At 38.6% G+C, this 59,722-nt stretch overlaps 1 protein-coding gene across 1 annotated transcript; it reads left to right on the forward strand.

Moving 5' to 3' along the window:
* Nucleotides 1-20,320: 20,320 nt before the first annotated feature.
* On the forward strand, nt 20,321-58,721 carry lgr4 (leucine-rich repeat containing G protein-coupled receptor 4). The gene is made up of 18 exons (XM_067587383.1): nt 20,321-21,496; nt 31,999-32,070; nt 38,765-38,836; nt 39,714-39,785; nt 43,909-44,124; nt 46,690-46,761; nt 47,967-48,035; nt 50,846-50,917; nt 51,167-51,238; nt 51,432-51,500; nt 51,585-51,656; nt 52,046-52,111; nt 52,279-52,350; nt 52,454-52,525; nt 52,657-52,782; nt 53,451-53,548; nt 54,658-54,711; nt 54,813-58,721. Exons 1-18 carry the CDS (start codon nt 21,312-21,314, stop codon nt 56,219-56,221), a joined length of 2,940 nt encoding a protein of 979 aa, XP_067443484.1. The 5' UTR covers nt 20,321-21,311; the 3' UTR covers nt 56,222-58,721.
* Nucleotides 58,722-59,722: the final 1,001 nt, after the last annotated feature.

The raw sequence follows: 59,722 nt of genomic DNA on the forward strand, positions 1-59,722 counted from the left end.
TGAATTATATGAAATTTGTCATTTTTCATTGATAAAGTGTCACTGACATATTAAGGTGTGAAAATAGTTTGAAATTATGTGAATTCTGATGAATCATGTATTCAAGATCTGGGTATGAAATGTCATCATGACATGGACTGCCTGTGAGCTGACGTTCAAAGAAGAGGATGACACATTTGCTGAGGTGTTGAATGATGGACAGAAGTACCAAGAAATGAGGGTGAGAGAAAAGGTTCAGTGTGTGAGAGGGAACTAAAGCATATCTAACCATTAGGAGATGGAGTCATGTTGATTATTCTGTAACTTTGATATCTAACTGTAGCTTAAACAGACTAAGCTCTCTGAAATGACATAATTGCAAAACACATCCACCCAATCAAGTTATTTGGTGACAGATTCAGCCTTCAAGACCTATTTTTTATAAAACAAAAAATATTCTGCCAAACACTCGAGATAAAGAGACAGGAGCTAAACATCTTGTTTTAGACAGAGGCTGAACTGAAGGGCTGCATAAAGAGCCAATATAAGATACATAAGGAGTTTTCTAAACTGCAAATCATGCAAAGATATTCCAGTAGAGCCCCAGAATAAAAAAAATAGGTCTGGAAAATGTGCATATGATCTCCTCTTTAATAGAAATGATTGCCATTATCTTGAAACAAAGCAGGATGAGCAGAATAGAATAGGCCTTAATTCTAGACAAACAGTTCACACCCATCTGAGATTTTGTTGCTCTTTTTTTGGAAATGAGAATGTAAGACATTCATAGAAAATTACTTGTTAGGATGGAAATTTCTTGCAGTGAATTATACTAACACAGCTGCAGGCCTTGCCAAAGGTTGGATGCGTTGAAGGACGCAGCGCACAAAGATGTGTCCTTCAGAGGACCCGAAAGCAAGGCTGAACAGGTGTGTTCAGGCAGATCTTGTCACTTCATAAAGTCAAATATTTCCAAGTACATTACCAGGATGTTGCCCTCAAACAGCCAAGACGAGTGGTAAGCTCAGATAAGTTTCATGATACAGTACGAATTAAGATAATGAATTTTAACAAGTGTTTAAAATCTCATGAACCAGGTAATGGTAAATAGATTCCCATTTATACTCTAATTTTAACTTTTTATGTGTATTCTTTTTATCTGGTGTGTTGGCTATAAGGATGTGAATACGCCAATATGCCCCCAATAAATAAATTAATCAACAGTAAGAAAATCAGTAAATATTAGTGACTTTCTTCATTGTTCTAATTCAAGTGCTACATTTACTGATGACCCTCCCATTTTCTAGCATTTATGGGTTGTGGTGGAAGGAGGTTAAACAAGGTAGGCCAGACTTCCTTCTGCCCACCAATGTCTTCCATGTCTTCCTGGGACATCATGAGGCATTCCCAGGCTAGATAGTACATGTAATCCCTCTAGGATTTCCTTCAAGCTGGATGCAAGGAGGCATCCAAGAGACATCCCGATCGGATGCCTGAATCACCTCATTTGGCTTCTTTCAATACGCAGAAGCAGCGTGTCCACTCCAGACAAAACAGTAGGCTACAGCAAGTAAACGATATCACAATTTACCATCCGAACAGATAATGAGCCATATACTTGTGCTGTGTTCCATAAAATAAAAATGTTCCTTCTTGGGAAACTTTTTGGAAGGTTGCATCAGGCGTTGGGGCATTTGGCAGTGCACTATTGTGTGTTACCAGAAAGCAATAGAAGTTATCATTATTTATCTAAAGGTTGGCCAATTGTGTCTTTTACCATATGATCAAACCAAATGCGGAGCATGAGTTTCACAAATCTTGTTTTGCGTGTTTTTTAAATCTATTTTTATGTTTCAACAGGGCATCATTGAGTATCTTGTGTATCTACAGTAGGATCAAGATCAAGGATCATGCCAAGAGTGAGAGGATCCAGAGCTAAGGAAAGTAGTTTTCAGCTGATGCAACAGCCAGTAGCTGTAGTATTATTTCCAAACATCAGACTTTGCCTGTTTTTGTTGCCCGTGTTGCACCTATGGGGACTTACTGTTGATCTTTCACTGGCAATACTTCTTTTCTTCCTGGCAACTAACTCGTTTTACAGCTAGCTTTGTGAATCCAGACACCTATAGTATAATGACATTTGTTTTCCAATACTGTTTTCACAGTTTCACAATCGCTTCCGGTAAAAACGTATTTTTGCATCTTGCTCACTAAAGCGCTCATGATAATTCTACTGTCCGTATTTAACTGCAGAACCCTTAGTTCTTGTATATTGTCTTTAGATTTCAGTTTTTGCATAAGGCCCTCTACAACAAATCTAATATATGTTCACATAAAGATAGTTTTCCTATTTAAAAGAGACTATTTTTTCTAAACGTCAAATTTGGACCCATGACATGGTCTGCGCCTAAATAAATCCTTACATTAACCTCATATCATACGATATATTTCCTCACACAGAAATGGAATTACAGGTAGACTATCAGACCCATTATTTCCGCCTGTTTTTACGTTGCTTTTGCACTTTATTCCAGGATCAGTCAAAAGACAATCTCATCTCATCTCCAGTTAATCCAAAACACTGCTGCTGAGCTTTTCCTAATTCCACAAGACAAGAGCATATTACACCTATTCCTACCTCTATGTATACGTTGCCTGTGATTTTCAGAAAATATTTTTAAATTTTGTTCTTAAAGGCACTGTGCTTGCAGTAGTGTGTTGACAAACATCTTAAAGTGGCAATGATCCATATCTCTATAGTAACAATAGATCACGACTACTTGAATATGAAAGGGGTCTCATTTAGTGATGAACCAACAGAGACTTATCGCCCCACTTTAGCATCATTCAGCTCATTGTTTTGATTTTCCGGCGTGTATCATTACTGTTTTACTTCACTCTCACTGCTGCTATTGCTTCTCCAAATGAATGTTGCTCCATATCTGCTGGATCTATAAATGGTCAAGTCAAGTCATTTTTTATTTATATAGCCCAATATCACAAATCACAAATTTGCCTCAAGGGGCTTTACAATCTGTACAGCATACAGCTCCCTTAGACCCTCGATTTCAATAAGAAAAAACTCCCCCAAAACACTTTAACAGGGAAAAAAAAGGAAGAGACCTCAGACATAGCAACAGAGGAAAGATCCAACTTCCAGGACAGACAGACATTAGGCAACAGTTTGCTAACAAATTCACTTGAACTTAAAAAACTGAACATATGTCAGTGTTGTGTTTTCACTGCCTCCAAGTGGCATGAAAAATTGTGTTGTTAGAGTTACTGTTGTTGACTAGTGTTACAGTAACAAATGTAAAGAAACGACTATATGTGAAACCCATTTAAACTGACTAAATAAACGTTTTGACTGGAAGTGTACAGCAGGTGTATTAATGTGTGCACAAAACACAGAATGGAGTGTTTGTGCATAATGTGCATTGTTTGCTGGTTCATATGTATAATTAAAGGAGATATATTATGCACATTTCCATGTCTATATTTATATTCTGGGCTTCTACTGGTATATCTTTGCATGATTTACAGTTCAAAAACTCTTATTTAACTCATATTGACCCTTCATGCAGCCTCTCAGTTCAGCCTCAGTCTGAAACAGACTGTTTTAGTTCCTGTCTCTTTAAGATCCTCTCTAGGAGCTCGCTGTTCTGATTGGCCAGATTGCAGAAGTCGCGTCTCGGCCGACTTCTAGCAGCTCAGGAGGTTATGTCAACAAACCATGTAACAAACTATAGTAGTAGGATTTCACTACATTTTCTCGTTCTTTATTTCACATGTCAACAGCCGAAATCTGATCCAAAATATGCAAGTGGACAACACAAACAACACATGGAAAAACTTTAGCAACAAAGGCTACGGAACGGATGGCCCTTTATGGGCATGCGCAGCTCATCAGCAAGGTAGAAAAAAACATTGCAAATGAAGTGTTTTTTGACTTGTAGGGAGTATTTCTACATACGTTCACCTTGAGTGATTTTGGACCTTTGACCATGTTTAACATAAACATCCAACATTGTTACAATATATAAATAACAAAAAACCAAAAAAGCATACAGTATGTCCCCTTTAAGATAAAGAACATGCCTTTGAGAGTTTTTGTCAACATGCGATTATAAGATCCTCTCTAAAACTAGTATCGAAATATAACAAACAAATATGAAAACTAGCTTCATGTAACATTGTGTAAAGTTGGACACTGTGTGAATGTCTGTGTGTGTGTGCATCTGTTGTGGGTGTATGTATTTATGTTGCATGACGCAGATCATCAGTTTTGAGAGGCAACTTTAGGTCAATCTTGTGGAGAAAGTAAAACAGAGGAGCAGTCCTTCTTGTGGTTAATAGCTGCAGTTATGAAATACGACTGGTTAAAGCATGTAAAGCACTCTCTTATTGTAAATGTGCAGTTGATTAAGCTACCATGTCGAACAAGAAGCAGAAATGTTTTCAGACTGATATATGCCACAGTGTTTGGCAAAAACAGCTAAATGTTTGCCTCATCACTCCTCGGTTTACAGGGCTCATTCACAGTTATTCCCTTTCAGTCCCTCTGTATTTCTTTGCTTCATGATTCCTTTATTAACAGCATCTCATCAAACACACAAACGCCTAGAGGTCTTTGGGAAAGCCTTGCTTAACTGCACTGGCATAAATATGTGCGCAAGAGAGATCCAGTGATGTGATTCAACCCTCTGATGTCTCTCATAGAGGACATTGGCTGAGAAATTATTAATTAGTTTTGCACAAGAGCAGTAGGCTGGAAATACTATCAGCTATACTTAGGGCTGTAAACTTTGGATCCTATAGACTTGTATGTCAGTGGACAGGATGGCTTGTTATAACTCTTAGATTTAAATTGCATATTTCTATCCATTGTATGACTGTAATGGCTGTATGATCCCTTCAGTCACTGTATAAAGTAAATCAGTCTCATATATTTAGTACACAATGGATTTCCATGTGATAAAAAATAACACTACGTGATAAGGAGTGTAACTTTGATATCAGTAAATCACAACTGTAAAAGCAACGACAGCAGGGGCGAGCTGTATTAGGTTGATTAACGCCAATATGTGTCAGCTATAAAAAGCACTTTGACATAGACATTTCAAAGTAACATGAAGCAACTAACCGAGCACCAAAGAGGCCAAATTAAAAACTGCAAAGTTATTTGATGGCTCAATGAGAACAGTCTCAAAACTCATGACAGGATGAGCCAAATTTGGACAAACTGCTCTGGCAGTGGGGAGCAGCAGTGGCACATCAAAACTCACCAACAGACATACAGACATTTTTAAATGTATTAATAGGTATACATGTGAGCGAGTGTTTCATATAATTGTACTTGGATGGCAGTGCAACTTTGAGCATCACAAGAACTGCCGTTAGGTGAGATCTGTCACGGTGGTGTCCTGTTGCTACTCAAGTGAATGCAATTTATAAAGATAAAACTTAATCACTGGTTCAGACAACAACTGCATTTCATCTACTAATCATTTTTCAATTAAAGGTTACGTAATGTGTGGCTAATTTTGAAAGAATATTGATAATTCACGATGTCAGTCAGCCCCTTCCCCTTCTGTCTCGTCATCTGTCTTGTCACTTGGCCTGCGGTTATTTATTTTTACCTGTGCTAAGTGGAGATAAACAGGAGGACCCTAAGAGAAGAGGTCAGTTGGTATGTGATTGGTACTAACAGAAAAGTTACTTAGGAACTTTAGTTTCCCAAACTTGCCCACAAACTGATGTGATGTCTGACAGCAAAAGTGCAGTACACAATGCTTCACTTTTGACCAGATCAACTAAACCTTCTACAGTATCCGATTCTCCTAAATGGCCTGCCTAGTGTTCAAAATGACGAACACCATTGACTTCTTCAAGTGAATAAGTAGCAACATTATGAAGTTTCTGGTTCAGAGCGCAGCTTAATTTCAGCTTGAAACAGGATCTCCCAAAATTTTTATTTTTGGGACACTCACCTCAAGGTTTTATCCATTTACTGCAACAATTTTAGTTCGACAGTGTGGCTCTGGTTATGTGATGATCTGGAACAAATTGGAGCAAGCTGGACACACTGAGCTCACAAACCCCCCTGGCAGAGCCTCAGTTACACAATATCTGATGAACATGAACAAAATATTCAAAATTCACAAACAACAGAATGCTAATACAGTATATATACAGTATATATTTATATGGACTGGCTATTGAGAGAGATAGGTCGTGGACGTACATGATTAAATAATGTATGGAACATGTGACAATAAAATGACTAAAATGACAACATTTTTCACTATTTCTGTGAAATAGGTGCAGAATTCTTCTATCAGTGTTCTCATTCACACTATAAAACTTCTCTGTCGCTCTGGTGTCACTGTATTCAGAGCTCAGAAGTGCACCTTTGCTTTGTGATAGTCCCCCAATGTTCGGAACTGGTGGCTCTTTCGAGCAGATTTAGTGGTGTGTAGGAGTCAGACAGACATCTTTCTCTGTCTTTCTTGATCTGGTGGTATAGAGAGGGACTTAAACTCCCACTCTCTTTTCAGTGGCATTGTAAAAATTGCCTCAGATTCCTCCTCTGTTCTCTTTTGTTTACCCAAGTGTCTGCAGAAGTTCAGCAAATAGGTCGGAAGATGTACCAAAGGCAGAGTGACCCACAGACACCTGTTGCTTCATAATATACTGTATGTATGTGTATTTGTGTGTAGGGTGTACGATTCAGGCTGGCATCAGCCAGATAATGGCCTGACCTAACATGGGGTGTTGGCAACAAAAATGAACACTGGATGCAACAATCGTTCATTTTACCCCACGTAGTGGAAGACAACCGATGCAACTTCTTTCATATGTGTGTCAGTTCAGCGTATAGACTGCCATGTCTCTCAGCCAAGTTTTTGGAATAATTTATAACTCCATGATCTCCTAATCTGACACAGTGACCATCTCAACAGACAAAAATATATCTATGTCTTATCCCAGCAGAAAACAGTATGAAAGGTTGAGATCTATGAATATTTGGACTGTTCAGAAAGGTGGACGTTCTGTAATTATTTGTAGACCTCCTGGACACATCCCACAATTCACACTGTGGAAATGGTAGTTTTAAAGGGGACATAAGATGCACATTTCCAGGTCCATATTTTTATTCTGGGCTCTACTGGAATATCTTTGCATGATTTACCATTAAAAAACTCTTTATGTATCTTATACTGGCCCTTTATGCAACCCCTCAGTTCAGCCTCTGTCTGAAACAGGCTGTTTTAGCTCCTGTCTCTTTAAGGCCCCCCTCCTGAGGAGCCCCGTCTGTTCTGATTGGCCAGCTTCCCCCAAGGGCTACGTAAACTGACAGTAGTAGGATTTCACTTCTTTTTCTCTCTACTCAAAATGTCAATTTCCCAAATACATCGTTCATGTTTGAGCTGAAATCTGACCAAAAATATGCGAGTGAACATAGCAAATAACCCATGGAACAACTTTAGCAGATTTAGAAACGGATGGCTGTTTGTGGACATGCATGAACAATCTGACGCAAGTTTGATGGGGAAGTAGAGGTAACTTTGCAATCTGAGCGTTCAGAGCAGGTTGAAACCTGAGATTTTGACTTGCAAGGAACATTTTTACATACGTTAACCTCAAGTTTTGGAACTGTGAGAACGTTTAACATAAACATCTGACATCATAACTATATAAATGACAGAAAATCACAAAAAGTATGATATGTCAACTTAAACCTACTGAAATCATTCTCCACTGTGCCCAAATGGTCACAGGGGACAGTGACAGACTAATTCTTCCTTAACTCATTTACTTCTAGTCTATACTTTGGTCACATGGGATAATCTACAGTATTTATATGGCGTCCAAAAGGGTTTACAAAGCTGGCTTATGGTCCATTTAAATCTTGTCCATTCATCCATTTTCTAAAATGAGTCACAGGGGCTGGAACCTATTCCAGCATGAATTGGATGTCAACCAATTTATGTTGGAATAGGTGGAAGGTGGAAATCACTTTGCAGATTCAATACCGTTTTGTTCAGTTTAAAGATTTGTAGTCACTCTATAGTACTGTGGCTTTTACTGCCTTTCAGTAAACTTTTAACCAGGAAGTAATTATGGCTGAGCTGACAGCAGTGCTCTCAGTCAACAGTGAGCGGCTAAAATTTACTGATTCATTTAATGCCAACGGTGATTCCGTCTAGTTAGTTCACTTTGTAGATTTCAGTGATGAAGATTTGTTTGTACATGTGCTGTTGGGTAAGAGGTGGTGTTCACCCTGGAAAAGTCACCACTCGATCACAAGGCATCAACACCCATAATTAAGAGTTTCCAATTCACATCATCGGCCTGCTGGCAGAAACTGGAGCGCCCAGATGAAACTTGCACAGCCACAGGGAGAAAGTGGAAACTCGACACAAAAAGGCCACAGTTCTCTCTGCTAGGCAACAGGGCGAACTGCTGAGCCACCGTGCTACAGTATCATTAACATAATGCATTTATCATAAAGGTTAATTTGCAACAAATTTCATTATGCAGAAAAGATGACACACTGTGCATACAGCACTTAGAAGAATTTGCAAATTAATGAGATTCCAAGAATTCAGTGGCCACAGAAATGTTATCATAAATTGACAAGCTAGTTATTAGTAGATGAATAATATCAAATTAGATTAGTCAAACAATGTTTAATTATCTTGATTATAGCAAATTAAATTTGGCTGGACTGCCTCTTGCCTCTTGCCTGTCAGACTAATTTCAAGATAGATAGAAATACCATGTATGTCACTATTTTAGAAAACATGAATCTTTTCCAGGCAAATACTGTACACGTAATGTAGACGTAATCTATATATTTATGCTGCCAGGAAGTCTCACACAATCACACACACACACACACACACACACACACACACTCACACAGATTGAGTCTCTATATTTTGTTTGCTGAAAGTGCTTTAACAGCAGCATATAAAAATAGGCTCAGAGGAGTCAGAATCTTTAAACGGTTCCTTTACAAGAAAATGCTTACAGTGCGATGCTTTGTTTTCATGTTCATGTACTTTTATTCATCCTCACATCATTATCCCAGCTATTCAACTTGAGGATGACTGACGCACAGTAGTGTGTTAGCAGTAACTGAATGGGTCGATTGCTTTATTAATAGTAACATGTTTTAGTGATTGTGTCCACGTTTTTGGAGGGTGTGGTGACTCATATCTTGTTGACATGGAGACCAAAATAGCAGCCAAATGGAAGAGGACATTCAGTCTACCCTTGAGACTTTGCATGATGGTGAAGAAAATGGAGAAAGATATAGAGGAGTGACAGAAGGAGAGAAGAGAGCTTAGAGAACTAAGGTTTGTGTTGTGTAAGCCAATGGTGAGTCACACTCACCGTTTGAATCTTGAGAACTAATAGAAAATCGTTTGTTTTCTCTCACTAGGGAGTGGGTTAACTCTGCGAGGACAAAAAAGGAAACAGCATGAATTATAAGATTCTATCTGACGTTTTTGTGAAAAATGGGTTATTCATATGAAACTATTCTTTGACATGTTATCACCATTTTGTATCAGTTTATTTTTTGTTTTCTGTATTATTGGCCCTAAATTTGAGAAAAGAAAAGGTTTTATCTCAAAAATCAATCTCAAACGTAGTGCTATAAGGTTCCATCTTCCAAGCACCAATCAGTGCTTGGAAGGTGGACTGGAGGGTAGGCTTGCCGCAATAGTCAATGTTACCGATGTTACACGGTGTTGGGAAATAACATCGATTACTTGCCCACCACCCATACTCTCGTTTTTGCTTTTTTATAGAAATAAAACCCATTTAGTTCATTTTCACGTATCCGCACCCATGTTCATCAAATAAAAAAAATTATAATTTGTAAAATACTAAGCGTGTTTTCAATACTTAGTTGGACAACGGACACTACTGCTCCATGAGTCCACTGCAGTAGGGTTGCAGCAAAAAGTAGCAGAGTGAGACGTCTGTCCTCCCTTCTGCTCTCTGCTGTAAACAAACGCAACGCTAGCTGTTAGTGAGCAGCTGCTCTCATGTCTCTCTGGGTCTTGGTGCTTGTTTTTGGCAAAAACTCCAGCTCTTAGCCTGCTTTTGGTGTGTCTCTCTCTGGAAGGCAGACGGGTTGCTCCAGTTCTGGTTCTAAGCGGTGGTCGTCTTCTGGTGCGTCCCTGTGTCTGTGTGAGCTGCGGAACGGCTATGCACAGAGGACGAGGGCTGGCACTAACTCTTAAGTAAGGAGAAGACCTAAAATGAAAATCTAATGTTAAAAAGCGAATATCTTATCTTGTAAAATGTCCAGTGTAACTGGTAACACCAGTGTTGTCACAAGTTTATTAATCAATGGGAAAATTTCCTCACCGTGGCATCTCTACTGGAGGACCAATCAGCTTCCACCTCTTTACCATGTGACCTCACTGCTCTGTGACTGTGGCTAAAGGAGCTGAAAAGATCATGAAATGTTGCTCAATCTTAAGTTTTGAAACCTCAAAATTGATTATTTTATCAAAATCATTATGAATAACTCTGATACAAACACCAACTGAGTCGGAAGTCTTTTTCTTGATTCTTGTAAATTCGGTAGCAGAGAAAGACAAGAAAGGCTCTGAAAGGACAAACAGTAGCCACAGACAGCAGGGAGGAAATATCAGCAAACAAATGGAGAAACATTTCTGTTTTTTCTAATTGTCTTGTAATTCCGTTGTTGGTAAAACTTTATGAACTATAATACTAGTTCAAATCTGTCAGTGAAAACCAAATGTAGATGTATCAAAATTTAAAACATGCAGCTAAATTGATGTCTGTGCCAAAATATCTTGAATTGTAACTCCCTTTACTAGTTCATACATTGCATTGCAGAGTGACATGAGAATGTGATTCACTAAGTGCATTAAATACTCTCACAGTAGGTCAGGTGAGGTTTGGAGATGTAGGAACTGCCCTGCTCAGAAGTCTCATAACATAACCCAGCAATGTGTCAACATTGCAACAGATTTTTTACCAGTTTGAACACTGATTGTACTATTTACAGGTCAGAGGTGAAACATTTTGACATTTCAGATTTTTCTGAGATTGTTGGAGTTTAAAGGTACCCTGTGGAGATTTTGACCACTAGTAGTGCTATGTAGCAATGGTTTATGAGTGGGTCCCCATTTTGTGTGTATTACATGCATGCACAAACATGTGGCAGTGCGATACACATATCTGCTGTTAACGTCCACACTGACTGACAGTTGGCAGGGCTAACGCACCAAGAAATGCAGTAATGTGCCAAGAAAGGCAGAAGCTAGCAAACATGGATTTAAACAATACAGGAGTTAAAATTTTATTGATTTTTAAAAATCTGAAAATGTTTAATGAGGAAGGAAATGCTTTTTACATATTTGTTAGACCTGAAGAATACATACAATGTTTTTCAGTGAGAAAAAAATGGATGTAAATTATATTGACCCCTATCTGTAGCCTTTAAAAGCTTCACACATTGAAGCCTAATATGAAAGTTGTGACATTTCGAGGTCTTCCCCTGAAGAACCAGGAGAACCTCCACAGCTTCAACCTAAGAAAATATAACCTCTGACCAGTTTGTTAGACAGCTTTTTCTTCAATTAATTTCATCTATCAACAGTAAACAACAGACTTAGATGGCATTTGCTTTGTCAATAATTCTGGGCCAAACATGTCACAAACTTGCAACCTTTTAACTGATTTTCGTTCCCCACCCCCTACGCACCGCACTGTTCAAATTACACCACTGTTTCTTTTTATTGTCTACACCCAGTAGACTTTGTGGGCATACAAAAGGAAAGCAGCATGGTTTTCCGGTGCTCCATCAATTGCAAATGTAGTTTCACAATGAACAGGCAGGATAAGCCAAACCTCGCCATCAGCGGGACTTTCAGATTGAGAGGCTGAAAATTAATCTGACAGCATGCTTTCAAAAGACAGCCTGGAGCTACAGGACACACACGGGCTAATATGTGTTTCTATGTCTCTCTAGCCTCTGTGGTTTTCAATTATTATGTTTTGGGACTGTTTGGGCAGAGTTTCACACTGGGTTGCTCTTTGTGGCTAAAAAAGCCCACATTTAATTTACCATGTGTTTTTCTTGTTAAATATATTCTCCTGATAACAGTTTGTAAATGACTTATTTCCAGGGAATGAGCCAGATTTATTTAAAAGCACAGATGCTCGACAGTAAAAATAAAAACATCGGAAACAACAGCAAGGCACCATTATAGTGTTTATGAAGACAACTTATTAATTAGTTGTCATAAGGCATTTATTATTATATTGTTAAGCATTTTTACACCATTTACTATGTATTTATTGCTTTGCATTGCATGATTTAATCCAATATTATGTATGCTTACATGTTATTAGTAAACTTTAAAGCAACTGTCATGATTTGCACTGATTCTTGAAAAAATCTTTTTGGTAAATTTGCCCCTTTTGAAGAAACTGGGAACACATTTTTCTGGGGATGCAACAGACTGTGAACTCCATGATGGATTTTACTGTCAGTTCTGAACATTGACAGAAGTCAGTCTGAATAAGGCACATCTTGTTCATCTGAGAGGATACAATATATCAGACATTTGTCACCAAGTCAAGAGAAACAACAGTGAGCACTGTACTGATGCTAACATTCTTGACACAAGAATATAGCTTGAGGGGACAGTACCACAATGAGCAGTTATACAGACAGAGAGGATGAATGACAGGACCACATAGGCTGATCATGCAAGAATGCAATTACTGGACATGCATTCTGCAAGATTTTACAGGGTAATTTGGGGGATAAAATGTCTTAACTTACCGAAAAATTGTTCCACAGTGTTCTTTGGCTGAGAGAATTTCCACAAAAATGACAACTGAAACATCTGCACTAATACGTGAGAGTGTCTTCATTAACTTCTAACAACCATTCTTTTTATTAAAAAACCTGGAACAATTTGCCCTCTTTTGCTGGTAAGGCATTATATCCATGAGTAACTTTTAATGAGAGAGGTAGCTTTAGGCCTTAAGACTGAGATGCTTCTTTAGAGCAATTTGTCCTCCATTGCTGCTGAGGAATTATATCCATGAGTAACCTTTAATATGAGAATGTTAGCTGTAGGCCTTAATAGTTAACATTTCTAGGTCACCATATCCGCAAGCCTCATCTATCTGAGTCAGTACAACACGATCCGGTTTCTATTTAGTTCCACGACCACAGGTTCATAGTAAATGTAGTAGCTCTCGGTTGGGCAATATGAAATTGGTGTAAATGACACTCATGAGCAACAATTGCACATTGAGACTTGAATGGCGACAATTATGTATGTCCTCAAAGACCCCTTTCACTGGCTCAAAAACAGCAATGTCCCAAGGTTATTTATATAATACTGTCTGAACAAAATGACAAGTGCTTCATTACCTTGAAATGCCAAAAAAAGTCTTTATTTTCATTAGTTCACTTCACAGCCCTCTCTGTTTCTATGATCTTTTTGCCTGAGATACTCCTTATTTGTGTCAGCTATGGTCATCAGACAAAGAAGCTTTATTATAGTCTGAGAATGACGATCATCGGACATCCAAGGCCGTTCTAGAAGAAGGTGATCATTGTGACCACTGACACTTGTCTGAGGACAGAGAGATAGCGTCATCTGGCGTTACGGTCACACTATCCCTTACTTGCTAATAACTGTTCTAGCCTTATTGTCCCTCAGGCTTGCCTTTCTTATTGAACATCAGAGATAAGAAGAACATCCAAGCAGCGAGAGACAAAAAATGCCATTTTCACCGTAAACACTGGTGCTATCTTGTATAATAACAGGACAAAGAATTCAAACTCTGCGGCAGAAGATGTAAAATAACCAAGGTTGTGTTCTGCATGAACAGGAAATCAGAGCTGTATGAAAGAACTGTCTGACTCAAGAATCTGTGTTAGCCATATCAAAGCAATTTCATGGAATTAGTGGTGTATGTTGCATCACGTCTGCTCAACCACTAGTGAGGCTAAAAGTGTAAAATTTGCCCTGAGGATGCTGAAAGGGCAAGACGCCATGTTATCACCTACATTAAGAGGGTTTATTGAGTGCACTTGGCAACTTTTAGACTCACGTTTTTTTTTTCACTTATCCGACTTACATAACAGATACACTTCCTTTTTAACAAATGAGAAAATCCACATCTAGTCCTAGAGACACAAGTCTCTCATTACCCAATCCCTGTTTTTTACACTTCAAGTCTATTTCTTTAGTAATTATCTTACTAACCTCAAGCTGACTCCATTGCATGTGTTGAATGTGTCTTTTATTTGGCCACTTTAGGGCAGTGCAACTAGCTGTAAACACAACATACAGCAAACATGTTAGTGAACAGTTGCCTATTTACACATCAAGCACACATTTCAGGAGATCTGATGAATGCAAGTCCAATATTCACTTTCTTTTTTGTTCTGTTTTGGTCTCCACCAACTCCTGAGGGAAATATCAGAGTCTTTAGTTGCTAAATGCTCTACTATGTTCACCGGCTAGTCGCTAACTTTGTCTGTCTGCCGTTTGGTGCTGAGCAGGTAATGCACAGTCGCTTTTTAGAGCTATTTTTTAGAACTGCATGCTAAAGATGGAAACGGTGCAGTGAGAGTAAACCAAAACAGCAAAGTTGCAGGCCATGAAACCAAAACAATGTACCCAAAGATGCTTAAAAGCTCCATAGAACTGAGGGGAACTGCAGTCGGGTGATATTTCTTTGTGGCAACATTCTCTTTCACGTAACACGTATCTCTTTCACCTAGCCATCTCACCCACTTTTAATATAATAACATTGATTAGAGCAGCTGTTGCAACTTGGTTGAGGTGGATCTAATATACCGCTGGCTAGTTTAATCTAAACAATTCATCCTATTTTACAAGGTGATCAAAAAGTTTTGTATGTAAAAACTTGATCTACAAAGTAACTAGCAACTAAAGCAGTAAAATAAATGTAGTGGAGTTATTAATCTTTAGTAGAATTACCTCAAAATTGTTAGTTACTGAGTTACCACCACTGGGATTACTTAATTTATTTATTGTGGTTATTTGATCAACTGTTTTATTCTATCTAATGTTTGCATTTATTTTATGCTGTTCAAATTATTTTCCTTTTTCTTCCCTTACTTCTGCTTCTTTATAAAGACACTCTGACACCAGAGATGACATTGTGGTACAGCATACTGACACACTTCCATACTATACTTTATTAATCTATTACTGTAAGTGAAGTGCATTTGTTTTCACAGTTTTCATTTCGCTGAACTCAGCATATGCACAGTTTATATTTCAGTATGGTGTAATACTCCTGGGGGGCAAGAATTCATGACCATTGAGAGAAAGGAAAATAGTTTGGAGCACTGAGAAATTCTAACCACTGTGGGGTAGTGTTTCTCTTCATAAGAATTTGGCTACACCAACAACTGTGTTAAGAATGTAACTATTATTAAAATTAATGTACACTTCTGGCTGAATATCTGTGCTCTTTGGATGAAACAAATATCACAGCACACCTTTCTGTAATTCTCCAGTGCTGACATACTGGCCTTAAAGACAAAAACTATAAATTAGGTTTGTTTTCCTTTACTTACTCACGGTGAATTTTCTTTCACATATGTCTCAGAATACTTTGCATCATTATTTTAACTGTTTAAATAATGTGTGGTTTAGGTGAAAGTGTAGTTGAGTTCAGCTGAAATACCAGACCCCTAATATCTGGTGTCCCATCTCAGATGATGTAATTTTGTTGAATAAACAAGGCATACCAGTGTGTTTGTCTTTTTCAATGCTGGAAAACAGGCTGAATGGAGGAACTGAAGAAAACACCCTATTTAAGTACTAAAATTCTTGACCAAATTACATTGTGGAGACAATCTCATATCGTTTTTAGGTATTTTTATGTATTTTAAGTCTGTCTTTCACATCTACATAGGCTCTTCTCTTTCACACAAAATAAAACAGAAAATAAATAAATAAAAAGGGGTTAGCGTTGGTATCCAATGAGATTATTTTAAGAAACACTGCCCCTCAGAGCATGTTTTCAACCACACCAGTAGACACAAACATGATTTTACACATAGAAAGTTGGTTAAGACAAGTGTTAAGACCCAAAATTAGCAGATAAAATGTTCTGTGTTAATTTAGTTTCAGTGCAGATTGGTGCCAGTGAATTCTGGTCAATCTGTGTTGTTTACTGTTGGGCCTTTTGGAGGTTTCAGTGAAATCATTCAAGAAAACATACTGGAAGGTGCCCACTTGATAACTTCATCAATACATATTTGCTTGGGTTTTGTTTTATTCTGCTAGGTGGTACTGTATATACACACATACCTAAAATAATACCTAAAAACAAATCATTTTTTGTAAGATTTTGCTCTTTTTGTTTGACTTGCATAAGCACATGGCTTGCTCATTTCAGCATTGCTCCAACAAATACTTTGACTGGTCGATTGAAAACCAATTTTAATGACAGGTCTTAGTGCAGAGACCTGGCATCAATTAAAAAGTGATTACTGTTGATTAAAGGTCTCCTTATACTTGCTATCCCCACTACTCTCTGCTTATGTCTTAAAATATCTCACAAGAAGACAGGGAAAGTGGAAAGTGTTACTCCCATCAAATGAGACTGATATGAACTGTGGGCCCACTACACAGCTCCAAGAGATCTTAAGCTGAACTACGCTAAGCAACTGCAAAACTAAGCTGTGCTAAAGGAGGCGGGGAGCTTTAGTTAAAAGTGAAAAAATATGCATTCCTACAACTCTAAGGATGTCTTATTGACAAATTGTATGTGATTAGCTAGCAAGGTAGTCAGCAATGTGTGCAAAGCTCGTACCTTCACTGTGAAAACTTCTGCGCCAGGGGAAGTTACACTGAAATGTTATTTATAGTATGTGTTTAACAGTATTATTTAATCATTTTTGTTGCATTGTTGTATGTGATGAAATAGCAATGTTTCATTTATATCAATGCATTAGTGTGATTATTATTAATTATTAATAATATTTTCAGAAATGTGAATCTGACTCTATACCTTTTGGGAAAGTGGGAACGAGTGGAGCTGATGTGACTGGAAATGATTGATGCCACACTGTACACCCCCCACAGATAATGTAATGCTCGTAATCCAATCCCAGTTTCCATATGTGCAGCAGGTGCGCTATGTGCCTCTGGCTACAAGAATACCAAACATAGTCACCCCACCCTGTGCACCTTGAGCCTTGTCTGGTTTACTGCCCTTTCCCACATGCACCACTGATTATCCCATAATGTGGAGGGTGGAGATGCTCTGAGCATCAGGTGCTGTAAGAGTGAATTTCTAAGCGGTGTGTTAAGGAGAGTGGTTTATTCATGGTGGGAATATTTGTGCATAAAAAAAGATGTGGAGGCTGAAGCAAGTTCACTTGCTCAGTAAGAGGTATAAGAGGAGGAATAAGTATGATGTTCATGCCATACAGTGAAAAGAAAGAATGTGAAGGTCTACTGTAGGTGGTGGACAGACATTTGTTTGCTTTCTATGCTGGTATTCTGACCTCTTGTCCTATTTTATGCTTGTTGTTAGAACTGGTATTAAAGTCTTTTCAAATATATCTACAAGTATGCATCTACTATAAATGGTAAATGGACTGTACTTGTGTAGCGCCTTTCTAATCTTCTGACCACTCAAAGCGATTTTTACACTACGAGTACTTATTCTACTCCCCACCCATCAAACTATGCGATGATGTCTCCCCTCTGATTTCAACATGTTAAAATGTCAAGTAACTCTAACTATGCAAAGGTATCTTACACAAGTAAAAATTATTGATTCTAAAATGAAAATGTATTACCTCTTAGTCTAAAATGAGACTAACAAAAACTCTTTTAGTACAATACTCTTGGCACAAAACTATTGTTGTCTTGGACGTGCATGTATGTATATCAGTATAAACTGCCCTGCATATATTCCCAGTCCCATATTATTCATGTGAGAGTGTAAGAACATAGCTTACACCTAAAAAACTGAATTCAGTGAACCACTACACAATTAATGCTGAATTAAATTATTATATTTAAAATGTCGTGGATTCCTGATTTCATATGATTTGCTGCTGTCTCATATTTGGTTTTGGCAATAAATGAGCTTAATATCGGAAAGAAAATCCCATGCACCACGAGGATGCTGCTGCAAAATGATGACTCTGATCTGAATTGAACAGCTTGAGAAAGGTCAGTACGGTTAGATGGATTTATAGCAGCAAAGACATTATTGTTTGTTGGTGATGGTGGTGGTGGTGGTGGTTTTAAAAGTTTTTTATTGTCTCATGCTTATTTAACATTCATGTTTTCCACAATATAAATTTAGATGTAGGTAGATGTAGGCGCAGGGGTGTGTGTTGGCACAGCAGCAGTGTATGTGGAGGTGATGGTGGTTCAGTGTCTTTTGATGGTCGCTGTTGATTCATTCTGCTCTTCGTTATTATGCGTGTGTCTGAGTGTTGTGGTTTAAACAGACAAGGAGGTAATATGTAACCCTAAAAACAACAATATGCAACCCCCTCGAGGCAGGAAGTGGGCTGTTTGTCTCTGCATTCTTCAGCTATCCTTTACCTTCATCACCTTTCTGAAGTTTAAAAAAACATGTGGACTTCACTAGTATAATTATGGCAAAAACGCCTGTTTAAACTTGTGTATATTAGTCTAACTAGTAATTACTAGTGATTGCTGTTCTAAAATGTGTTATTATATCTATTTGTTTAGCATCTATTTTGCATAAATTGTCAGGAAATGCAAAATATCCACCACATCCTATTAGTGAGGAAAAACTACTGGTATTTAACTGTATAATCAGAGGTGGGAAGTACTATGCTAAAGCGCAGTTACTTGTACTTTACTTGGATATTTCCATTTTGTGAAAGTTTACACTTTTGTTCAACTACATTTCAGAGGGAAATACTGTACTTTTTATTCCACCACATTTATTGTATGACTTACCTGTTACTTTTCAGATAGATATTTTACATCATAAAACATATGACAACTTGAGTATATAAAAGGAGACAGACCTAGCCGTACATTGTCCCACTATAAGCTGGTTATTACTGATATGAAATTTTGAATGAGTTGAATTGAATGAATTAACTAATATTTGAGCATGTTTCACATTGTGGTTTTACATAAAGAATCTGTATATGTCTCCTACCAATGAATGAAAAGATGAAACAGATGAAAATGGCATATTTTAGTTATTGAAATAATATGCATTGTTCCTGTCAAATAAATTAATTTCTAAAGCATTCAAAATTGCTTAAATAATCTGTAAACGTATATGTGCAAGGCTGGATTACCGACCAGGCAAGGCCATGGTGTTCAGGGGCCTGCAGGGGCCCCAAAAAGCCTCAGGTTCATTGTTTTTCAATCGTTGTACTTAATTGAATTTATTGCTAATTTGTTTTTAGAATTTTCATCATAAAGTATGATATACTGGATATCAAGTTCGGTTTTGTATAATTAACAACTCACGGCCCTGTAGAGGGGCACTGTGTCAAAATCTAGTATTCAGTCTTTATTTTAGTTAATATTGTGCTCACATGGTGCATATTCCTAAATGAAGTTGTTTTGATTAAACTGTCTCAAACAAACAGCAAACAGAAAACCTGGAGTAAGTATTCCAGTATAGGAGTACTGGTTTTGTTTCTGAGTTGCTCTGTGCACACAAAGCACAAAGGGGGAGGGGAGGTTTAGGGAAGTAAAAAGGGGCCCAAGGGACTCAATAACAAAGTTTTGCCCCATGTCCCCTTAACTGTTTAATTCAGCCATGTGAATGAGGAGTGACGTTTACTACTCAAAGACAAAAAAAAAGATTCCCCAACAAGCATTTAAAATGAGCCCCCAGAGGTTTGGGGTCACAGCATGTGCCAAAAAATACACAGCAAACATGCAATTCAAAAAAGTCAAATCTATTAATGCACTCTGACATTTGAAACATGAGAAATAGTTGATTTACAAGGAATTAACCTCAATCCTTCCAACTAGGGTCCCTGCAGACCCCACAGGTATACTTTTTTGTCACATCTCACAGGTGCTTTGTTCTATCATTCCAGTCTTTCATGACTTTGTCAATCAATGTGTTGCTAATGACTTCATGTCATTGTTATCTGTCTCTGTTTTAATTAGTGCTTTATATCAATGCATTGTGGTCCCGGGGGACCCCAGTCAAAAACAACCAATTCTGCCTATATGCAGTTTTAATAGATGGAACTATTTATTGAGTTCATGTTTGCCATGGGTCCTAATTTAAAGTATCACACACTATCAGGAGGGGGGTTGGGGCACTCTGTCAGTCATTTTGAAGGCTTTGTGGAAAGATTGTTGGGATAAAAGCTGCAATTTGTATTAAAAAAGTATTTTCGTTTTACAAAATACGCAAATTAACTGTAACTTTCCTAAAACAATCTGTTTTAGTTCAGAAGAAATAAGTTAACATTTTTGCTATTATGGTTGTATCTTACAGTATACTCTTAGGGTAGTCCTTGTATGTTAAACATGTTGGTAGGATGAGGGTTAAACAATCATTACTCAGTAACTCTGTGCAGCCTTGTGTGAGCAGCTTTACCTGACTTTTTTTTTTTTTTTGCAGAGTCCTAGCTGGTTGAGTGTGCAGCCGGTTGGTGCAGGTTTTCAGTGTGTTACAGGCCGGGCCCAGTGCTGCAGGTTGTCCGGTAGGGTGCCTGCCGAGCTACAAGCATGCTGTTGATGTCAGGAGCAAAAGGAGGGGAACGTGAGGAATGGCTGAAAGCTGACGGTGATCTGTAGCAAACAAACCAGGACGTCAAACGATTTGTCCGGTAACTGTTTAACTGACGGTTTCCCCGCCGCCCGGGATCAGCCTCTTTGTAGCGACGCATTAACAGGCACCGCTCGGGTTTTTTTGGTTATTTAATGGGACAACGAAAACGCAAAAAACGCAAGGTAGGCTACCGCTGCTGTCGCCAGCATTGCTACTTTATTTTCATGGACTAATACGACACGCAGGGGGTTTGAGAAATGTTTCACGGCAAGGTAAACCGCTCGTCTTCGAGGACAACGTTGGGGTTTTAACGCTAGCTTAACGTTTAACGTGGATGTTTGTTTTGTATGAAGTGTCCGGACGTTTTATATTGTTTTGAAAAAGCGACGGTTAGGCTTCATCTCTTCATGCCTCAACCGACCAAACCACATGAGAAGTCGACGTCCGGAATAGATTAAACCACAAACAAAGCCCACCCTCCCCTCCTATTTTTTTTAATCGCTTTCACCTGAACCGACGAGGAGAAAATGCGTGTGGATTTGTTTTGGGTATGTTTGTGGTGTTTCCTTCGCCCCGGTGCCACCGGTCAAGGGCAGTCGACTCCGGCCGTTTGTTCGCCCTCATGCAGCTGCGATGAAGATGGGGGTGCAGACTGCTCCGGGAGAGGACTGACCACCGTCCCAACTGGGCTCAGTGCTTTCACTTATTACCTGTAAGTACTAAAAAAAAACCCAAACCCGCATCCACACTTGAAATACAACCCTCAAAACACGTCTGTGCACTTCCAAATGTCTTCACCAGGAAGGCCCCCGTATGGGATGTTGTGTGTTTACAAGTGGGTGATGGACATTCAACATCACAGGGGTAAACTTTGCACAAATGTCTCGCAAGAGGAAATACTCAAGCGAAGATGTTGGGGATGAGTCTCCTGGTTTAGGTTTCTAGTCTGAGTCATAACTCTCAAGGTCTTTTAGTTCAGTTTAAACCACACACAGCTTGACAAGTTGTCTCTAACTTTCCATTGGAGCCAAAAAGTTAAATCCTTAACTGAAACAGCATTATATCAACTCACTCTTTGTGTATAAGATACGTTTTTGGACTGAAGTGAAGAATTATTTTCATTATCAATCAATCATTTTGATTGTAAAATGTCAGGAAGTGGTGAAAAATGCCCCACAGAAGTTTCTAAAGTCAAGGTGATGGCTTCAAATGAAACAGTCCAGAAACCCAACCTCATTTATATAAAACAGAGAAAAGCAGCAAATTACTCATATGTGAGATGCTTGAACCAGTGAAGTTTGATTTTATATACTCAATTAAAGACTTACAGTTGCAGATTATATTATGTTAACTAATTGTTTCAGCTCTAGATATGTTAAAAAAGGGGTTTGTTTCAATTTCCATTGCAGCATGGAGTTGATCCAAACAGTGCCTTGTTCCCAGTGTTTAATGTGTAATATAAAAATAATTAGAAGTCAAACTTGTGCCATAATCACATTCTCGCCACAAGTCTGTCACCGCTGCTACTTAAAACTGATTTTTTTATGAGAGGTACAGTAAATGGGCACCACAGATTAGCTCGTCACATAGTGGTGCAGATACAGTTGATGATTGTTCCTGAAGAAACTCCTCGTTTTATTTCACAACCTCTGGGTTAATCATGAACTAAAGTAACCACCTTGGTACCAGCATTGAAAACAGCAATTTTTTTTGTGGCTTTTTGTAATTACTGTGCTGCCTCAATAAACAAATAGAATAAATTATGAGTTGAAGTTTACGGAGGCGTCTGTCTATTTAAAATGAGGGTTTTTTTTTTTTTGGTTAAGTAAAATAACCTGTATTTCACTGTTACTTAGCCTAAATGTTTAAAGGTTTGCCCTTGTTTTGGGATATCTCTGTGCATTTTTGCCACCTTTTTTAAGGGGCTTCACTACCCCAGAGCCAATATTGTGCCACTTGAAATCACCATTGTTAAGAAAGTGTTAGATAAAGTAAACAGAGGAAGCGTATTCATATACCAGTCTGTCAAGACATGTCACACTAGGCCTGCTGCTTGCAGCTGAAACTCTCAGCATAGTTTTTCCTCTGGGGGAAAAATACTCCCAATTTATTATGGGCAGTCTGACATTTCAGTCTCTACATGAAACAATGTTTTCACAAAGTGATATCACAGTCCTGACTGCCACTCTGCTAGTCTACTTTATGTCAAAATGGAGACCAATGTGTTGTTTTCAAGATTGTGCTATCTTCTTGTCTCGCAGTGTACGTGCACATGGTTATCTAAATGCTCTGTGACAGGTTTTAAACACTGAGCCGCCTAATATATTCAGTTCAAACTCTTAAAGTATGTGAAAGGTTGTTTGTCCCTGTCGCTGTCTTACTCTCATTTGTTCTCCTGGTCTCTTGAACTTTAGTTGTCCTCTCCCACTCCCTCCGTCTTTTGTATGTGGAGCACTGGGGTTAGGGATCATGATGGATTAGTGAGACATATTGCAGCTGCAAGAGCTCCTTCTCTCAGGGCTAACGCACCAACAATAGTGTGCTGATATGTAAAGGAAAAATCTCATATACGAGTGTTTTGTCATGACAGTGTTTGAGCCGAACGTCAACAAATTACTTTGTAGTCACCGTGTCTTAAGTGTCAGCGTGATAGCGTTGAGAGAAAAATCTAGTTTGGTCTGTGCTAATGGGTAGGAAGGTGTGTACATTTAAAGATACAAACACACATAGACACACATAATGGAGGAAACAGACAGATACAAGATAGTGTTTTGTAAGCCTCAAATGTTAGGAAAATTCCTCATTACAGGGATTAGTATTTAATTATTTTACTTTTCTACCATTATTCATGTGTTTTACTTTAAAAATAACTTGTGGTAACAAAAGACCACGCATTTTACAATAAATCATATGACAACACTGGAGTGGACTCTTACCTACAGCCCACAGGGGCTTGAGTTTTGGCTTCTGTAATGGAAACAGCCTTGTCACAGAAAAGCAGATGAGAGAAAAGAGGAGGCCCCTCAGCCAGTAACAAAGCAAACACTCCTTTTGAAGGTATGTAGTTTACCTGCCACTGAATCTCTGCACAGGTTTCTTTTTTCCCCGTGTTGGTATAGTGTCTGTGTGAACTCTTGTGCATTTTAAGGCACTGAAAGGGGGTTGCTACTGCTTCTATCCTAGTTGTGCTGTGTCCTTTCATAGTGTGAACAAGGTTGAGACTTAGGGGAAAAAGGAGGGGTGGCATCAGGGGTCTTGCACTCTACTGGTGGAGCTCGCCGGCTTCACCATTGGTGCCCTCAATCCATTTTTAACTGAATGATACTTTTGTTCTTGGTCAGCAGAGGTGAAAGGAGCCAGTCAGTGGTTCCCGCTCCCAAACAGGATGACTTGTAGATGGGAGAATATTAACACTCTCTCCCCCTCTCTGACTCCCCCAACCCTGACCTCCACTTGCACACCTATTCCCACCCCCCCGTCACAGAGTTTCTAAGGGCTAATGATTGTATGTTTTCTCAGGTCTTGTGCCGAGTATTCAAAAAATAAATATCACCACCAAGTTAAGTTTGGTAGAAATTTAAGGTTTTATCTGTCTTTGAACATAGCAGTTTACTTTGTGTTGTGACTGGTTAAAACAGCGGTTCATTGCTCAGAGGGTAAGACTGTGATGTCTTTTGGGACTCTAAAGACCCTGTGAGAGGGTACAAGGACAATGAAGAGGACATTTTAAAGAGTGATAGTTGAATGTTTGGAAGTGAGTTTGAACATAACAGAAAGATTGTATTTGCAAGGTTTTGATCTTTGACCACAATTTTAAGTAGATGACATCTATTTAAGTGCACTATAAAGAACTATGAAGTATAGTAGCCCTTATTTGGAGCACAAGGAAACGATGCTAATTGCTAAATTGCTGTGCTGAACCTGCTGTTGGTGTTTGTAATTAAAGTGGAGTAATAAAAGTCAGTTAGCTGGTGTCTTATGCAGTAAATTATGGACGTATTTAGTATGAATATGAATTAACTGTCTATAAATTACATACACTGTATTGGACAGACTCAATTAGATTTTGACAAAACTGTCCAGAGCAATGCTTATCATTTGTTCCCGTGTTTTCAGCATTACATTGATAGACAACTATGTGTACTACAGTGTTTGTTTAATTGTACATTACACATACACTATGTTGAACATCTTTTATTGGTTATTTTTGAGGAAATAATGATGCATTGTTCTACTGGTAAACAGGAGAAATTATTATTTTTGACAGATGAATTTACTGTTGTCAAGTGTGTTGTAGAAATAAAGCTAGTTGTGAATCAATGACATGTACAAAAGTTAGAAAGACTTTAGGGACATATTTCCAGACAACAAACAAAAAGTTACCCAAAAGCAGTTTACCTTCAAGTTTAGCCACTTTAGTGTCTCAAATGCTAATGCACAATGATTATGCTGACATGCTGATGTTGAGCAGATACAATACTTTCCATGTTAACCATCTTAGTTTAATGTGTCATGCTAACATTTTCTAATTAGTGCTAAACACAGAGTACAGCTGAAGGGAATGTCATTAGTTTCGCAGGTATTTGATCATAAACTGAAGTATAGAGGAAATTAAATGATTGGATAACCAAAGTTATTACAGTTCATCCTGAGGGGGACAGGAGCTGTTGATGCATGTTCCAAATCTCATGGCAATCCATCCAATAGTTGTTGAGTGAACCTCATGGTGGCGCTAGAGGAAAAGTCAGTGGATCACCAAAGTCAGAAGGATTCATCCACTGGGGACCATGAATGTCTGGTAAATATTGAATGGCAATCCATTCAATAGTTGTTGAGATATTTCAGTCTGGACCAAAGTGGTTGACAGACTGACATTGCCATGCTGCTAACAAGTCTAAAAATGTGTAAATTGTTAAATCAGTAGGGAGACATGGGAAGCTCTTCCACACCTGGAAGTCTGGTTTCACTTGTTGTGGAAAGGGATAAAGCCAGAAGAAAAAGGTAAAGGAAGTGAACATATGATTTGCATTCCAACATATGTAAATCCTAATATAGAGATGCAAAATCCTTGCTAGTACTATAAAAAAGGTTGGAAATGGAATCAAATGTATACCACTATTACATGTAGACTCTGTATTTGGCACTTGAATGTAGCTGTAGTTGAAAGAATTGCCTTTATTTAAGTCTTTTCTCTATTAAAGGTTTGAATTCATTGCGGTATCACACTGTGTTTGGAAGCCTTTTTTATACAATTCAGAACAGGGTCATAATTAGAGGCAAGATTTCAGTATTAATAAAAGATAATTACATAATTGTAAATTGTTGTCTGAGGCTGTGTTTCCTTATTACTAGAATCCTGATATTAAAAATATTCAACCACACTTAGTGGAAGCTTTAGAGCTGTGTGCTGTAACGCTTTGTTGCCACTGACTGTGCAGTAAAAACAGCAGCTGCAGTCAACAGTGTCTGCGCTAGATCAACCCCGGTACTGAATGATGTGCACTCTGAAGTGTTTTGACAGAGCTCACAGCCCAATACATAGTGATGTACTTAAACTGTAAGTTAAAAATAGAAGCTAAAAAGACATTTTAGGTAGCACATAAAGCGGATAGTATAAACAGCAATATTCAGTAAAATCGAAACATCACACAAACTCGAAATCTGATGAAATGTGTCCAGTGTAGAGTCCATTAAAATACTTACGGCTTTGTAGCTGCTGGCTTCAACAGCAGGTAACAGAGGGTGATCAATGAGGAAGCAGCCTGTAAAACAAAATACATCATGGTCATCAGAAAAAAAAACACCTTTGCATGTAAATTTCTAATGCTCCAGAAACTGATATAACATTTATTTGCATTAATGCAGATAGGGCTGCAACTAACGATTGTTTTAGTATCGATTAATCTGTTGATTATTTTCTTGATTAATCGATTAGTCGTTTGGCCTATAAACTGTGAATGGTGAAAAATGTCGATCATCGTTTCCCAAAGTCCAAGATTGTTTTGTCTCGACCAACAGTCCACAATCCAAAGATATTTAGTTTACTGCCATAGAAGAGTGAATAAACAAGAAAATATTCATGTGTGAGAAGCTGGAGTCAGAGAATTTTGACATTTATTCTTCAAAAATGACTCATAATGATTAATCGATTATCAAAATAGTTGGCGATTCATTTTCTCGAGCGTGACAACCAATTGATAAATCAACTAATTGTTGCAGTTCTAAATGTAGACATGCTTTGCATAACTGTAAGACATTGAAAAAAAATAATGAGCAACTTCCATTTTTTCTTAAGAGCATGACATCATGAGTGTTTAAACAAAAGAGAAATTAAAAATAACAAAATGCTAATAAGAGTTTTAATTCCACATGGCTCTAGAAGCTGCTCCTCACTTCTTACCAGACCGACATGGTACGAACCAGTTGGCCAAGAGATCAATTCACCACTCGACCTAACTATCCTTATATCTGTCACAAACAAGCTGTGAAAACACAGACTTGAATGAAAGCATGTCTCTTGATAAATGCTGTCTAATGTCTCTGTGAGATGAGTGGCCTTTTCCATATGTTTCTCCTCTGTGTATTAGTGCTCCAGTAGCACAGTTACTATTTACAGTATCTAACTTGTAAAATTGTATTTTTTTTTCTGTGACCAGTGATGTTATCTACAGTCTGTACTACTCTTTTCTGATTGGCTGGCAAGGGATCATTAAAATCATGTAACACGACATGTTAAGCATTGATCCGGTCAACAGTTTCACCACCACCAGTGTGCAAGGTTATCAAACTGCAGGTAACCATAGCAACAGTAGCTCTACTTTGTGCTGTGTTACCAGTTAACTGACAATTATACATTAAATAATCATAAACAGCATGGACAGTATTCTAAATTTGATTGTATTGACAGTCACATATTGAAGTTGCTTATAATTGTGCTCTACATGTTGCATAAATATGGACAACATGGTTCTTGTTTGGAGTGTGTGGTCAGAGCATGCCATGTCTTTACCACGTTGTATACTTCTTGCAAATTTACTGTGTTGTTTGGTATTCCATCATATCTAACTACTGGAAAATTATTCACAGCCACCCACTGAGAAAAACCTCAGATGACAAGAATGTACAGTTTGTTTCACTTTTGCTTTCACAACGAGACATTTAGACTCAAAGAATACAAACCAACTGGTGATCTATCTCAGCAGGATATTCAGACATTAGAGCAAAAGAAAGGATTGGAAGTCATTTTAAGATTATTCAAGTGATACGGGTGCCCTCAATTGCAGTTTTCAAAATATTTTTAAACAGACACAATATCACTATATTGTAATACTCATGAACCTTTTTCATGTTTTGTTTTGCAGCACTGAATCACCCATTAATGGATATAATAGGCTTTTGTTACTCTGGTTTAATGTCAAAGTGAAAACAAATCTAAAACATTCCTTTCAAAATGCTGTTACTGTATGGTGTGGGAGGGCGTTAGATGGATGAATAGCAGTGTATGGTTACCACCAGGTATTATGTCGTGCGCTATGACTGAAATGTTGGATTTTAGTTTTATCAGGCGATGGGATCTTTGTTCAAGATATGCACCTTTTTTCCAGGAGTCTGTTTTGGCCACTCTGCCACACAGGCTTGATTCGTGAAGTGCTGCACTGATCATTGTCCTGTTGAAACCTTTCGTAGGAACCGATGAACTCTCTGGTTATGTCACAGCAGCTCCTGGCATCTTGGCTACTAGCTCAATCAAAGTCCTTTTCTGGTTGTTTGTTTTGGTCAGGTGACTAGCTCATGGAAGAGTTTGGGTAACCTATGTTTAATTTTCCCTAATTGTGAAAGCCTTTCGCTATTTAGCAACTTTTGTCGGGTGTTAAAGTCAGCTGTGCAACACTTACACTTGTATTTAGCATCGATTAAGCTCCTCTTAAGATCTAGTTTGTGTGGTAATCTAATGACTCGTAAATAGGGCTGAATGATTTTGAAAAAATGTCTAATTGTGATTATTTTGACTGATATAGCAATTGAGATATGATTTGCAATATTAGAGGGAATGATCATTTTTACATCATTATTCTCATTTTCACTGAAAAACATGATTATGGTGTGATTTTTTGGGGGGGAGGGATCTGTAGAATATGATGTGTAGGCCAGGACATCTCTGCAGCACGACAGTATTTAATTTAAAATGGTATTTTGATACACACATTTTGCCTTAAACAAATATTGCGCCTCCTGCGATTTGAAAAAAAAAATTGCAGTAGGCTATGTTGCAATTTCGATAACATTTCAATGAATTGTTCAGCTCTACTTATAAATCTGTACTTAGTAAGTTAGCGTAGATGTAGCATGTTTACTAACAGTTGGTGTCACAAGTTGCAGGTCTGTGCTTCATTTCTGTGTTTATATTCTTATTATATGTACTGTCTTTGTGGAGGATAATATGGGCAGGTTTTCTATGAAATCATGTCCAATAACCTGAACTAGTCACAAGTCAGGACCATCAAATTGTGCATTCATCTTGAGGACATTCCAGAAAAAATTGGAATTTATTGTCTGGAGATCAGTTACCAAAACAAAATCCTATTTCAGCTGATTTTTATGTCAAGTTGTACAAGGTTTCACAACAGTTCAGATGCATCAACTGGGTAGATTTACTTAGTTTCTTACTTAGAATGCTTAGTTGGTCTTTGCTTTAGGTAAAACATATGTATTATCCCATCTCATGCATTCCCTTCTCTTCTGGTCTCTTTTGGCATCGCTATCCATAACTTGGCACCATATACCTTCTGGCATACATCAGTGAGTTGATATTTGATTGATTTTAAACTTAGTAAAGGCTTCTTTAAATGAATTACACCATCACATACTAGAAGAGCTATAAAAATCAAGTGAAAATTCAGCAGATTAAGATTGATTATTTAGAGGTTGTCTTCCCAAGAAAAACTACTGTTGACTAGCAAATTTACTGCAGGGAAGGGAACAGTTTAAAATTTGATACTCTTTTAAGTTAAGAAATCTTGAGTGATTGTCTTTTGTTTATTGATTTAGGCAGCATTTCAATTCACAATAGTGCACAGCCTTTTTGTGTTTGTGTTATTTCCATGTTGGCTGACTAAAAACCTCAGATTGTATTTTTAAGGGGATTATATTTTGACTTTCAGAATATGTTCATGCTTCACCTTTTCAGCCATATTTTCCTTTCCTCAAAGCACGTCTGCTGCCTTTCTCAGATTCTCTGCTTCCTTTCTGCTAAGATGAAGCCAAATGGCACATGGGATAGAAATTTACTGATACCTGCTTGTAGAAGCGTTTAGGCTTGTCACCATTTATCACAGCTGCATTTTTAGTGTCCTCTTCAATCTATCTTAGCAGGGACAGGCCAGGACCTTGATGAGTAAAGCAGCCAGAAACAGAGGGAGGGAGGAAGTGTGATAGAGTCATGCAGGCCTCCCGTACTCCCCTGCCCTGCATGTGGTTCAGACCAGTAAACAGTCTGCGGAAGATTTAGTCAAACGTTTTAAAATGTGGTTAGGGATGTATCCATCTGACCACCAGCGGTGGCAGATCTGCAGCAGTGGTTGCAGAACGCCACCAGAGGTTTTTCAGCATAGGAAAGAATGATAAGAAGTGGGTGGATGTTGATGGAAGTGTTGTTGTAGCTGCACAGTCTATATAGTAATTGGATAACCAGGTAAGTGGAGATGGGACATAGGTCTCAGGGATGATGAGGGTTCTGTCAGGGCCCGCCTTTTAAGGCTTCTGTGTGTGTGTGTGTGTGTGTGTTTGTGTGTGTGTGTGTGTGTAGCTGGGACTGCAGAGGAAGGGCAATATGATCCTTGTAGGATTCAGGGGCCCACACACAAGGTCCTAGAGAGATCTGGCAGTGAAATTTAAGATGGCCAGTTGGAGAGTGAAAGGGGAGAGAGGGGTGAAGGGGGTGTTTCGTTTGTGAATCCCGGATGTTTTTCAGTCTTGATATGTGCCATGTCTTTACGTGTGGTATCTGGGGGGCTTTTCTTTGGAGCAGGTTAGTGGAGTCTGAATCAAGATTAATGTGCACTGCTAAGACCTGAGCCTTTTGTCCCTCTTTTACAGTGACAATCCCTTACTTTTGTAATAGTCTGTTAAAATACGGCACTGCATCTCTAAAGTTACTATATTTTTATATATTTTCTGTATGAATCACATACATATTGATGTGTTTTTTTAAAAAATCTTTATGATAAACACATATTTTCATATTAGCTTTGGTGGGGAAGCAAATCAAGTCCTGTGTGCATATTTTTCATGCTGCTACATGCCTATCTTTACTTGAAGTTGGTTTGAAAAATGAAGATCCCCGGGGCTAAAGAGAAGGGCTTTTTCAAGGCTTTTTTTTCTTTTTTTTTTCCTTTTTTTTTGAGGTTACACTCATGCAGGCACAGTCAAAGAAGAAAAACTGCCATAAGGGATAAGTGACACAACCACCCTATTGTTTGTATTTTTGGTTTACAATCAGAATCAAATCATGATCATATCTTAAATGCATGTTTTCTATAGTTTATTTCACAAAACAAGGCCTTATACACAGGTGATGTCATTTTGAGACATTTTGAGAAATTAGTAAAACTTCTATAAAATTCAATTTATAAAAATAGGACAAATTTAATTTGTACAACATGTTTTAAAACCAGGGTTACAAAGTGCTTCACAGTCACATAAAACATCTAAATAAATATTTTAGAACTGCATAGTTGATCAAAAGAAAATTTAATGAACTATTTTGTTGATCACTTAATCATTTAAGTCAAACATTTTCTGGTTCCAGCTTCTCAAATGTCAGATGTTTGCTGCTTTTCTTTGTTTTACTATATAGTAAATTGGATATTTTGGGGTTTTGGACTGTTGGTTGGAAAAAACAGTATGTTTGATCATGTCACTGTGTGCTCTAGGATAATGTGAGGGTATTTTTCACTGATTTCTGATGTTTTCTGACCAGATGATTAATTTATTAATACAAAAAAAAATCATCATCAATAGATTATCAAAATAATCATTAGTTGCAGCTCTAAAATATTTAAATCAAAAATAAGCAAAAATGGTTAAATTGATGATTTAAAGGTTTTTGCACCTTGTGAATACATATATTCTCCAGTTGAATTCAATTAGAAATATTCAAAAAGTATCAGGAAACTGGGATTTTACCGTATTTCTCACTGGTTTTTATTTCCACAGAGACCTGAGCATGAACAACATCACTGAGCTTCCAGCATATGTGTTCAAGAACTTCCCTTATCTGGAAGAACTGTGAGTACATGCCCCCTTTTTTCTCCTGTTAATGATGTATTCACTCTGTACAGTGTTGACATGAGGGCTGGGCTTTATGATATGCACCTGGATATTTGACTTTGTACTGCAGCTCACAGTGTAGGTGCATCACCATGTCCTTCTTCTGAGCTGTTGAAGATAAGCACAGTATTACGAGACATTAAGAATCACTCACCATTCATGAAATGAACAGCAGTTATAAAAGGTACAGTAAAGCTCAATTAAAAAGGTGAGGTGAGACAGCGTGTATTGAAGCTACAATCATGTGACATCCTGTGTGGATTTTTGCTTTTAAGGGATTATCAGGGTGGCAACAGCACATCTCCGCTCTGGGGCTTTGTTGAGTGGCGTACATCTAATCTTAGCGAGTGTTTGTTATTTCTTTACTCTTTAAATACTCCTCTGTCTGGCTCAGTGCTGCTGGGAGTCCGAGATAAAATCTGTCTACCTGATATCAGGTAACATGCAGCCCTGAGAATGCAAAATGACCAGCGAGTGAACACACTCCAGCGGTTCCAGCTCCACTTGGCCTTTGCAGGCATGTTTTTTCAGCGCTCATGCATCTTTCAGCCGACTGAGTCTTCACCCTCTTCTTTTCCATACACCACTCCAATCTGCTTTGTCGAAAGGCAATTTACTTTTCATCGTATTGTGTGGAGGAATGCAAGGCAGGAAGGAATAGGGCAAAACAAAGGTTTCCATGACAACAAGCCCAAAAAACCCACCCAGTCTTGCTGCTACTTATTTCTTGTCAGATCATCATAATGGTCGGACTGTCGTCCGGGTGTCTGTTTTTGAAGAAAGGTATTTTGATTGACATATACCCTTAGTTCATGTGTGTGTTTGTTTAACCTTTTTCTGGGAACAAATCTACAGGCTTGTCTCAATGAACTTTGGTGGATAACGTTTTCGCTCTAGGGCTGTAGCAGTGTCAGTGAACCAGAGCCCGGGCCCTCAGGGCAGAGAGGGAGAGAAAGAGTTGACAGAAAACGAGATCAGGGAGAGAAAAGAGGGCAGGCCATCCTCATACAGGACAGGAACTGACACAAGGAAGGAATATTCCCTCCTTCGTAGTCACGCAATTCTCCTCCGCTCTTTTTCTTTCTAGCCAAAGGCACAACAAAACTTAGCAGACGTGATGACAGGTATTCTCTGTCTCCTTTGTAGTTTGTTTATATTCTTGAAAATAGCCTGTGACTGATAGGCTCTTTACGTATCGCACATTTAATTGTGGCAGTGGCATCTGGACCAGTCTTCTGTAGTTGGTGTAGTCCATATGTTTTGCATTTTGTTGACAAAATGAAGTTAAAGTCCCAGTGAAATGAAAATTACATTTTTAATCGTGTGTCCCATTTATCTTTTGTTATATGCCAAATATATGTCAAAAAATCAGTATCAGATTATTTTTACATCAAAATCCCTGTTCCTTCTCTTCATGTAAAACTGTTTCAAACATTTGACTCATCCTGCACTCAGGGGCGTTTACAAAAGTTTATCCAATCAAGTATGACTTTGGGCAAGTAGCTAGCCACACTGGTCATATAAAACCGTACTTGACCATTTGTGGCTCGTAGTAGCTAACAGAGCAACATGGAGAGAGATAGGAAGAGGTGTGTGTTTGGATATAATTGGACAAAAACTTTTTCATTTCCAAAACAATGTGGTTTGAGTCGAATTCAGTCATCTCTCCCTCGTCCTCCTCTTGATCTAAGAATAGGTGACGGAGGTGTGCGTGGAGCCAACAGTCTTCTGTAGCTCCATTTCTCTCTGCAGCTTCGTATCGTACTTAACTCTGTAAGCCTTGCCCACTCTAATATTTCGTGTCATTGGGAAATACGTCACAGTCAGAAGCTAAAGACGCTTTAACTTCCATTTTATAAAGACTTTAATAAAGTAGATTTTTCAGATCTTGCTTATCTGAAACTGAAACAATTAATACAGCAATTCCTATTGTTTTTTAAGGGGCACTTCACAGATTTTACAACTCATCATGAGTGCTACTCAGCCCTTGAAAACAGCTGTATAATGTCTTCTGTAGCTCTGGAAGGAGATTTTCAACATTTGAAAAATAACCCTGATGATGTAATCAGTTATTATATTTTTTTAACAGAAAGCCTGCATTGCAAACTGGGGTTGTGAGGTTTTACAGATGTCTAGTGAAAAATGCTATCCAGTTGCATCATGGGAAATGTAGGATAAGGCATTCTTGGAGCTTGACTCATACCAGAGACTAAAAGTCAGGACATCTCTTCCTCTGTTGCTCTGATATTCTTTTCCTGATCTGTCTCTTACGAGTCCCCCAACTTTATGGCAATGCAATATTAAAGGTAAAGTTCCCCTTTAAATACACTAGGGTTTTAGGCTATATTCCCTCTTTTTGTGTTGATTGGTTGGTGAAGCATCTGCTTAAATGTCATGGGTTGTTGTAGTTATTTTGATTTTAAGGGAACACTTTTTTTGTGTCAGCAAGTATGCTGACAATGTGAACAAGATTAAGAATACAATCAATGTCAAATACAATCTAAAACTCCTATTTCCTTTTTGTATTTCCTTACCCTTGCATTGTCATTGCCAGTGTTGGGCAAGTTACTGAAAATTAGTTACTAGTTACAGTTACTAGTTACTTCTCTCAAAAAGTAATTGAATTACGTTGCCAATTACTGCATATAAAAAGTAATTGCTTACTAGGGAAAGTAACGTTTGCGTTACTTTTAACGCAAAAATGTAACTCGTCCCAAAATCCACTCGGTAAAGGGTCCATTTTTTCCATTCCCTACAACCCCCCATCAGTTCAATTCAATCCAGTTTCACAAACATAAAAGAAAGACAACTCAGATGTCCTCTCCGGGTTTTGCTGCAGATCCACAACTCAAACCAGGAATAGCATCGGCAGTTCAGTAACAGGTCTTATTTATTACAATATATAACGTTATAACTCCAGAGATAAGGCTTATGTTTTACCATGGGTTGGCTACAATGACGTGGACTTTACAACGCAGCTCTGAGACACGGTAAGGTCAGGTGATGTTGTATTTGTGTTGTTTGTGCGTTTGTCTGCTATCCTCTGCAGCTGTCTACTACATTCATGTTTGTATGACAAAAGTAACAAGTAACGAGTCCATTTAAATTTCAGTAAATGTAATTGTGTTATTTAATTTGAAAAAGTGATTAGTTACATTACTAGTTACCGCCAAAAGTAGTGGTATTACAGTACAGTACAGTTACTTTGTAATGCGTCATTCCCAACACCGCTAACATGCTAACATGAAAATAGGAAATTGAGTCACAGACTTATCATTACAGCTACCTGTACCAACAGTGGTTTGAAAAGGTGTGCATTTTACATGTGGATGCATGTTGGGGTGCTGGTTTGGGTTTTGTTACAGTAGTTTCCCAAACAGAACATTAACATTGAATTGTTATAGCAAAGTTTGAGACTCAAATACTTAAGTAAATACTTAATACTTTCCTGCTGTCATAGTGCACTGCAGGGCTCTTTGTGGACTTGCTATTGACTAAGGTAGACTTGTGGGAGTGGTGTTGCACAAGGAGAGGATTTAGCCTTTCCTCAGTGAGATTTAGCACATTCTTCTGGACTCATCGAAGCCTGGGGGGACGCGTACTGAATTTGCTGAAGATGCAAGAGGAGGAGAAGCTCTTCATGTTGCAAAACCTGGATGATTTGTCAAACCATGTTTGCATGAGGCGGTTCAGCCCAGTATCACACCAAAGCGTGTAATACAACCGCCGATACACTAGAGGATACCGTGTCTGTGTGACATTTTGCTTCGCCTAGGCATGAAAAGAACATGCGTGTATACTCCATGCCGACAACTCCATCTGACAGCCGTAGTTTAATTATGACCCCGAAAAGTGACGCAGTTCAGATGACGTCCATATAAGGTGACAAATTTCCATATTAGGAGGAGGCGAGTTGTGTGGATGGCTAGATAGATGGATTTTGATATTTATATTCAATATTTTGATAGATTTTGAATTTGTTGGTTTGTTGTTCATATGCATGTGACAACTTGACTTGTGGCGGTATTGTATACATAACTGTAACTGCAGATTATGGCCAAAAAGCTGTCACAAGACATCCGCTGGACGAATTGTGAGTCAGCAGAGTCACAAATGGTTGTATTGATTGGATTTGGTGGTTGTGACTTGTGGAATTCAGCTTTGGAAGTTATTCACTGGGTTTGTCTTGAGGCCAAGTCAAGCTGAATCGCCAGTGTTTTTATAAAGCTGGTTGGCATTCACATCCGAGTATGACAGCTTTGGTCGACCATAACAAATCAAACAGTAAGAAAGGTTTGTGATTGGACACATTTTTTTTTAATGTGGGTTCAGAGCAGCTGTAGGTCCCCTTATAATACCCTTAATAATGAGCCATATTGGTTTTTACAACACCTGGATAGATCCTTTTTTTGAAGATAATCACTTATTTATTTACTCATCACTATTTCAAAAGTATGTTCACATTCAAATGAAAGTAACAGCTCTGATAATGGGCATTCACTCATTAAAAATTACCAGACACATGCTCACGCACTCTCTTGTCAGGCTCCTGTCAGAAAAATTTTATTAGACTATCAGCTTTTTTTAAATTTGGGCTCAGGAGATGCTTTCTGTACATCAAGCATTTATTCAGGATTTGTTTCCTCTGTATTGCAAAACGTGCAACACAAGCCAGCACATAACTCCTGTACGTAACACTGTGTTTACTGAAAACAATTGTGGGACTGAATAAGACATAACTGTAAGACACACCATAGATTAATGGATAGAAACTCACTAGCCTAGCATAATTAAGGCTACCGACAACCCATGGCGCAATCACTATCTTAAATTAACAGAGTCCCTCTGTAACACAAGAGCCCCTCATCTAAGTTAGGAACAATAAGTTTGATGCTCGCTTAAGTAACTCCACGCAAATAGTTAAATAGTTCCACATTGTTGACATGATGATATGAATTGCCTCTAATTAATTCCCCCAGCGCCATAAATGGATAACACCCATCTACACACACATATTTTTGTAATAAGTAGCGGACATGAAGTGGAGGGTCTCAAATCAGGTAGATAGATGGATACATTTAATCTGTATCAGTCAATAAAAATACGCCTTGGTCAAGGTCCAATCTGATTTCTGATGTTGCACTTGACAAGCTGGAGAAACCTTATCAAAAAATAATTAACATCAAAGAATGAACTTTGGACTTCTCTTCAGTTCGCCAGCCCTCCCCCGCCATTTAACGGGTGCTGCAGACGGGAGACTGTCATGTCCTCACACAGACAGCTGCTCTGATGACTCTTCCCTGTCCTGTGCACAAGCATGAACGCTTCAACGCACATGAGCTTGAATACTTGATCTGAGCCACTTTCTTTTCTTTGTGCGTTGTGTGTTTGTACACCGGATGTTTTTTGAGTGCACACACAGAACGGACAACTAGCAGACCATGAGGAGAATTTGACAAAAAATGTATTGAACAATCTTTCTCCAGAATCACTGACTCTACCTTTAAAGCTAACATGGATGGAAAGTCCTTGAAATGCTCAGATTTTTTTATTTTTCATCTGAACATCTACAATTCCACAACAACTGGGCAAACTCCATATGCAAATAAAAAATTATGTGATATGATCAAAAGCTCCAGAACAGCTACTAAATGGACACTTTGGTTTTCTCAGCTTCTGTTTCCAAGGTTGAGAATAAAGTTTAAAGAGTAAATGTTTTTGAAGATGGCTCCATGACCTCAAAAAATGATGTGTAGGTCAGTGAATACAGTATACTCATAGAACAGGTAAACAAAATGCATATTTTATGTAGCTCGACGTCATTAGAGATGCAGCTATTTTCGCTTGTTGGCTCATGCTTTCGCTACAAAATAACTTAGAGTAGACTTGGTCTCTAATGCAGTGAATTTTATAACATACCTACTAACAAAATATCAGATTAAGGTTTACATGAAGGGCATGTAGTCATCTAAAACAGTCAGCCTTGATTCTCAGGCTCACACCCTGCAGCTCTTGTTGCAGGGAATTCAGCCTGGTCTGACTCACGTTGCAGAGTGATAAATCTGTTGCTAATCTCTCAGGCCAGATAGTATACTTGTGCTGCGTGTCCCAGTCAGCCTGTCCCATGCTTATTTACACCCCTATTTCCTATACACTTCCTGTTCACAACAGGAAAGGGAGGTGTCCCCTCACTCTCAAGTATTTCATGTGCAAACTGAAGTGACTCTCAGATGATAAAAGTTACAACGTAAGACTATTAAAAAAAAGGTTATATTTATATATTGCTTGTTTTAGGTTCAGATGAGTGACTTAGCTTTCACTCTCTCTAAAAGAAGCGCAGAATAGTGATGGTTTGGAGGCTCAGAGGGGGATTTAAGGAGGGAATATCCAGAACCAGTTCTAATCTCTCTTGTGGGTGATGGACGAAGTGACAACAGGCCATGACACAGACACATGTCTTTGACACCCCAGGCTCCATGTTCAGCTTGATAGCTGGAACTTAATCTGAGGTGCTGGATGTGAAAAAGTTCTTAACACTATGCAATCCCTTTTCTTTCTGAAATAAAACATAGTCTGTGGTTGTGTTTATGCTGAAAACGTGATCTTCTGTAGCCTTTTCTTAAATGTAAGTTTGACTCTTTCTGTCACACAGACGACTTGCGGGGAATGACCTGTCCTTCATCCACCCTGAAGCCCTGTCTGGACTGCATCAGCTCAAAGTCTTGTAAGCATATACCCCTCACCTCTGCCATCACCACCACCACTGTCAACACACACACACAGACACAGACGCAAACACACATACTATGACTGTGCGAAGTTTCCGCACACTTGGGGAGAGAGTAAATATTTTAGTTCGTGGTAACATTGTGGCGCTGTCAGTTACTGCCACCCTAAATATAGTTATTCGATTTACATCCACTTGAAAATCGGCTAAATGCACTTTTCCATCCCTGCCCCAACTGTCGGTGAAAAAGGTCCAACAGAGCATTGCATACAAACGGTGTGTAAAAATTAGTTCTGCATAATTTACTTCAGGCAGCACACCCTAGTACGCTTGCACAAACTCAGATGCACTGGGTGACACACAAAGCGCCGCCCTGTTGATTCTGATCTGAGCCAAAAGTTCAAAGTCCTGTTGATCTACAGGTGAGGTCTTGGATACAACATGGTTGAAAGGAGGAGGCATTATATATTCTTATCTAATCAAGTGGTTCATTCACACTGTGACTTGCAACTACACAAATCAAAACAAGTTTAAGTATTTTGACTACATGCAGATCAAACAAACCACGTTCGTAGATTTGCTTACATTAATTAGTATAATTAAAACGTTTGATACCTTCACAAGCCTATTGATGTTTATGGTTTGAAAAGAAGAATTGGGAAATCTTGCCACGAGGCCAGTGTCTCTTCCAAAAAAAAATTATAACCAACTGTGGATCCACATAAACAACACACAGAGGGGACCCTCAGAAATCTCACTAACATGTCTGCATTTAATGTATCTGTGGATATGTGTTTTTTTTTTTAGATTCACGATGCAAGAAAAAGCTGTCGTGAGTTGAGTTTAAAAACATAATTTTGCATTTTACCTTCAGGATGCTTCAGAATAATCAACTGAAGACTGTGCCCAGTGCAGCCCTGAAGATGCTTCATGCTCTCCAGTCTCTGTAAGTCATCTAACACACACGCACACACACGTTGCAGGGTATTGTCTGCACAAAGAGTCTGAATTTCAAGCGGACCTTTCCATCCTGCATTTACTGTATTAGGGAAACACTCACCACTATTGCTGCAAAAATTTGTTACAATACATCATCATACTGGTCAGATATTTGATAGTTTAAATCTGGTTTAAACTCCCAAGTATGGCTGAACAGGCGACTAAAATCTATGTCTTCTAGATTGTTGATGGTATGTGTAAATGATGAAAAGGGGGTGATGCTACTGCTGCAAAATGCGGTCATTAATGTTTATATGTAAGCAGTCACTCTACTATGACAGTTTCAAGCTCTGATGTCACACTTACCCTGTTTGTGAGTTTTATGAATAGCCTCCGTTTTCTATAGGAGGTGCTGTTAATGAGCAAGGTATTTTGTCTTGAATTCCTGGATGGGAAGAAATGCCGCAGTCATCAGAGCTGTTGTCAGAGAAAGCGCTGGAGTGTATTTGTACAGCCTACCATCCAAAGTGGAATTCATAGTATTTGTGCCAAACACCCAACCACATTCTAGACAGATTAGATTTAACTTGACTGTCACTGCACACAGTAAGTACCAGTACAATGGAATACAGTTTAGCATCTAACCAGATAGAACAAACAAGCAAAGTGTGTATAGATAAATGGAATTTACAGGATGAAAAAGAAACCAACGGGGTAGTGATAGCAAGAAGTTGTAAATAAAGATAATATAAAATGTTAGGTGCTTAAAGGGGACATATCATGCCTTTTGTGTTTTTTTATTATTTATATACTGTTATGATGTTGGATATCTATGTTAAACATGGTCAAAGGTCCAAGACTTGAATGTATGTAGAAACGCTCCCTGCAAGTCGAAAGCCAGGGCTTCAACCTACTATGAACATTTCGTTTGCAACGTTTTTTTCTACCTTGCCCATTAATGGCCATCCGTTCCATAGCCTCGGTTGCGAAGGTTGTTGCTAAGGTTTTTCCATGTTTTGTTTGTGTTTTGTATGTATGGATGTATTTGAGAAGTTGACATTTCGAATAAAGAACAAGAAAAAGTAGTGAAATATGTAGTATAAAATAAAGTATAGTTTTGTTTTATGGTTTGTTGATGTAGCCTGCGGAGCCAATAGAAGTCTGCCGAGGGGCAGCTTTCAAGAGCTGGCCAATCCGAACAGAGTGGGCTCATCATGAAGGGGCCTTAAAGAGAGCCGTAGCTAAAACAGCCCGTTTCAGACAGAGGTTGAACTGAGGGGCTGCAAGAAGAGGCAGTATAAGATAAATGATGACTTTTTTTCAATTGTAAATCGTACAAAGATATTCCAGTCGAGCCCCAGATTAAAAAATATAGACCTGGAAATGTGCATGATATGTCCCCTTTAAGTATTTGCTAAACAAATGTATGCAAAAGTGGTCCATGCGTAACAATAGAGTTTAGACCCTCAGCCACTGATTTCTTAGTGTGAATGATGCAGTGCATTCCTGTTAGACAAAGAGGCCTGCAATAGACATGATGCACTAAAAGTACTGAGGAGTAAGTGTAGACTTTAAGATCAGTACCCTTTCTGGCAGTTGTTAAGATTTGTGTATTAAGGGGTGATAAAATGACTCTGTTACACTTCAAAATCAGGTATGTTTTGCTCTAAATAACATAAATAAAGATATGCAATTTTGGCCACATGCTTGCACAGTTTGAAACTGTCAAACTATGTAACAACTCATCATCTCACACCACAGTTAATTATGGAGTCCGTGTCAAATGTTGAGCATCAGATAGCTTAAGCATGACAGACTGAATTAAGGCAGTTAGCTGATGTTCCACAAGGAACAGTTGATTCAATTTCACTCTGTTTAATACGTGACTTCATCTTTTACTGTAATTGTAGTATCTCAAATGTTACATTACTCTCACATGTTGAGGGTAAAGAGCAGTTACTCGTTCTTAAAGTAGAGAATATTTGTTGAAATCTCCATTATTTACTTGAGACATTGTTGATGTCATCGAGGGGCAGCTCCACTCATATTGCATACTTCACACATGCTGCAGTGTTTGTTGTGCTCTAAGACCAGCAAAAGCCCCGTGCAAATGTAGGTCAGTCTTATTCAGCAGATATTTAGCAAACTTTCCTCCTTAATGTTGAATTGTTTGGTTTTCCACATGTTTACTCCTCCATAATTATTAGCCTTCTCACAATTTCCTGCTCCACTCCTGCTTTGTCTCAATATTGTTTTTCTGCCACTACTGAACGTCAGTTTCATTGAGACCATAGCATGTTCATGGCTTCATTTGTGCCACCCCTCCCATCTCTGTCCCTTTTTGAGTTTGACAGCGACTAATGGAGGAATGGATCCAGCTGGAGAAACGTGCTGAAAATCCAGCTTTCAGCTATTATCACCCCTCTATATCCACTCCCCTTGTCCCCTGCTTCCCCCCTTTCCTTTTTTCTGCCTCTGTTCTTTCTTTTTAACAGATGTCTCTTCTCTGTGAGGGTTTTAAGGTCTGTTGCTGAAGTAATATGCTTCGGCAGAGCCAGGACTTGGTTTGTATAAAGCCTTAGAGAGCTAAGTGTCAATCAAGACTGTTTTTCTTCCAGCCCAGACACTTGAGGAATTTTGAGGGAGGGCGAGACACTCAGTGAGGGAGGATAGTCGGAGAACACAGTGTGGTGATGGTGAAAAGAACACTTGTGCATTCATAATACTGCTAATATAAATTTCCTTCAAGAATATTTCCTTTGATACCATGAAACTAGTGGCAGTTTGTAGGGGTCACTGTTCTGTAGTGCAGTATAGTCCATGGGGAGTGGTCAAACTTGATGACACTGGATTCTCTGAATATTCACGGCCTGAAACCTGAGAGTATTGCTGTATTATATAATGTCAAGTAATTACCAGTTAGAAATTTGAAATATTTTCCTCTGGTGTCATGTTTGTGCACTGATATCAGATTTACCATGGCAATCAGATTACAAACATTCCTGTCGTCCTCCTAGTGGTAATTAGAAGTTTGATGTGTATCAGTCATTTGAAAAAATGAGGAGTTGCCGTAAGTGGAGGGTTTCAGGTATCTTGCTATTTCTCAGAAGTAGGGTTAAAAAAAATACAGTGAGTTAGACCATCGCAGTGTTTGCAATAATGCAGGCATTGCACTAGACAGTGGTTGCAAACAGGGAGTGAAGCCACCCAGTAAAGCTCTTCATTTTTTACCAGTGAGTCGTTTTTTCAACCTTGGCCTACAGTCACAAGATAAACAATGAACAACAAATAATGAACAAAGAATCAGATGAGTCCAGGAGGATCTTGCAGTTGAGCTGCTGCCTCTCTGCTTTGCGAGGAAATATTTGAGGTTGTACAAACGCTACTGTGTGGCTCTATTTGGAGGTATACTGGGTGTGGCTAAATGGGTAGAATCAACAGGAGCACATCATGAATTAGGTGATGGTTACTGCAGTGACATAATTCGAAGACCTTTCAATGTGGTTGAAATGTTGGGGATGAAAAAATATCATTGGAGCTCAGCGTGTAGTCATCCTCTGCAAACCCAAGATAAACTAAAGAGACTTCATCTTCCAGATCTCCTAGCTCCAGGCTAATTTCTGCTTTCCTTTTCCTAAATATTGACTTTCATATTCAAGATACAATTCAAAGAAGGAAATATTCCAGATCATTTCATCTTCCCAAACATCTGACAACAAAAGGTCAATGTCAATTTTCAGTCAGATACAGGGGTCTAAATTTATGGAATTATTATTCTTATTGGGTTAAAATTTCTTCTTGGAGCATATTATGAAAGGCTTTAACTTTGGTTTTATAATCCCATTTATGATCCCAGTGTGACTTTGTTTTTTCCTTTTATATTTCTGTATGAATATTATTTAGGTAGAGGTAACCAATAAAGCCCATCTAGGCTTCTTGTCACATATTGATTTTTTTCTTCTTGTATAGAATAAAAAAGATCTTTATATGGCATCAGTTTTTTATGAATACTTTTCTTTCTAGTGTACATTTGACACTGACGTTTTTTGTCAGTGTAAAATGTCTTCGTCCATTTAAACATCATATTAATTTGATGAATCTGAGTTTTTCCTTGTTCCTCTGTTCTGTAGTCGCCTGGATGCAAACCATATTACCACTGTTCCAGAGGACAGTTTCGAAGGCCTTCAGCAACTGCGCCATCTGTGGTTGGATGATAACAACCTGACGGAGGTCCCCGTTGGTTCTCTGAAACACCAGGCGAACCTACAGGCTCTGACGTTGGCACTCAACCGCATCTCGTACATACCGGACAACGCCTTTGCAAACCTCACCAGTCTAGTTGTGCTGTAAGTTATAATAAGATACTGTTCTAACTGTGGTATAGACTGAAGTAAAATATTTTATATCTATGGGACTAATGTTTCTGACCCCTCGGGTCTTTGTCACAGTGTCCCGTGTGCATAAAAAAAGACCATGGGTGCGATTTCAAGCATCCAACCATCCAGCGCACTTAGCTGTATGTGTTGAACTTTTCAGGTGTATTCAGGTCATAAAATAATAAATGGTAAATGATCTGCATTTATACAGCGCCTTTCTAGTCTTCCAACCACTCAAAGCGCTTTTACACTACATGTCACATTCACCCATCCACACACACATTCATACGCTGATAGCGAGGCTGCCATGCAAGGCGCCTGCTCATCAGCAAGAGTTTCCAGTCATTCACACACACATACACACACACCCTTGCACCAATGGCACAGCCTTCAGGGTCTGGGGTTCAGTATCTTGCCCAAGGACACACACGGACTGGAGAAGTTTGGGATCGAACCACCAATCTTCCGATTTGTGGATGACCTGCTCTGCCTCTTGAGCCACAGCCTTAATAATCCCTATTGATAGTCAATACAAACCTGAAACATGCGGTATTTTACATCTCCACTAATCAAAATTGAAAAAGACACCCAGAACAGTACCATATACTGTATAATGTATAAGTAGCCACGTCTTGCAACCAAGTCACTCAGAAATCATGTTGACAGTTGCATACCCCCTTAAGTAACGTCAGAATGTGACGGTGCCAACTTGACAAGAACATAATTCATTTAAATTATCTGAATAATAATAGGTGTCTGAGTCATTAAAGGTGCTGTATGTAAGAATTGGCCACCTGTCTAATCATACTACATACTCCGAACCAATTGGGGGCAGCCTATCAGCAGAAAGTTCGGGTATCTGTTACATTATGCTACATTAGCGAAGAAACAATAGTGCATCATCAATGCTCTGTTAGCTAGCAAACTGAGTAACTAGGACTTTGACTAAGTATGATAGCAATATCAATTGAATGCTAATGTTGAGCTAATGTTTGCTTGAATAAATCTAATCTAGAAGAAGGGCAGTGCTACTTTTTCACTGTCACATGTTAGATTGAGGGCAGACTGGACACTACAGTGACTCATTTCTCACCTCTTGAGGTACAAAGTGGTATAATAAGACAGGACAAGCTGGGGCTAGCTGGTTAGCATGCTAACTTCAATAGATATCTCTGCAACACAATACAAAAATGTCTTTGACATGACATCAAAACTGTCATTTCTTCACCTTCTGTTGATAATTTTAGTTAAGTTTTGAAAGTTTTAAACTAAAATTCTTACATATAGCACCTTTAAAGTGAACCTCCCCAGTAGAGCCAGAAAAACTTTGCACGCAGTCTTCATTGACCAATTAAATACCTCAGCAGGAACAACCTGCTGATGTACTTTTTTTAAAACCTTAATTAACCAGGCACACTGACTGAGAACATTCTCTTGTTTGCTAAAATGACCCGAGGGAGTAGTTGAAAGAGCAAGAATCATTGGGTGTGAAGTATATCAGAAAATTTCTCAAGTTGTAAGCCAACAATTGCAAAAAATTCTGTAACACACACACACACAGCTATTTAAATACAGTCATAGTGTGTGATGTGATGTGTGTTGACATTTATATTAAATTGTTGGGCAATGTTTTCTGCTTTTAAAAACTTTTTTAAAAGGGTTTCAAGAACTATCTTGAAAAATGAAATAAAAAATCTCCTTTCTACCCAACTGTGTATATGACCATCCTGGCAGTAAGTACAATTATGCTGCTAATGCTCATTTCTACATTAAAAAAGCTGTTCCTGGCATTTAGTTGTTCATTTATCATCTGCATTATTCTGTCACAAATCAATGCAAAGTACCTCTGCTTGTGCTATGCTCCAGCTCTGAATGTATCCTCTGAGCGACTGCAAACTCAATTCAAAACACAAATATAATATTTATTTACACAGCTTACAGCTATTAAGTCAACAAAATGGGTTGCTCCTCATGCCCTGCTGTGTTTTTGCAGTGAAATGTGCCATCGGGGTTTGAATTTGAATGTTAATGACACTTTGAAAAAGTTTCTCGACTCCGAGACATAATGTAAAATCAAGATTATGTTGTTGTTTTATGCAATGGATATGCTAAAACATTCCATGAGAGAAACGTGTACAAATATGTAGTGCATTACAAATCTGAAAGATTGTTCCAAACTGACATTTTTTCACTGCTGCTGTTATACATTCGCACACAAGCACACACACGCAGGCATATTGAGTGGTATTGCTGCAGGGTTAGTATAAACACGTCAGGATAAACAGGAAGAAAAGACCTTGAATCTATTAGGCAAGAAAAACCTTCTGCATGTACACATACAGTGCAGACATCTGATTGACAAATCACACTGTGACATTAAAAAGCTGCAAAGTTGGGAGTCCAGAGTGGTATGATTACACCATAACTGGAAAACCAATGTTAAATTTGAAAGATTGCTTTTGTATGTGTCTTTTTTCATGGTCTGAAAATTTGACAAATTAAAAAACAAACTAAAACTTTTTTTTTTTTCTCCAGGCATCTTCACAACAACAGAATTAAGGAGATAGGAGACAACTGTTTTGCTGGTCTAGTGAACCTGGAGACACTGTAAGTTCACAGTCATACAGTAGCTTGTGTCTGTGTGTCTGTGTGTGTGTGCGCACGTGTTTGTGTATGCTAACAGCTCCCCCACCCACCTCTGCTCCGGTCCTCCAGACATCATTGTGTCCACTTCCTCCTATAATTGCTCTAGGATAAATAGAGCAAAGTACATGATGCTTATCAAATCTGCCCTCCCACTGCTCACTTCCTCCTGCCACACAGCCATGAAAAATCTTTTAGTGACACTATTACCTAATGGCAAAACAGCCACTGTACAACACACAGACCTTTACAGGAGACAAACTTTTTTTTTTCATCCCTGATCCCAATCTGAGACATTTAAAATAAAGTCTCCTGGTACCCAGTATGATCCAATGTTTGAATTTTCCTATATAATAAAGTAGCACAGACAACACTTAGCAAACATGTTGAACATTTGCTAGTGTCAGCTTCCCAGATGTGAGGATTTTCTGCTTTTCTCTGTTTTATATCATTTTACATTTAATCGCGTTAGGTTTTGGACTGTTGGTCAGACATCACCATGGGTTGTCAGAACTTTTGAGAACTATTTTATGACATTATGAAGACTAAACAATTGCTCAATTAATTAAAAAAATGACATAACGATTCATATGCAATCTCTTAATTTCAGCTCCATGGTTCACCTGCTTATAATGTTCTGTGTTTGGAAGAGGTTCCAGTGTTTTAACAAAGTACAATGGGATGTTTGTGATAACGGGCCCCTAACACTCAAAGTCCAATAGACAAACAATGTGTAAATTCAATAGGGCTGCAACTAACAATTATTATCAATTAATCTGTCGATTATTTTTTAAAAATTTTTCAAGGGTGAAAAATGTAACTCACTGTTTCCCACAGCCTAAAGTGATATCCTCAAATTTCTAGTTTTGTCCCAACCAACAGTCCAAAACCCAAAGATATTTAGATTGCTATAATAGAGAACTAAAGAAACCAGAAAACATTGAAGAAGCTGGAATTAGAGAATGTGGGAATTTTCTTCTTCTTCTCAAAAAATGACTCAAAACAACTAATCGATTATCAAAATAGTTGGTGATTAACACAACTAATATCAATACTTAATTATACTTATAACATATTTTTATTTGTATGTATAAATGTGGTCTAGAGGCAATGACTTTGTCATATCAAAATGCCAGACTAACTTCCTGTGTCTCTCTGTCTCATCCCAGAGATCTTAATTTCAACAACCTCGTGGTTTTTCCCAGAGCAATAGAGGCCCTGCCCAAACTCAAAGAGCTGTGAGTATATAGTCCTGTTTCTGCTTCCTGAGGGAAATATATTGTGTTGATACTAAAGTCAGATAGCAGTCTGCTCATCAGTATGTGAATTAGGCTTGTCAATGAAAAATAGTGAAATATGACAAAATAGCTATGGACTAAAAAACTGTAGTATGCCAAGTAACATTTGTAATCTGCAGTCATGTAGGAGTCTGTTTAACTGTCAAGTATGGTTCTTATTCATATACAGACACCTCAGGTAAAAAATGACACACATCATATTTATCATGTTATTACGAAATCGTTATTTGTCCGAGATCTCATCTCGTGGATGTAATTATTAAATGGAAATAAATTAAGTTTCAAAATATGTGCTTTTATGTTGAAGGCTAAAAACCACAAGTCCTAATCTCTGTTTTTTCTGTTCAGTGTCTCATTCATTAATTAATGGATTCATTAAATAAAGGGACAGACCTACATTTCCGTTAAATTTTACCGCAGACTTTAATTGACTTGTTTTGTTTGTGCTAGATTAGTTTTTACTTGTCTTTGGTATCATCATCTTTGAGATTTAAATTTTTGGCTACATCGCAACAGCAGGGCCAACCCAAAAACGCGAATGTCTGTCCCTGACTCACTGACTGACTCACTGAGTGATGAAGTAAAAACATTGTTCTACTGAAGGCGTCCGACACTGGGGATGGGAACTGAGAACTGCTTCCAGTTCAGAACTGGTTCCAAATTGTCCGATCCATCGCAATCGTATGCCTCTGAGCTTATCACTTCCTTTTATAGATGCCGGCATGTTTTTCTGACAGTTGCTCATTGCAAAAACAATGACGTCAAACTCATGTTTATGCTGCTGGAAACTTGAAACAAGATGGAGTCATGGCGGAGAGGAAAAAACGGTCCAAAGCTTCATTTCACAAAGACAGATGACAACAGTGCCAGTTGTAATGTCTGTAAAATGACAAGTTCAAATAAGGGAATAAAGAATCGGACCAGTAAGCAGAATCGATAATGACATTGGTATTGGTATAGTAAAATCTTATCAATTCCCATCCCTAGCTAAAGCTAAGTATCCCAGAATGCATTTCACACCAACCAGCAAAAATAGCGGACATTAAAATGTTGTAATTTTTCATGTAGGACTGTTAATATGTCACTTTATTAAATTTTAATATTTTTTCAGACGAGAGAGTGGCCATTCAGACTCCCGATGTGTTGTCAGTTTATCCAAATAACACCTATTTGGAAATTTGCTCCAACGTTTTCGGAGCTCTAAGGAGCCGCTGGCTGAGTGAGACCAGCTAGCAGCGCGACTCCTGTATGGCGAGTGGATAGTGCCACCATTACCTAACGAAGGAGACTATCGTGTGACATTTACATGAGAAAAGAGGATCTGTGCACGGTCGCCAGTGTGACTTACTATTTATTTACGCATGTTACATGCATCTGGTGTCTTTTCAAAATAAGCACTTCCCTGTTGATGATAAATAAAATAAAAGCAATATAACACATTTATGAACGCAGACTTTACACACATGAAACTCACTGTATTGGGGTCATTTACACTTAGCATTAATGATTAACTTGATAGTAACTGCATTAGAGTTGTGGTGGGAAAGTTAAATAATATGTAAAACATATTTTAAAAGCCTGAATTTTAACTCGCCTTCTTACAAACTGCAGCATTAAGTCTTCACCCAAACACCCTACCAGCGGAAATTTAAGAGGTGACCTTAGTGAGCCAGTAACTTACATACGCAGATTGGTCTTAAATTAACTTCCTCCTTAGCATCTACCCGCCTTAACGTCGTCAACGGTCTTTCATCTGCAGTCCCAATCAGTCTCATTCAAAACTCCACATGGTCTGACGGCGACGGGAAAGTAGACTGCTCCTTCTCCTGCTCCTGATAATCCTTAAATTGGCACTGTCTACCCTCCATACTCCTGAGTTGATCAGCTGGTCAACGTCTGTCATCATGACAGGGAGAACATGATCTGATGAACTGATCTGTGCAGCTCTTTGTTAATTTACCGCTAATGTCTCTGTAACGTTTTGATATATGATATAATTCCTTTTGAAAGATAAATGTTGGTCTCACAGATGAATTGTAGCTGCCACATTAGTTTGTCTGAATATAAAGTGAAGCTTCATGTTTTTGCTGGACAGAACAACAGCGATGCCTCAGGGGCTCTATATGTACACATATCACCAACTTTCAATAACAATAAATGTTTTAAAATTGTTATATTGTTATATTTTGTTAAGCTACATAACAGTTTGGATTTGTACAGTTACATAACAGACTGCCTAACATAATTTACTGCATCTCTCTGTCAGTGAGGTTACTTTTTATGAGAAAAACAGTGCTAGCGGAGCTTTGAGTTGAGATGATTATGTCACAATACAGTCAGGTAGTTGTGTTGAAGCTGAGCTGCTGCTGTCAGCAGGCAGAATGATCGTTCAGCATCCTCCCGTCCTTGGACGTTTGTACTCTCGAGTTGAACTCGTCAACTCCGAACCAGCAAATACGCAGGTCCGAACTTGCCATACTTGATATTGAGAAAGGCCCTATGTCATATTGGCTTCAGTCAAAGCCCAGCGCACTTCCTGAGGGCTTGGTCGTCACGTGTCACCACTTCCTGTATCTGTCGTTTTATATTAAAAGCCCTCTAGCGTTTCATACACGGTCCAGACGTATACAAGGTTTTGACTTAGTCTTGTTGGATTTTGCATATGTCGACTTGACTTTCATGTATATTAGGTTTTGTACACAACAAAATGTCTTAACATGTACAATGTCTCCTTGACCTTCTTCCTGCAGTGGCTTTCACAGCAATGATATTGCTTCCATACCTGAAGGGGCCTTCCATAACAACCCCCTGCTGCGAACCATGTAAGGTCTCCCCCTCTGATCCACTGACACTACTTAGAAACAGACATAGCACACTAATAGCTCAGATTTGTACAAATGCCAGCGTGCACAATGCACAGTATGCTTTCTGATAAGCACACATACAGTGTTAGCTGATATGTGATATGAGTGTGAGGCTTCAGTAGATGATTGTCCAGAAGATGGTGCCATTCTTGCATAGTAAATTATTTTGGTTTGAACTCTCTCCCTCTGGTCTCACTGCCCTCCCAGACATCTTTATGACAACCCTCTGTCCTTCGTGGGTGCTTCGGCTTTCCAGAATCTGTCTGACCTCCACTCACTGTAAGTCCCGCTGTCAGACACGACTCCTGAAAAATCTGTTAACAAGTTCTGTCCGAGTTTCTTAAGAGAGGTTTCATAACAAGCAAAATAGTCAGTGATGATTGAAATATTTAAAAATAACAATCAAAGTGTGTTTCAATGATCTTTGTGTCTTATGTCAATTATGTTTTGGTTTTTTTATTGTGTGTTCCAGGATGTTGCGGGGGGCCAGTATGATGCAGGACTTCCCGATCCTCACATTGACTAACAACCTTGAGAGCCTGTGAGTGAAACTGAATGCAGCATGTGTGCCTGTGAGTGCTGTTGTGAGTCTTTGTGGTGACTGATGGTGTTTTTTCATTTCCAGAACGTTGTCAGGAACCAAGATATCGTCCATCCCCGCTGATCTGTGTGAGGATCTCAAGTTGCTTCGGACTCTGTAAGAGACTTTTCCTTTCCTGTCACCTGCAGCAGCACCTGAAACAGATCTTCCTCATATATTTGTACTTGCTCAAGATTTAAGATAACTTTGAATTTACCAGACAGTAGCACTTATTTCTTTATAGCTTGATGGTTGAAGTATTCTTAATTTTTTTAATCACTTCAGTGTACACTTCCAACACAAGATTTTTACACAAAATATAATCTACAACTTGTAACAACAATAAAATACACATTCCATAAATGAAAAGTATGGTGTTAACACTGCTACAGAAAGAATTTGGATTTCCATTTTCGCTAAAAAATGCAGCATTTTTGAAAAGTGTCCTCATGAAATAGGGAAATTGTAGACCTTCATTCTTTCATTTCAAATTGTTCCTCCATCAGAGACCTGTCCTACAATGAGATCAAGGATCTCCCATCTCTTCAGGGCTGTGTCCGACTGCAGGAGATGTAAGTGTTGAAATCATTTCAAATATCATTTCATAAAGGGATACTGGAGCTTAAAAGACATTCTTTATTCTAAGATTGAAAGATAATCCATATTCTTTAATAATAAACAATTCAGGCTATTGTTTTCTTGTTCGTGTATCTGATAAATTCTTCTTTGCATTCAATAGAAGCTTTCAGCACAACCACATTCAACAAATTGACAGGGACACTTTTCAAGGTCTCTCTGCTCTACGTTTACTGTAAGTCCTTTCAGCCGTACGCACACAGAAACCCACAAACACACACATGGGACGCTGTAAATGAAATGTTTCATGGTGAGCTCATTGTTCTGCTTTTACACAGAGACCTGAGCAGAAATGAAATCAGAATCATCCACAGAGATGCTTTCCTCACCCTCACTGCACTCACCAACCTGTGAGTATGACCCTACTGTCTTTTTTAATCATAATAAGTACAGAACAAATGCAATTACACTTCAACATCTGGTTTGACTGCCTGTATCGTACAGAGTATTAAACCGCACATATGAAATCATTTTTCTGCAGAGATCTGAGCATGAACTCTCTGACAGTGCTTCCAACAACTGGACTGAGCGCCCTCAGTCAACTGAAACTCTCAGGGAACCCGCAGATGAAAAATGTGCTGACTGCGAGAAACTTACCCAAACTCAGGTGAGAAAAAACATTTTTGTTCCTGTGGCCTGTTATTTAGTAAGTATTTAGGAAAGGATGTAGAAATATCTAACACATTTTTTTACTTTTTTTTTTATTTTTACAAAGGCGAGGGGCATAAAATCTCCTTGCAATTTCTAAACATACAGTTTTCAAGTAGTTTTTGATTGTGTTATCATTTCATCCTAAATTCTCTTGAATCTTTAGTATATAACTGTGTTAATATTTTTTTTATCGGTAAGTACTTCAATCTCATAATCTAAAATAATTAATGTCTGAATCTGGAGTGTTCTTGCACCCAAAACACATTTTCTGCACCACAAAGAGGGCAAACATGATGTAGAAAGTTCTCTCTCTCTCTTTTCTCGTCTCTTTGCGTGTTACTCACATGTGACAGACTGACAAACAGAGAAAAAACTCCTCCACCTCCTCTCTTGCATTTAATGAGAAATCCAGGCAGATGGCTTTCAGCTGAATCTGTTTTCTCTACAATTGTAGACACGCAGTGGAAACATCCAAATATTATTGAACAAAATCGGAGGGGACAAATATTTACTGCAAACACGTTATTTATGCTTTTCCTAATTTGGTGTTAAGATCTAGAGCATCTGCAGTATCGACACTGGAGCTCGCTCAACCTTCCTAAATGATTGTTTGTTTGTTTGTAGGTCCATCTCTGTCCCATACGCCTACCAGTGTTGTGCATTTGTTGGATGTGACTCACTAACGAGTTCTTCTGAGGATAATGACGTAAAGAAATCAACAGGTGGGTGTGCTGCAGTTACAGCCTTTTCCTCGGAACAGATGTCTGCTTATTCTGTTGATTCATTTAAAAAGCAGCTAAAAACACACCTGTTTAGACAACCGATTGGGTAACCTGTAAGCAACAAGTCAGCGTTTTATGTTTTTATTGTGTTTTTTTTTTTTTTACCGCAGATTATGTTTTTTTGTGTATTCTGTTTTTTAATTTGTACTTTTAAAATTAAGTGACTTGGGAGGTCACTTCATCTGTTAGTTCTTTCTTTTTGTATATTGTGTCATGCTCATGTGAAGCACTTCGTGACTGTCTACGAAAAGCAATATATGAATAAATTTTACTTACTTACTTACATGTTAACTAAACTGTTTTATTTATTTATTTTCTAAGATTTTTGATGGAGATTGTCATGTAAACATTGAGGTACAAGAGCATACTGACACTTGACAATATTTATTTCAGACAACCACATATCAAATGTAGACATTAAACTACTTTTCTTATTTTTATTTTTTGACATAAGCCTGCTTGGTTTTTCAGCTGTTCATACAGTATTGCATGTTATTATCTTTTGGATCAGTGACCATTTATTGTGATCAGAATATTGTCTAAATATATGTTTCCTATGCTCCTAATGATCCAAAACTACATGGTTAATAAATTAAATAATTTTTAATTAATTATGCAAATGTATAAAGTTGAAGGAAAAAGCAATGTGCAACTTTCTTGACAGTTTACAGTTTTCTCAAAACAAACCATTTGCTTCAGATTTAGATCACTGAGAAGCAAATATTTGTAATACCCATTCTCCCATTTTCTTATCAGTCCAAAATGGCAGGAAAATAAACATTTGTACTAAACAGTTTAGTTTTCAGGTTTTGGAAGATTTTGTTCTTATTTTTCTGGACTGTTAGATCATAATGATAAAATGTAATTAATGTAGATTGTTATAGCAGATACACAAGATCTGAGTCTTGAATTTCTCCTTGTCAAACAAATGCAGTTGTGCATTATAACATATTGTACTTCTATGGAACTGACTTTTTTTTGGCAGGGCTACAATTTTGGATTATGATCTGCTTTTTAACATTTTTGTTACATTTAATTTTCCATTTTAGGTGGGGAGGATGTGGAAAGAATCTCAATGATTATGCATTGCTCTCCTTCACCAGGTGAGCATTTATCAGCTCTTTACTTCTCTGTCTGTGTGTTTGCTTAGAGCTTTGAAATAAGCTTTACTGTTTTTTAACAACCACACTGTTTCCTTGTTCAGGAGCCTTTAAACCTTGTGAGCACCTCCTGGGCAACTGGATGATTCGTCTGACAGTCTGGTTCATCTGCTTGGTGTCCCTGGTCTTTAACAGCCTGGTGCTGGTAGCCACCTTCTCCCCCACACACCGAGCCACAGGCCATTCCCACTCCCTGACCCCATCTCTCTCTCCAGCGAGGCTACTGATGGGACTGCTGGCGCTGGCCAACCTGCTGACAGGCCTGTATGTCGGCGTGCTAACCGTGCTTGACGTCGCCACCTGGGGCACCTTTGCTGAGTTCGGTGTGTGGTGGGAGATGGGGCCCGGCTGTCAGGTCACGGGAGCTCTGGCCGTCTTCTCGTCGGAGTGGGCGGTCCTGTTACTCTCGCTGGCAGCCGTGGAGCGCAGCGTGGCCGTGCGGGAGATTCTCGGGAAGGTACTGATGTCACCCAGGAGGAACGGCGGCAGTCATCGCGGATGCTGGAGAGGAGATCGACGCTTCAGCCTCGCTGCAGGACTCCTGGGGCTGCTGGCTGCTGCTGGAGCCTGTCTGCCTCTCCTCACCTCCAGTGGCCAGTCTGCCTCTCCTCTCTGCCTGCCCTTCGCTGGTGGCGAGAGTCCAGCTCTGAGTGTCACAGTCGTTCTGGTGCTGCTCAACGCGCTGGCTTACCTGTTCACTGCAGCTGTGTACACTCAGCTGTACTGCCAACTGGGCAGGGTGGAGCTGGCAGACCCAGAGCAGACAGGTGCCCTGCGCCATGTAGCCTGGCTTATCTTCACCAATTGCATCTTCTTCTGCCCTGTAGCAGCTTTCTCCTTCGCTCCTCTCTTGACTGGCTCTACAGCCGGTGGCCCAGAGATTGCCAAGTCTGTCACTCTCATTTTCTTCCCGCTGCCTGCGTGCCTCAACCCAGTGCTGTACGTGTTCTTCAGCCCGGCCTTCAGGGAGGACTGGCTGAGGCTACGCGGCCACGGAGGTCTGACCAGGGAGGTGAAGGCTGGCGCGGAAAGTCACAGAGATGATGGTGGCGGAGGGTCGGAGCTCACGGACGGAGGCTCCTCCACTCACCTAGGCTTTGACTGTGGGGTGTACTCACAGCTTTGTGGAGAGACAGTTGTATGTGAACAGTGTGAGGCAGCACTGCATGCCAGGACCTGCTCCTCCCCCTCATCCTCCACAGTCTGTAGACACTTGGTAAAGTCTCATAGCTGTCCCACCCTCTTGGCGGGAGCTGCGGTGTGCCAGCGCACCGAGGGGTTTTGGGCAGACAGCAGCACACCCTCCGCTCAGTCTGAGTACGCGGACGAGGGGGACTCGTTTGTGTCGGACAGCTCAGACCAGGTTCAGGCCTGCAGCAGAGCCTGTTTCTGTCAGAGCAGAGGCCTTCCTCTCGTACACTACTCATACAACATACCTCGAGTCAAAGACTAAGGATGCTTCAGAGCTCCAGTACGTCTGTGTGCACAGATCTCTCTGTCATGTGAATTAAGATGCTACATTTTTATATCAAACAACAAAATGTGCCAACTACCCTGCTAAAAGACTATTCAGCCAGCACTTATGTTTGTAATTACTGTGTAAACAGAGATGCAACCCATCATTTAAAGGGAACTCTTGGTATGCTTTTTGAACTTGGAGACTATTTCTAAGTGTATGTTTTGCCCAGCAGTGGTCAAACTGAGCTGAACTGAGCGCATCATGTTACACGCTGGTCGACAAAAGGAAGCTGCAAAAGGAAAATCTCGCCACCAGTGCCTGCCTCTTGCTTTCGATTGGATATCATGATGATGCAAGCCTCAATTTATGTTCAAGGATTTTGTGATTTCTCTGTTTTACCTGTACTTATAAGCTTTTTAAATTTAGTTTTTAATTGTTATACATCTTGTCAATTTTTAAAGCTTCTTCACAGCAACTGTTGATTTTATACCTTGATTTTTTTTTTTATTTTTTTTTTACATAAATGTAGCAAATGTAATAATCACCCTAGACTTTTCCTTGTGAATGTAACTTTCAGGTGTTCTTCACCTAACAGAGAGGATTAATGTAACGTCAGCAATAACTTCTGCCCTACCTGCCTGTGATTAGTGTGATAATGGTATATAAGTATATGCCAGTCTATAATAAACACGTCTTTGCTTTAAGTTACTAAGACTAAGAATGTGATAAAAGTAGCAGATATCACTGTTTTAGCAACAACTACGCTTGGTGGTTTTGAGTGGTGTTGTTATTTATTGTTTGAGCAGCAGAGATGATTTCAGGTGGCCTTTGAATGATGAGTATACAGTATAACCCAAGTGTTCACCAAGACAGCTACACCTCTTATGTTAAAATGTTAATTTCATCCCAAAAGAAAAGAAAAACCAGTACACACATGATCATTATTTTTAGGAATAATTCCAAGTATTTAAAACCTCGGTTTTATTTTCTGAGTTTTTTTCATCATGCTCTCTGATTTGGATCATGTTTAATTTCTTAACTGATGAGCTACATAATCAGTTTGTACACATCAAACCCAACAAACATACAAAAATGTCCTTCTCAGCATTGTACGTGCGACCTGTTTTAATCTGATGTCTAGATTTCTTTTTTTATTTTAAGTTCATATCAGTCTCCTACAAGCGCTTGAAAGAAAAATATAGCAAACTTTATTTGACCTCACAAATTTCAACAAGCAGGATATTCAAAACTCTGAATCATCTTTATTCACACTGGCTGAACCTGCGAGAAGAGTTATAGCTGACATCCCCTCCTGCTTGATTTCAACGTTATCATTAAACATAATTTGGCTTTTGAGCAACAAGTTAAACACATGAACACCGTCCAAGTCAAACACGTGAGTGTAATCCCACTCTTCCACTTCTTCCAGCACACGACTGGCAACCAGCTGAGTCAACAAGAAAGTTGTGCCAAAAAGTATGAAATGGACTATTCTAATTGAAATGTGGGTGATCATTATTCAACCACAGATATTTAAGGACAAGTATCTGCAGTGTGTAAGGATTTTTCTTTCTGTGTGTGTGTGGTACTCAGAGCTCTAAGGTTTGGATCTCAATCAACGGGCATGATGACATAAAAGGAAGTAAAATAAGGCTGGTTTAAGGTTGACATAACAGGAATTACCTTTAAACTAATTCACTGCTTCCACTTAAAGCCAGTTACAGTATCATTTCTGTCTGTATAGTCTGGTTTTACTGTGTAGGTCATCTGAAGAGCATTATTACATTGTGATGCATATTAATGTAGATCTCTTTCCACCTCGAGAGCTGACCTGAATGAGAAGGTGTGTGATGAGGGATCGACTGATGTTTAGTGTGCTGGAGCATGACTGTACACATTAAGGTGGATACACCCTCGGAGCATGTATCCACAAGTGTGCATCATGTGAGTGCTCAGGAATTTAGGCAATGTAGGGAAACGTTTTTTTTTCTCCCACCAACAAGACATTCTAGTGCCCTTTTGATGCACCATTTAATTCTAATCTGTGGGTTTATTTTCTGTCGTCGCGTAGGCATCGTCTCGACTGGGTGTGTAATTTTGTTGCACCAACCAAAATGTCCGTTGATTGTTTGACATGTCTGATGTCCCATCTGGTGAAAATGTACAAATCTTTCAGTAGTTTGGTTGCTGTTTTTTTTTTTTTTGTTTGTTTGTTTGTTTTCTTTTGTATTTGTATGTAAATTATTTGAACAGAAAACAAGTAATCAAGAATGGGATGCTAAGTAAAGGAAGCTACCTCCTGTAATTGTAGTGGCTACCAGCAGTGCTTTGTAAAAGAAAAGTCTGTTTTCCATTTGTCGTTACCTTTTGTTTGCTTTTCTTGGCTTTATGTCGACACGTGGTTGTACATCATCGTTTTAGTTAAGTGCAAATTGTGGGAGGAATCTATGTACTGTATACTGTGATTTTTTTTTTTTTTTTTTTTTTTTTTTTTTTTTTTTTTTAACCAAACTATGAATTTTTTTTTGTTTTATCTTTTATAGACACGAACTTGCAGGATAATACAGAGTATAAAAGTATCTCACTTAATTTCAGTTCAAATTAAATCTTATTCGTAGTTTTTTTTTCTTGTGAGATCTCCCCAAGTTGTTTTATTCTGTTCAAGTAGAAAAATAATTCTATAAATTGTGAATGAATAAAATTGGAAGAACACAAGCATTTTTATTTACCTTTTTGTTTTAAAGATTAAAACACTGCAGTGACCTTTGTCTTAATTAACTATTTTATCACATCTCTTAAATGATTGTACTCTTTACTCTGTTAAAACCTGTTGTCATATCACGCCTTTCTTGCTGATCCTACTTCACTGCAGCTTCACCAGTTTAAGTTGATGCATATGTAGATTTTTGGGGATACTGTAGAAAATACTCTTCATTGCAATGTGTCTTATCCTGAAAATGAAAATATTTACTATAATGCTATTTAAAAAAAAAAAAAAAAAAAAAAAAAAAAAAAAAGCCTTTCTGACAGGCTGCACATTTGCCAGATGGGAAGAAAGGTCGTCCATAAATTTCAAAATCAGGCACTATGTGTGCATCATGCACCCTCAGGATTAAATGTTAAAATTTTGGGATTGACTTTTGATCTAGCACCATCCTCGGGTTAACATTTAACTTTGTCCAGTACTTTGGTTTATGACAAAATACCTGCAAAACTAATAACATTCCCATCAACCTTAGTTTTACTTTGTGTTTACTTCTAACATGATAATTCAGATGGTGAATATAGTAAACATTATACTTACTAAACATCAGCATCTCTGAGCATGTTAGCATTTAGCTCAAAGCGTAGCCTCACAGAGCTGCTAGCATGGCTGCAGACTCTTTGTCTTGTTAAACTATTTTCATTAAGTTTCCCATTCAAATATGTTGAGGGGTAACACATTAGGTGTACTAGTAGAACTTTGAAAGCCTGTCAACATGTATAAGACTCTTT

Source organism: Thunnus thynnus, chromosome 1, assembly GCF_963924715.1.
Source record: "Thunnus thynnus chromosome 1, fThuThy2.1, whole genome shotgun sequence".
Taxonomy (NCBI): domain Eukaryota; kingdom Metazoa; phylum Chordata; class Actinopteri; order Scombriformes; family Scombridae; genus Thunnus; species Thunnus thynnus.

Excerpts from the sequence above, each read along its gene's own strand:
- lgr4 (XM_067587383.1), top strand. The coding sequence starts at position 21,312 with ATGCGTGTGGATTTGTTTTGGGTATGTTTGTGGTGTTTCCTTCGCCCC. Across the intron at positions 21,497-31,998 it reads AGTGCTTTCACTTATTACCT|AGACCTGAGCATGAACAACA; the intron begins GTAAGTACTAAA and ends TTATTTCCACAG. Across the intron at positions 48,036-50,845 it reads CTGCCCAAACTCAAAGAGCT|TGGCTTTCACAGCAATGATA; the intron begins GTGAGTATATAG and ends TTCTTCCTGCAG.